Source organism: Crinia signifera, chromosome 3 (genome assembly GCF_055691185.1).
Source record: "Crinia signifera chromosome 3, ASM5569118v1, whole genome shotgun sequence".
Lineage (NCBI taxonomy): Eukaryota > Metazoa > Chordata > Amphibia > Anura > Myobatrachidae > Crinia > Crinia signifera.
Window position 1 is genome coordinate 126,063,892 of NC_139219.1, and position 72,089 is coordinate 126,135,980.

Genomic DNA, 72,089 nt, shown 5'->3' on the forward strand with positions numbered 1-72,089 from the left:
GTTTATGTTTTGTATTTCTAAAATATCAATAAAAATTACTGAATTTAAAAAAAAAAAAAAAATGCTGCCCTGGTACAATACGGGGGCCAGTACTAGAAGTACTGGGGCCCTCTGCCTGCTGGTTCCCAAATATTAGGCCCTTTATGACTTCCTCTTGAAAGTGCATAAATGTCCCCCTCTGGCCGGTAGAACGGAATAGCACGTAAGCGTTATACAGTGCCATCTGGATGATATACACGGCCAGCTTCTTGTACCAGATTTTTGTTTTCCGCAGGGCACTGTACGGCTTCAGTACCTGATCTGAAAGATCCACTCCGCCCATGTACCTATTGTAATCCAGGATACAATTAGGTTTGGAGGTGTGGGTACTGGTACCTCGTACAGGGACGGAGGTGGTACTGTCTCCGTGAATTGTTGTCAGTATAAGGACATCCCTCTTGTCCTTATATTTGACCAACAACATATTTTCGGTGCATATTCCCCTGCTTTCACCCCTTCTCATTACTTGGGCAATGTGCGTTTTTGGGAGGCCTCTTTGGTTCTTGCGCACAGTACCGCAAGCTGCTGTACCTCTTGAACCAAGGGCCTTAAACAGGGGGATGCTGGTGTAAAAGTTATCCACATAGAGGTGATAACCTTTATCCAGGAAGGGGTGCACTAAATCCCAGACAATTTTTCCACTAACACCTACGAGGGAGGGGGGGCATTCTGGCGGTTCAATTCTTGAATCCTTCCCTTCATATACCCTAAACCTGTGGGTGTACCCTGAGGTGCTTTCACACAGCTTATACATTTTTATGCCATACCTTGCCCTCTTATTTGGAAGGTACTGGCGGAATTTAACCCTTCCTTTAAAATGTATAAGGGACTCGTCTATGCAAATGAATTTATCTGGGATGTACATGTCTTCAAATTTGGCACTGAAATGATCAATGACCGGCCTGACTTTGAATAGCCGGTCAAAGGTGGGATCATCTCTGGGTGGGCACTGTGCATTATCGTTGTAATGCAAAAATTTAAGGATCGTCTCAAATCGAGCCCGGGGCATGGCCATACGGTAAAATGGGGTGCTGTACAGAACATCTGTACTCCAATATTGCCTAATTTCTGGCTTTTTTACTATGCCCATATGTAACACCAGACCCCAAAACGTCATCATCTCTACTGCATCTACAGGGGTCCACCTAGCAAATGATGATGTGGGGTTTTGAGCAATAAACTGCTGGGCATATAAATTACTTTGGTCCACCATTAAATTTATAAAATCATCAGAGAAAAATAATTTGAAAAAGTCAATTTCTCTGAGACCTGTGGAATCAAATTGGATTCCTGGCATGGCCAAAAACTCAGGAACCTGGGGCTCAAAATTGTCTGGTGGTGGGGTCCATACGAGATCAATTATTGGGGGGGGGGTCTCAGCTGCTCTACGGGGGCATCTTTGAGGGGGTCCCTCATCATCAGAGGAGGAAGAGGAGCTTAAGACGAATCCTTCAAATTCCCCGCTTGCCTCACTGGCTGTGTCAGAGTCAGAGGCAAGCATGACATATGCCTCCTCCGCTGAATACATTCTTCTGGATGACTGGGATGACATTTGGGATGACATTTGGGATGCCATTTTTATTTTTGTGTTACTGGTAGTGAAATGTTTCAACACGTGTATAGTGTAGGGGGGGGGGTACAAACTTTATTTCAACCCGGGGGGTATGTAGTGTGTAGTGTGTATGTAGTGCAGAAAAAAAAAATACTTTATACAAAAAAAAAAAAAAATTGAAGGGGTTAAAAAAAAAAATTGAAGGGGTTAAAAAATAAATAAATTGAAGGGGTTAAAAAAAAAAAAAAAAGGTCCTGCGCCAAAAATTGAGCACAGATGTTGGTCAGTAACGTCCGTCACTGAACAGCGCTCAAAGGCAACAGGAATTTGATAAAAAAAAAAAAAATAGATCAACCCTGTGCCGAAAAAGCTGATCAGTGATGTACGTCACTGATCAGCGCACAGTGGCCACAGGACACCCACAAAATCACAGTGTGTGTAAAAAAAAAATTAAAAAAAGACCCCACAGCAATCACAAAAAAAAAAAAAAGGTGATCAGTGATGCGACACTGATTACCAGTGAGGGGCAGCAGGTGCACAACCTTTGGTGCAACTGACAGTGCAACTGGCAGCAACTGACAGGTATATATAAAAAAAAAAACCTCTGCACCCCCAAAAAGTTGCTGATCACCTCAGATATAGTGATCAGCACAAAAGGCGGGGGCAGCAGACACAAAATTTAGCACTCTCTGTCACTATCTCTCTCTATCTCTCACTATCTATCACTCTATGACACTGCAGCAGCAGCACTGACAGGTATATATATATATATATATATATATAAAAAAAAACCTGCGCCCCCAAAAAGTTGCTGATCAGTTAATTTATACTGATCAGCACAAAAGGGGGGGCAGCAGTCAGTTATATAAAAAATATATAGCACAATCTGTCACTATCTCTCTATCTCTCTCTATCTCTCTCTCTCTATCTCTCTCTATCTCTCTCTATCTCTCTATCTATAACTATCACACTGCAGCAGCACAAAATATAGCACTCTGTCACTAGGCCTCTCTATCTATCTATCTCTCTCTCTCTATCTCTCTCTATCTCTCTCTCTCTATCTCTCTCTATCTCTCTATCTATAACTATATCACACTGCAGCAGCACAAAATATAGCACTCTCTGACACTATCTCTCTCTATCTCTCTATCTCTCTCTATCTAACGCTATTACACTGCAGCAGCACAAGTTCACAGCACAGGAAGTCACAAGTAGCAACAGGATCCAGGAAGCATCCAGCACACTACAAGCACACTACAAGCAGTGATGAAGCAGTGATGAAGCAGTGATCAGGTAAGTATTTTGCTCAGTTCAGGTCAGTATATGGCGGCAGCTGGGCACGGTGACTGCACTGCACGCTATTCCAGACCGGAATGGCGTCTGCAGTGCAGTCACCGTTAGTTTAAACCCCCCTCCATGGCTGTGATTGGTCCGTCGGTCCGACGAACCAATCACGGCCTTTGGGGGCGGGCGGGGTGAGGTGGGGTGACACCAGTGTCACCCTTACACCCCGCGGTAATTGGTGCTGTACTTTACAGCACCAATCACCTCCGATCCCGTGTCACCGGCGAACGTTATTCGCCGGTGACACAGAAAACGCTGTGAATGGCTGTTCACACTGAACAGCCAATCACAGCGATCGCCGACGGGGGGGCGGCATCGCAGCCCCCCCTGGGCATGCACGGACACTGTCAGGGACAGTAGACATGTTGAAACTGTTACAAGCCATGACGTACATTTACGCCATGTGTCGGGAAGTACTTCCCGACCATGACGTAAATGTACGTCAATTGTCGGGAAGGGGTTAAACAACCTGTAGAATTTTCATTAACGGAGCTCCGCACCACCAACTACCCCTATACATACCATGTGAATCTTGTCCACCTTATTATTTCATTTTCATATAATTTTGTGCATTGAATCCAAATATACTAAAAATCCTTTATCAATTAATGTTTTTGAGATATTTCAAAAAAATTCATAAAAAAAGTCAAGTATTTAATCACAGTAAGTGCTTGACAAGAAGGAATATCCAATACCTGATAAACAAATCGAAATATTCAGATATTCAAACAAGCTTGTACATAATCAGCCAATTATAAGGTAACAATGGACACACAACTCCTGATGTACAGTATATACATTTATATTGCATGTAATAATTCTACTATTTATTTGATATTCATTGCAGACAGAGACTGTGAAACTTCAATCTTCAAATGCTTTTCTTCACAGCGCAAATAAGGTAATGGTAGAGAAAAACTGCACTTTCTTCTTTACCCATTTGTACCAGATCATACTAAGTAGTATCCAGTCTGGTTCACTAGGGCTTGTTGTGGCCCAGATCAAAGTAAGTTAGCATTGGGATCCTCCTTCTAAGAACAATAGAAATACATTACTGTAAATCCACAAAGACCAGATGCACAGACAACTCTCAAGGAAATGAAATTCGCAAGTGTCTGCTAAGCCAGCCTTATAAGAGACCGTCTCATCTTTGCTACAGGCCCCTTCATTTCTGTGGGTCTTCTTCTTCTTCTTCCCATAACTAGGGTGGTGTGTATTGTGCTCAACACAGTGCTTATGCTTTGTGTGTGGAGAGTCATCGGTATCTAGGCTTAGTGTATTGTCTACAGCTACAGTCATTGCCCTGTGTAATGAATATAGCAGTTTGCCTGAAACCAATACATATATTACAGTTACCTCATAGCAACTCAATGTCCGCTGTGGGACATACTGTATATATAGTAATATAAATATGGAGTAGTGCTGCAGTACTCTTACTACCTATGGGGAAGCTTATACCCCTTTTCCACTAGCAACCTGGGTCGGACCCGGTAATTTGTACCCGGATCGATACCGGGTTGGACCTGGGTTTAAGACACATTTCCACTACAGTGCTACCCGATAAATTGCTGGATCAGCCCCGTTTACACTTAACCCAGGTAAGGCCTGTTTTTTCCTACAGATTACATAAGAAAAGGCCTTTTTAAAGGGCTTTACCAAAGGGGAGGTCATAAAACAGGGCCACCATTACCCAAAAGGGCCACCATTTAACACAACATTTTCTGATTAAAGAATAGACCAGAAATATTTCTTCGAAAAAATGTTGCCTTTATTTTAGTCCCAAATATTCAATATGAAACCTAAGTGTCTTCACACACGATACGTAAAACTTTTGTGAAAACTGTTGTTTACAGTATACCTGAGCCATTTGTGTACCTAGACATGTAAAAAGTGCACATAAACCTATACAAAATTCACATAACAATGCCCCAGAATCTCCAATCAGCTCTGTTTTTCAAATATACCGGGTTGGGAGCGTTTCCACTAGCCCTGAACCCAGGTGCAAACCGGGTGCTACCCTGATCATGACCTGGGTAGGATTGCCGGGGAATCCAAACCGGGTTATTTGAAAGGGAGCATTTCCACTAGCAGCAAAACCCGGGTAGATGCGCGTCCCCGTGGAGATTACCGGGTTATTTCTGCTAGTGGAAAAGGGGTATTAATTATTCACCTATGTATCTTCATTCAACCACTGTCCAGTACTCTGGTATAGCATTACCCAAGTGTGCCGGTCAAAATGGTTAGCCTCTTAAGTATGTTAATGTATTTCTGTGTCAGGGAGCCTGCATGGGCCGATCTATAGTGTAAGACTCCTGAACTGGCTGTCAGGCAATGTGTATAAGGGGCTCTACTGCAATGTAATATAAATAATGGAAAATACTGGGTGGTGTAATGTGAGTTGGTACTATTCTGTGGCCACACCCCTTCCCCACAATGCCACAGCCCTTTAAATTTAATATATGGGGGGAGGCACCAGTTCAATTCTCCTACTGGCACAGGACACCAAAATGTCTAATTATGGCACTGCGTCTTCCTATGGATCAAGAGAATAATACCACCTACCAGTGTAATAAGAGGATCAATGTTATTATAATACACCACACATGTACCATAAGTGTCAGTATCAGAAATGTATTTTGTCTCAGGATTGTGGAGGGACAATTTCACAATGCTTATGTTGGCATGTTCATTTTACCTCAAGTTCACTCTCTCTATGTGAATTCTGCCTTAGAAATTGTGTCAGAAATAAATATGCACTTTTCTTATCCACACTTTACCAAAGTTCATATCGACTCATTCCTCATCTCCAATCTTCTCATTTAAAACCATCTGTGGAGAATGATACATATTTACCCTTTTGTCCCCCAAGATCATATCACCAGATTTGTTATTAACCAGTACATTTATGATATGTGTATGTTTAAAAATGTATGTATTATGGTAAATGAAATAATTTTATTGATTTCTAAAGGCCCCCATACACGTTGTTCTGAAAAGCCTGCAATGCGACTCGATGCGCGCTCCTGCGGACATCGTATCGCACAGTACAAAAAGTATGTGCTGCACATACTTTTTGTACTGCCCCCCGATCGCATCACACGCAAAATGCATGCGTTGCGATGCGATCCGCCCGATAACGCGTTGCATTGTATGCAGTTATCGCAATGTGTATGGGCACCTTCAGGGAATATTCATATGTGTCATGTGAGACAATACAAACAGGAAGTCATATGTAAAGTAGCATTTCTACTAAATGTATGTAACATATTCATGCTGTAAATATGTTAAGAAATGTAATTATAAAAGTATAAGCAGTTTCCACCTCAGGATTGATGTTGTGTGATGAACTTTTCCACAGATATGGTAACGCTGACTGAGCAACCAAAATGTATATTTTGCTCAGAAACTGTTTAAAACCGGGTGGTATAGACTCATACATGTTAGATAACTATGGCCAGTGACAGGCTCTGCCAAAACTGTGTTTTAGTGTTAAGTTATTGGACAAAAGGCATTGGTGGCAGTGGAATGTATTAATGACTCATGGACATTGGTAATGCAGCGTTTACACATATGCTGCTGCCCCCTTTGTGAACCCACAGCCAGCTGCCAATCAAACAGGTATAGTAAGTGTCCCCGAGGACACTAAAAGTGCGGGAAGTCAGCTGTCTCGTGCACTGAGCGGGAGAACAGCTGTTCTCGTGCCGCACAGCTGACCTCCCAGCACAGTATATAAAGGAACTGTCAGAGCTCATAGGGTGAAGCTGATCGCTCCCTTCTAGAACCCTCCAACGGAGTCAGTCAGCGCCGCTGTAGACATTGAGCTGTAATTAGCGCGGGCTGAGCTCCTTGGAGAGGAGTCGGGGAAGGGACCCCAGGCAGGCTCTGCAAAACTTCTATGTGTGCCGGCATTCTTATGTTATCAGAAGGACAACGCCGGAGAGACAAGCTTCCGCTGCACACTGGGAGCTGCCTCCCTTCAGCCCACCGCAAGTGACACAAGAGCCTCACGCTGTCTGGGGAAGCGCTGACAGCGCGCCACCCACAAGAGCCTCCAACCCGGGAAGACGCTGACAAGCGCAACTCACCTGCACCGGAGACGCCGCTGACGGGTGAGCCTCGCGCTGTCTGGAGAGGCGCTGGCGGCGCGTCATCCACAAGAGCCGCCCAGCCGGGAGAAGACGCCGCCTGTCAAGCCGCCTGCCGGTTGCCGCCCACAGATCCACCTACACGCCGGGAGGAAGAGACCAGCCCCGCTCACGCCCCTCTACACCCAGGTGCAGCCTGCTTGTCTGGCAGCGCTGCCCTGCGGGAGACGGGAGGAGGCGTGGACGGCAGAAGGAAGAAGCTGCACAAGCACCGCAGACGAAGAAGAGGAGTCACCGCCCAGCACAAACAGTAAGCCGCCGCTGTCACACCCCTCTACACCCTGGGGCCGCCCTCACCATTGACGGCCACCAGCGGGAGACGGGAGGAGGTGTGAACAGCGAGGGAGGGAGCCGCCCATCATCACCAGCCCAGCCGAAAGCCGCCGCCCAGCCCTGCCGAAAGCCGCCGCCCAGCCCTGCCGAAAGCCGCCGCCCAGCCCAGCTGATAGCCACCATCCAGTTCGGGAGAGAGCCACCCCTGTCGCACCCCTCTACACCCTGGTGCCGTTCATATCACTGACGGCCACCAGCGGGAGACGGGAGGAGGTGCTGACAGAAGAAAGGGGGAGGGCCCCCGCTGTCACCCACCTTGGACAGTTGCCAACAATTACCATGCCAGAAGTAGCGCTCCTGACTCACTTATAGGAGCACTCTAATATTCCCCTCCGCACCCAGGGCAGTGTTCCCTCTAAGCTGTGCGCACGTGCGCGCGCACACAACTCGACGAGCGTACGCACAGACATGACAACAGAGCGCAAAAAGCAGCAGTGGTCCCTTTTTGCAGTTGTGGACTCAATTAATGTGTGTTTCAGCCATTACCTACATTGTGTGCTGCGTTTTGAATGTTTAATATAATTTTTAAGTAAAGTTACCACAAATGCTGAACGTCATTTTCCTGTTATATATTAGTGACGCACAAAATTTTACATTACCTTCCAAGGTTGCACAGCCCAAATCTTTTGCCGCACGCAGCCTTCGTAAAATTAGAGGGAACATTGACCCAGGGTCTGCCTGTTTTAACAGCAGTGCCCTGCGGGAGATGGGAGGTGGGGGGACAAAGTGACAGGTGTACACACTAGGCTGGGTGCAGGAAGAATAAAGGCAGGCAGATCAAAGACATTAAAGCAGGAAGAGAAGGAAGAAGATAGGAAAAAAGACAGTTGCCCAGATAGATGATCAGAGCTGCAAGAAGGGTGAGCTAACCTTCATTATGCACTATCACACGCAGGAACCCCAGACATTGATGTTAGCTCCACTTAATACAGCAGCCGCATAGAAGTAGCCTAAGCTTCCTACTTCACAGAATAGGAGACTTTGTAACAATTGCCCCTGGGCTGACAGTCAAACAACTTTAGAGGAGCATAGAAAGTTTCAATCTACACCAAAGGAAGTCAGACTATTGTATCTAAACTCAATTACACAGATACTTGGTGCGAGTAATATCACACATTACAGGGACAGAGACATAGACTTCTACAGTGCTAGGAACACCTAGTGAAGACCAGCGGACAAATTCATATTTAAACAGGTTGCTTATTAGCCTATTCACACCTTCAGCAAGGGCCCCAACGCGCGCCAACAAATATATCTATATGCAGTGTTTTTTATGCTGGCCAGCGCACAGTAACTTTTTGTGTAAATGCATGCATTACTATGTGTATAGGAAAGATAGAAAGTATAGTAGTTTATTGAGTTTATACATGTCATGCAAAGTTATTTATTGAACCGTCATACTGTGTAAAGTTATGCTCTGCTTGTTCTACTGTTAAAGTCAATTATTGAAGCCGTAAGTTATGAAAAAAGTTGTTTATTGAATTCAAATGTTTGTATTGTAATGTTATATTCTTCACATTTTGAAAAGTAAACTTACCCTTTTATATAAACGCGCTGTACCTCTATTCATTTGAGAGCCCTAAAAGGAAACAAGCATAAAATCAGTATAGTACATGTGGTAGCCACATACCTGAAATTAAAAGGTGGTTACATTTGGAGGCACTGGAGCTGAGATTTGATAGGATTTCCTGTTTACCTAACACGTATAAAATGGAGGCTTTAACAGAAACGGATATACACGAGTGGTGTATACAAAAAGATAGGGACCCTAGGAAATGCCTAGGAATAGCAGGAAACTTTTCGGAGTTCTCAGATGAAGAGGTACTAGAACAAGCAGACAAACTGTATGGTATACTTAAACCAAAAATAGTGGACAAATGGAAGGGAGCCTTGGGGAAGGTAACAGCATTTCTCATAAAGAATCTGAGAGAATTAGACCCCAGCTTACTCCCGGCAATGGTTTTAGCTAACGAAGAAACAGGGAGGAAATGGCATATAATAGGGCCAGTAAAACCAGAAGGGCCTGCCAGTACAAAAAAACCCACCACTAATGCAAATGCCAAAGGGAAGGAGGAAAGGGATGTAGAGGATAATGATACCCAAAGCGAAACCACCAATGTAAGTGGCGGACAATTTGAGGTTATAGTAGACAGGGTGGTAACACAACTTGAAAGATGGCATTATGAGGGAAGCTATCGTAGGCTGCGTATATTTTCTGGGATTATCCCAATACCCACGGGAGAGGAAGCCTACGAGGCATGGAAGGAGGCAGCCATACAGCAAGCTGAGGAATGGCAGTGCCCAGATAAAATTAAAAGGCAAAGGGTGGTAGAAAGTTTGAGGGGCCCCGCCATGGGAATTATCCAGGCAGCCAGGCGCAGTAGCCCCAATGCCACCCTGGAAACGTATTTTGAGGCCCTGGATTATGCTTTTGGGACCCTGGAAGACGTAGGGGACCTTACGTCCCGACTATACCATACATTCCAAGACCCTGGGGAGAAGCTAAGCACCTTCCTGATCCGCCTAGACAAGTTATTGTATAAAATAGTGGATAAGGGAGGAATAGAGAAAACGGAGGTAGACAAACACAGGATGAAGCAGCTTCTCAGAGGAGCATTAACTAGTGACCCTGTTGCACAGAAGTTAAGATGCTCAGGGGTACGGGAGCCTCCCCCTACCTTTAATGACTTACTTAAGGAAGTGAAGCAGGACGAAGTCCTAATTGAAATGAGAGAAAAAACTGTGAAAAAGGTAAAGGTGGTACAATCCGCCACTGAAAGTAGCGAGTTTGAGGCCAAAATCCTTAAAATGTTAGAAGAACAAAATAAAAAGTTAGAGGATTTTATTGTAAAGCAGAATGCAAAGGCCCCCACTCCAAACGTCAACACCCCGATAAGAGGATTAGGAAGGGGGAGTGGCAGGGGATGTTTTAACTGTGGAAGGTTTGGGCATAGAGCTTTCGAATGTAACCGGGGCACATACAGAAACCCTGGCAGGAGAACAGACAATAGCAACCTGAGCCAAGAAAGTCAAGAGCAGGGAAACGGGAGAGGGAGGTCTGTGAACCCCGCATAGGCCCCCTAGAGATAACTTGCTGCGCCATGGGAAACTCCTGGTGGAATGGGGAATTACCTGAGGGATTAGTAGGGCCCACTTGCCACATGAACGCGTCCATTAACAACAAGCCGTGTAGAATCTTAGTGGATAGCGGGTCCCAAGTGTCCATAATATTTGAGGAGTGGTATGAGAAGAACTTGTCAGAAGTACCTATTCAGCCACTCAGCGGACTTGTAATATGGGGCCTTAGTGCTGAAAAGTACCCCTATCTGGGCTATGTACAAGTGAACCTCAGTTTGCACAAGACGTCATCACAAGAGACTGACACTCTAGAAACACCTTTAATCGCTTTAGTGTGTCCAGACCTGTCGAAAGAAAGGGGAGAGACACCTGTCATAATAGGGACCAACACCCACATATACCAGGTGTTACAGAAGTGGCAAGAGGGAGAAGAAGAGCAGGCGAATGCAAGTTCTTTCTATGTGGGGACAAGGGAAGATAAGTTTCAGGACTGTTTTGAGGAGAGCGACATTACACCAAATGATAGAGCCATGTTAATTGAAGAACTTGAAAAGCATAAGCAAGCCTTCTCTGAAGGAGAGTGGGATCTCGGCATGGCTAAGGGAGTGGAACACCATATAAGGCTCACAGATGAGACCCCTTTCCGGGAGCGTTCAAGAAGAATTGCGCCAGCTGACTTCGAAGATGTGAGGCAGCATTTAAAAGGACTATTAGAAAACCAAGTCATCATAGAGTCCCGGAGCCCTTATGCCTCCCCTATTGTGGTAGCTCGCAAGAAAAGCGGGAAGATCAGGATGTGCGTTGATTACCGCACTTTAAATCAGAGGACAGTAACTGACCAATATACAGTGCCAAAAATAGATGAAGCCTTGGACTGCTTACAAGGGAGCGCTTGGTTCTCAGTGCTCGACCTAAGAAACGGCTTCTATCAAATTCCTATGAGACCCGAAGATAGAGAAAAGACAGCCTTTATCTGCCCATTGGGGTTCTTCGAGTTTCTGAACATGCCCCAAGGAGTCAAGGGAGCCCCAGCCACCTTCCAACGGACGATGGAAAGGATCGTGGGTGATATGGTGTACCGAGAAGTCATCGTGTACCTGGACGATATCATCGTATTCGGGTCAACCCTTCAGGAGCATAACCAACGCCTGCTGAAAGTGCTGGAGAGGTTGATCGAAGGAGGGCTGAAACTATCGCTTGACAAGTGCCGGTTGTGCCAATCACGAGTGAAGTACTTGGGGCATATTGTCAGCAGAGATGGTGTGGCGACCGATCCAGAAAAGGTAGAGGCAGTGAAGAAGTGGCCCCGTCCGAACAAGCTTAAGGAGCTGCGATCATTCCTGGGTTTCTGCGGATACTACCGCAGGTTTGTCCCGAACTATTCCAGTATTGCAAAGCCTTTGACCGATCTGACCAAGGGATACCCATCGACTAACAAGAGGGTGAAGTCAAAGAAAGACTGTTATAAGACAAGTGAACCCTTTGGAGATCGGTGGACGGATGCATGTGAGGCTGCTTTCAACTCCCTGAAACAATGCTTAACAGAGGCACCTGTCCTCAGCTATGTGGACCCAGAATTGACTTACGTCCTACATATTGATGCATCGCTGGATGGACTGGGAGGAGTGTTGTACCAAGAGCACGGGAAGGAGCTAAAGCCGGTGTCATTCGCCAGCCGTGGATTGAGCGAAAGCGAGAAAAAATACCCGACGCACAAATTGGAATTCCTAGCCCTGAAATGGTGTATTGTGGATAAATTCCATGACTACCTGTATGGAGCATCATTTACCGTCCACACTGACAACAACCCGCTCACTTATGTGCAAAGCACAGCCAAGCTTGATGCTACTGGACACAGATGGCTAGCTGCATTAGCTCTCTACAACTTCTCGCTGAAATACCGCCCAGGTGTCAACAACACCGATGCTGACTCTCTTTCCCGCATGCCGGGCCAACCTGAAGAAAAAGGGGAAGATGAGTGGATCGAGGTACCCGCAAGTAACATCAAGGGGATGTGCCACAGCATCGGAGTGAACCAACCACCCGAAAAGAGATATGCAGATTGCTTGGGGCTGCCACCGCAAGTCTTACCGCTATCCTACTGTTGGATTAGCCAAGTTGAAATGGAAGGGCTACCGAAGGTGAGGCAGAGTCAACTAAGGCAAGACCAGCAAGCTGATCCAGGCATGAGGTGCGCTTTCTCTCACAAGCACAGCCCCAGCACTCCCCCAGAGGTCAGGAAAGAAGCTGAACTGTTGAAAAGACAGAGAAAGAACCTGGTTACCAAGAAAGGGGTGATGTACCGAAAGCATGAAGCTGGGAGAAACCAATGGCAGATTGTGCTGCCAAGGAAGCACCGTGTTACAGTAATGAGAGCTCTTCATGACAAACATGGCCACATCGGGATAGAGAAGACTCTGAAATTAATAACTGATCGGTTCTACTGGCCAGACATGAGGAGAGATGTGGAGGCCTATTGCAAGAACTGTGGTAACTGTGTCGCCAGGAAAACTCTCCCGGGAAGAACAGCCCCACTGGTAAACATAAAGAGCCAAGGGCCCATGGACCTAGTCTGCATTGACTTTTTAACCCTGGAAGTGGAGTCGGGAAACAAATGCAACATTCTAGTAATTACCGACCACTTTACCAGATACGCCCAGGCATATGTCACTCCAAACCAAAAGGCTGTTACAGTTGCTAATGTGCTGTGGGAGAAATTCTTCATCCACTATGGACTTCCTAACAGACTGCACTCAGATCAGGGGCGTGACTTTGAAAGTAGACTTATCAAAGAACTGTGTCAAAGTTGCGGAATTAAAAAGTCACGAACCACCCCATACCATCCACAGGGTGACCCCCAGCCTGAAAGATTCAACAGAACCCTGTTAGATATGTTGGGGACCCTGAATCCATTGGACAAGCGCAGATGGAAGCAACATGTATCCAGGCTGGTGCATGCATATAACTGCACACGTTGTGATGCCACTGGGTATTCGCCATACTACCTAATGTTCGGACGTGAAGCAAAGCTCCCAATCGACATCAGCTTCGGAACTTTGAACTCTGATCCGTCAAATACCTCACACTTGAAGTATGTGCAAACCCTTCGGAAAGAACTCCAGGAAGCCTATGAACTGGCTGAAAAGACAGCAGACAAACTAGGGAGGAAGAACAAGACTAACTATGACCGTAAAGTACGTGATCATGTCTTACACCCAGGAGACAGAGTGCTACTTCGACGACTGGGACACCCTAGAAAATTCAAAATCTCTTACCGCTGGAGAGAAGAACCATTTGTGGTGTTAGAAAAGTTTGAGAACTTACCTGTATACAAAATCCAGAGAGAGGATGGAGAAGGGGCTGTATTGACCCATCATAGACAAAACCTTCTTCCCATTGGACGAGATACCAGAATGGAGGACCTGAAAGATAGAGACACAGAACCTGTAAGAAAAGAAACGCCTACAAATGACACTGCACAGATACATCATTCTACAGAACCAGAAGAGAATGGAGATGAAATTGGCCAAGGCTGTTACTTCAAAGACTATGAAAGAGACATTGCCAAAAGCCTTGAGGAAAGTGAACTTAATGATGAACCCCCTACGCCAAGCCCTGCCGTAGCAGATTGGGATTTTACAATTAATGACTCTGACTGTCCTGTCCCTGAAGAATGGGTTGTGGGGGAGGAGGATACAACAGAGAATTATCCCAGTGACTATACCTTGGAAGATGGGGAAGCATTTGGGGAAGTGACCACAACTAGGCCCAAGAGAGCATGTAGGCCCCCAAACATTGTCACTTATGATCAGTTAGGGGTACCCACATATATCCCAAGAGTGACCTACCCTGCCAACTTAGCAGTATGGCCTTATTTTGCAAATACTGAAGTTGTATATTAATAAATGTAAATATTTCTATGATGATCCAAGTTCATCTATTGCCTTGTATCATCAGGGGAAGAGTGTAACATATTCATGCTGTAAATATGTTAAGAAATGTAATTATAAAAGTATAAGCAGTTTCCACCTCAGGATTGATGTTGTGTGATGAACTTTTCCACAGATATGGTAACGCTGACTGAGCAACCAAAATGTATATTTTGCTCAGAAACTGTTTAAAACCGGGTGGTATAGACTCATACATGTTAGATAACTATGGCCAGTGACAGGCTCTGCCAAAACTGTGTTTTAGTGTTAAGTTATTGGACAAAAGGCATTGGTGGCAGTGGAATGTATTAATGACTCATGGACATTGGTAATGCAGCGTTTACACATATGCTGCTGCCCCCTTTGTGAACCCACAGCCAGCTGCCAATCAAACAGGTATAGTAAGTGTCGCCGAGGACACTAAAAGTGCGGGAAGTCAGCTGTCTCGTGCACTGAGCGGGAGAACAGCTGTTCTCGTGCCGCACAGCTGACCTCCCAGCACAGTATATAAAGGAACTGTCAGAGCTCATAGGGTGAAGCTGATCGCTCCCTTCTAGAACCCTCCAACGGAGTCAGTCAGCGCCGCTGTAGACATTGAGCTGTAATTAGCGCGGGCTGAGCTCCTTGGAGAGGAGTCGGGGAAGGGACCCCAGGCAGGCTCTGCAAAACTTCTATGTGTGCCGGCATTCTTATGTTATCAGAAGGACAACGCCGGAGAGACAAGCTTCCGCTGCACACTGGGAGCTGCCTCCCTTCAGCCCACCGCAAGTGACACAAGAGCCTCACGCTGTCTGGAGAAGCGCTGACAGCGCGCCACCCACAAGAGCCTCCAACCCGGGAAGACGCTGACAAGCGCAACTCACCTGCACCGGAGACGCCGCTGACGGGTGAGCCTCGCGCTGTCTGGAGAGGCGCTGGCGGCGCGTCATCCACAAGAGCCGCCCAGCCGGGAGAAGACGCCGCCTGTCAAGCCGCCTGCCGGTTGCCGCCCACAGATCCACCTACACGCCGGGAGGAAGAGACCAGCCCCGCTCACGCCCCTCTACACCCAGGTGCAGCCTGCTTGTCTGGCAGCGCTGCCCTGTGGGAGACGGGAGGAGGCGTGGACGGCAGAAGGAAGAAGCTGCACAAGCACCGCAGACGAAGAAGAGGAGTCACCGCCCAGCACAAACAGTAAGCCGCCGCTGTCACACCCCTCTACACCCTGGGGCCGCCCTCACCATTGACGGCCACCAGCGGGAGACGGGAGGAGGTGTGAACAGCGAGGGAGGGAGCCGCCCATCATCACCAGCCCAGCCGAAAGCCGCCGCCCAGCCCTGCCGAAAGCCGCCGCCCAGCCCTGCCGAAAGCCGCCGCCCAGCCCAGCTGATAGCCACCATCCAGTTCGGGAGAGAGCCACCCCTGTCGCACCCCTCTACACCCTGGTGCCGTTCATATCACTGACGGCCACCAGCGGGAGACGGGAGGAGGTGCTGACAGAAGAAAGGGGGAGGGCCCCCGCTGTCACCCACCTTGGACAGTTGCCAACAATTACCATGCCAGAAGTAGCGCTCCTGACTCACTTATAGGAGCACTCTAATATTCCCCTCCGCACCCAGGGTCTGCCTGTTTTAACAGCAGTGCCCTGCGGGAGATGGGAGGTGGGGGGACAAAGTGACAGGTGTACACACTAGGCTGGGTGCAGGAAGAATAAAGGCAGGCAGATCAAAGACATTAAAGCAGGAAGAGAAGGAAGAAGATAGGAAAAAAGACAGTTGCCCAGATAGATGATCAGAGCTGCAAGAAGGGTGAGCTAACCTTCATTATGCACTATCACACGCAGGAACCCCAGACATTGATGTTAGCTCCACTTAATACAGCAGCCGCATAGAAGTAGCCTAAGCTTCCTACTTCACAGAATAGGAGACTTTGTAACAATTGCCCCTGGGCTGACAGTCAAACAACTTTAGAGGAGCATAGAAAGTTTCAATCTACACCAAAGGAAGTCAGACTATTGTATCTAAACTCAATTACACAGATACTTGGTGCGAGTAATATCACACATTACAGGGACAGAGACATAGACTTCTACAGTGCTAGGAACACCTAGTGAAGACCAGCGGACAAATTCATATTTAAACAGGTTGCTTATTAGCCTATTCACACCTTCAGCAAGGGCCCCAACGCGCGCCAACAAATATATCTATATGCAGTGTTTTTTATGCTGGCCAGCGCACAGTAACTTTTTGTGTAAATGCATGCATTACTATGTGTATAGGAAAGATAGAAAGTATAGTAGTTTATTGAGTTTATACATGTCATGCAAAGTTATTTATTGAACCGTCATACTGTGTAAAGTTATGCTCTGCTTGTTCTACTGTTAAAGTCAATTATTGAAGCCGTAAGTTATGAAAAAAGTTGTTTATTGAATTCAAATGTTTGTATTGTAATGTTATATTCTTCACATTTTGAAAAGTAAACTTACCCTTTTATATAAACGCGCTGTACCTCTATTCATTTGAGAGCCCTAAAAGGAAACAAGCATAAAATCAGTATAGTACATGTGGTAGCCACATACCTGAAATTAAAAGGTGGTTACATGTACACTGGAAGGTAATACTGACAACTGCATCCATTTAATGGCAGTGGATCTACTATACTATGTGGTAAATTTACTTAGCACCTTCTAGAAAATAATAGATATACAGACATTCTTCACTTAACGACCTACCTGTTTACCGACCACCCGGACTTACGACCCGGGCCTTCGTTTAGCGTCCATGCTGTGACTCCTCAGACTTACGACCCTGCCTGCTCTGATTTACGACCTACCCTCTCGCAGTTACGACCTGCCCAGCCTGTTTAGCGACCCGTGTCTCAGAAGTCTAAAGGGGTTTTATATAGGCTCGTTTAACAACCAATTCACTTAACGACCGGGTCGTAGGAACGGAACCTGGTCATTAAGTGAGGAATGTCTGTAATCTAATTGGTTGCTATGAGCAACATCCCCTCTCCAATAGAAATGTCATCTTATTCAATGTACCACTATGAGTGTGTGCCAAACTCATAAAGAAGCACTTTCAATGAGGAATTACACAAATATTTATAACCACACGAAACACCACAGAGCCCAGTAACATGGCATATAATCATGTAAGGTGTTGTATTTTACAACCAATAACATTTCAATAAATAAATAAATAAAATGATATCCCTGATCCGGGTAATATTCCATGAAATCAGAGCACAGTACACAAGTATAACATAAGTAAATAGTAATACAAATAGTGGTATTTTATTTTTATTTCCTAGGATCTTGATACTGAAATCAAAAGGTTGCTGATGAAACAGAAGCTTATGTTAGATAAACAAGAGTGAGTATACAATGTATTTATACTGGATGACATTGAGCTGTTAAAATGTCCAAGTTTACATACTTCCTCAGATCTAGATTCACAATAGAAAACCTTTCAAAACAATTTAGTATACATCCAGTGACAAAGAAGGTGGTGGGAGTATTTAACGTGTAGCTGACATTGCAGCTGGGACGCATGGTGCAATGTTCCAATATGCACAAAGCCCCAGAACTTTTCAAAGCCTTTGCCGGCGGCACTCATCAAATAAGAACCATGACAACAGCAGGTAAGTCAGTCAGTCAACCTTTCAAACCACTTTAATCAGGTTTTTCTTCAGGACATGTCCTGAAAAAGGACCTGATTAAAGCGGTTCGAAACATTAACTGACTTACCTGCTATTGTCATGGTCCTTATTTGATGAGTGCTGCTGCCTGTTCTCTATGTCTAATCCCTTGGGTGATATATGGATGGCACCACAACATTATTTAACCTGTTGAGGATGTGCTGCTCTTATCTGGAACACTGCAGGTGCAGGTGTTACTTGTGCAGAGATAATTAGATTTGGGTGGGGTTTTACACCGGCCTCACCTGCAGTGCACATTGTATTTGTCCAGCTAAGAAAAATTTTGTCAGAAAGAGTGAACTAGAATAAGGGCCACAGTTCCTGCTGGAGCCTGCAGAAAAATAGCCCTATATATATATATATATATATATACATATACATATATATATATATATATATATATATATATATATAGTAGAAGAAACAGACTGGCACTAGTAGGTCTTTTAAAAGTTGTATTAAACAAACAGTGGAACAACCAACGTTTATATATATATAGAGAGAGAGAGAGTAACCAAGGGGTCCAACCCTCTGATAAGGGCTTACAACTGGCGCCGGTGCCCATCCAATTTCAAATATGTGTATATATATATATATATATATATATAAACAAGCGAAGAATCCGGCACTCCACGACTTTAAGTAAACAATACTTGCTCCGGTGCCTTCCCAGGTCAGCGACCATAAGTATAATGGATGGCAATAAGGCGTCACTCGGAGACTGGATACAACTTCAAAGATTTATTGTGTGGTGACCGACACCAGTGTTTCGAGACAACAGCTCGTCCTCAGGGTTCAACTCACAAACATCAAATGACAGAGTTAAATACCCTACAAAGATTCCCGCGCCCACCAATGCTTGATTGAACTTACCTGGATCAGGTGTGCCCTCTGCGTCTGTTGCGTGTAGTCAGAACACTCCTAAGCCACTGCGTGCTTCCTGGTGATGTCATCACCCCGCGTCCCCGCCTCTGGAACGCACGCCGGCGGTCGGAGCTCTCCTGACTTCCGCATAACTGACACGCAGGAGCTAACCCATCCAGGATTGATCTATGAGCACAATGCAAAAGATGTGCAATAAAGTGTCAAATACTTACACAACATTAAATATAATCAACAATTTTGATACAATATTAATATATATATAAAAAAAGTGACAAAAAGAAATACAAAAAAATACAAAAAAATGACGGACAATGTTAAAAAGTGTAGTAACCCTTTGTTGGTCAGAATCAACCTATTAATAGGATCATACATACAAAAAATCCCCTTAAAGGGGAAGTAATACTATTATTTATATCAATATTATTAATAGAATAATCCAATGATCTGACCTATATTGGGCAGGTGGTCTACACACTCTGGAAGCACTCCGGATACAGAAAAAATTGATAACATTAAGAAAAGCATTATAAAAATATGTATTCGCTGGTATACAGACCAGCATGTGCTATAATGCCAAAAAGCCTTACTTGCAAAAAACTTGTTTTCGCAAAAAAGATTTGCAAACAAAATGGAGACAGACATATGTTAACACACCAAGGTACTAGCAATGCATATTATAGGAAGCTTTGTAAGCCATGCTGTTCATTCAACCCCCTAGGCGCGATGGTGTCCAGCAAATGGATCCATCGCGCCTCAGCTTGAAGAAGCTTTCTACCTCTATTACCACCCCTATAATGTATTGGTATATGATCAATAATTTTTGACCTCACACTGGCAACACTGTGACTCTTCTGCACGCAATGTCGTGCAAAAGGTTGGTCACTATTGCCGCTGGCCAGGGCTTGTCTGATAGCGTGACGATGATTCGCCATCCTGGTTTTGAACTGACATTCTGTCTTGCCCACGTAATAAAGACCACATGGACAAGACAGAACATAGACCACGAATTTAGTAGAACACGTGACCGCAAATTTGATAGGGATACTGCGGCCCGTGTGTGGATGATTAATGAACTTCCCTGCCAGTAAAGAACCGCAGGTCGTGCACCCCACACATTTGTAACAACCCGCCGGTCGGGTCAAGAAATGTGTGGGTGCAGCTTTTTTAGTGAGCTCACTAATATCTAATTTCACTACCAGATCGCTTAAGTTTCTCCCCCGTTTATAGGATGGCATAATTTGCATTTTATTCAGACCGGGTAGTTCCTTATCCGTGGTGATAAGGGACCATTGCTGTTTCACCTTTCTAGTAACCACCTGGCTATCGGTTGCAAATTCATTAACCCAGGGAATCTTAGATTTAATTTGCTCTGCCCTGTCGGGGGGATTTAATGCTACCTCTCTTGGGGTTTGTAAAACCTTCTCTTTAGCTTTCATGAGAGAGCCCCTCCTATAACCTCGGGCTTCAAATTTTTCTTGCATTAAATCCAGTTGCTTAAAGGTTTCTACAGGATCACTAGTGATCCTGCGCACCCGTAACATCTGGGAAAAAGGGAGACCTTCCCGTAAGGGAAGGGGATGGCAGCTTTCGTGGCGTAAAAGAGTGTTTCTATCTGTTTCTTTAACAAAAATAGAAGTAGAGAGTCTCCCACTGTTGAGCATGATTTTTACGTCCAGAAAATTAACAAAATTATCACTGATAGTAAAAGTAAACTTAACTGGACTTTCTGAACAATTATGGGACTCAAACATCTCTTTCAAGGAATCGGCGGACCCCTGCCAAAAAATCAACAAATCGTCGATATATCGAAGATAAAGTAAGATCTTATCACTATTAGGGCCCTGAAAAAATAATTCGTTGTCTATCAGGCACATGAAAGCATTGGCATACGATGGGGCCACCGGGGATCCCATCGCACAGCCAAGTTTCTGCCTGTACATCTCCCCATTAAAGGTGAAGTAATTTCTATGCAGGACCAAAAATAACATTTTCATAAATGTTTGTGCATCAGGACCACAGTAGGCGTCATTATTCTCAATCAATAAACTCACAGCATCCATCCCCTGTGTGTGGGGGATGCATGTATATAGACTGGTAACATCAGCACTACAGAGTAACATATTATCTGGCCAACTATCCACCTCCTGCAGGCGTTTAATCAACATATTTGTATCTTTTAAATACGCCTTAGTTTGTTGTATGCAGGGATTAAGATAGGCATCCAGGTAAGTAGACACAGTATGATACAAAGATCCCCTGGCAGAGATGATTGGTCTGCCAGGGGGATCTACCAAACCTTTGTGCACCTTAGGCAAGGTGTAAAAAAGGGGCACAATAGGGAAGTCTGTTTTCAAAGCTGCACAAACATTATCTGCAATCGAACCATCATTGAGAGCTGTAGCAAGGATACCGTCCAATTCCCTTTTATATTCATCAGAGGGATCACAACTCAAATGTTCATAAACCTCACCATCAGATAGCTGACGCTGGCATTCCTGTACATATTTATCAAGATCTTGTACCACTACTGAGCCCCCTTTATCAGCCTTACGGATGATTATATCAGTCCTTTTTTGTAATGACTGAAGGGCCTTACGTTCTTGGATAGACAAATTATTAGCAATAAGTAAGGTGGGCTCAACAGTGTGGATAGAGTTCTCCATCATTCTCGTAAAGGTGCGTATAGAAGGGTTGTGGGATTGTGGGTCAAATTGAGATCTCGCCTGTAATTTTCTTAACTGCGGTGGTATGGGGGGGGTTGTTGGGGGTTCAGGCTCACAACCTGTGCTAGAGCTGGGGATGATAGTGTTTTTATCAAAGTGTTCTCGGAGTCTTAAGGATCGACCAAATCTATAAGTGTCCACTTTCCATTGGAAGCTATCTCTCTTAGACGTCGGCACAAAAGATAACCCCTTGGAAAGTAAAAGTGTTTCAGTTGCATCTAGAGGGGTACTTGACAGATTAAACACCAAGTCCTTACCTAGCGTACGACCTTCCGACCTTTTCTGGCGCTCGTTCTGCTTGGAGCGCCGCGTCCTGCGCCTCGACCTGCTGGTGGCTTGTGGGAGGCTTGCAAAGGTACGCCTAAAGGGCCGACTCCTGATGCTGAGGAGGAAGGTGTTTGTAAATCCGTATCGCTAGCTGAGGTGCTAGTACCTTCATAATCCAGATGCTGTCAACTCCTGTATCTTCTCACATAAGGTTTCTTATTCCCCTTGGGACCATCTGTGCTGAGCCATAAATAAACGTGATTCTGCTCATAGTCTAATTGCACCTTACGCTTTTTTTCACGTTTGAAGCGTATGAGCTCGCGTCGATAAGTCTCAATCTGTTGGTTGAGTTTGGTTGCCCAATCCATCTGGAGATCTTGCGTAAGTGCAGGTTTATGTGTAGACTCAAAAGTGGCCAATTTACTTCTTACCAAGGCGAGTTCCTTAGTGGATTCATCCACCACAAGGAGTACGAGGTCCATGGAACACTTATTAAGAATGCTCACCCAACGTTTGCAAAACGGGATGCTCTGTCTGCCAATGGTGGGCATATTAGTTACTCTAAAACCTCGCGGTATTTGCTTGTCTTTATAATATTCAGACAAAGTTGAAGCATGCATCATATAGTCGATTTCCCGTTTTTTTAGGGCAAACCAGTCCTTATACAGGTCCTCATTTTCAATAGCTGCTGTATGGGCTGTGGAGGCACCTGCTTTGATGATTTTATCAGCTTCAACATCGGAGTAACTAAAAAAGTCCCCAGTATCTATTTGGGAAAGTATGATCCCCTGGTCTGTATCCATATTGAGCCAATCTGCAATCAGGCTAGAGTGCTTCACCAGTGTGCTAAGACCACCATGCACAAGAAACTGGGGTTACTCACTGAGAATCTCCTGTAGGATACACTTGCTTAAGAAGAGGGTGTGGGTGCCTTGATAGAGATGCGGGTGGTCCCAGCCACGGAACCGTCCAACTCAATACAAACAAGCGAAGAATCCGGCACTCCACGACTTTAAGTAAACAATACTTGCTCCGGTGCCTTCCCAGGTCAGCGACCATAAGTATAATGGATGGCAATAAGGCGTCACTCGGAGACTGGATACAACTTCAAAGATTTATTGTGTGGTGACCGACACCAGTGTTTCGAGACAACAGCTCGTCCTCAGGGTTCAACTCACAAACATCAAATGACAGAGTTAAATACCCTACAAAGATTCCCGCGCCCACCAATGCTTGATTGAACTTACCTGGATCAGGTGTGCCCTCTGCGTCTGTTGCGTGTAGTCAGAACACTCCTAAGCCACTGCGTGCTTCCTGGTGATGTCATCACCCCGCGTCCCCGCCTCTGGAACGCACGCCGGCGGTCGGAGCTCTCCTGACTTCCGCATAACTGACACGCAGGAGCTAACCCATCCAGGATTGATCTATGAGCACAATGCAAAAGATGTGCAATAAAGTGTCAAATACTTACACAACATTAAATATAATCAACAATTTTGATACAATATTAATATATATATAAAAAAAGTGACAAAAAGAAATACAAAAAAATACAAAAAAATGACGGACAATGTTAAAAAGTGTAGTAACCCTTTGTTGGTCAGAATCAACCTATTAATAGGATCATACATACAAAAAATCCCCTTAAAGGGGAAGTAATACTATTATTTATATCAATATTATTAATAGAATAATCCAATGATCTGACCTATATTGGGCAGGTGGTCTACACACTCTGGAAGCACTCCGGATACAGAAAAAATTGATAACATTAAGAAAAGCATTATAAAAATATGTATTCGCTGGTATACAGACCAGCATGTGCTATAATGCCAAAAAGCCTTACTTGCAAAAAACTTGTTTTCGCAAAAAAGATTTGCAAACAAAATGGAGACAGACATATGTTAACACACCAAGGTACTAGCAATGCATATTATAGGAAGCTTTGTAAGCCATGCTGTTCATTCAACCCCCTAGGCGCGATGGTGTCCAGCAAATGGATCCATCGCGCCTCAGCTTGAAGAAGCTTTCTACCTCTATTACCACCCCTATAATGTATTTTTGTTAAAGAAACAGATAGAAACACTCTTTTACGCCACGAAAGCTGCCATCCCCTTCCCTTACGGGAAGGTCTCCCTTTTTCCCAGATGTTACGGGTGCGCAGGATCACTAGTGATCCTGTAGAAACCTTTAAGCAACTGGATTTAATGCAAGAAAAATTTGAAGCCCGAGGTTATAGGAGGGGCTCTCTCATGAAAGCTAAAGAGAAGGTTTTACAAACCCCAAGAGAGGTAGCATTAAATCCCCCCGACAGGGCAGAGCAAATTAAATCTAAGATTCCCTGGGTTAATGAATTTGCAACCGATAGCCAGGTGGTTACTAGAAAGGTGAAACAGCAATGGTCCCTTATCACCACGGATAAGGAACTACCCGGTCTGAATAAAATGCAAATTATGCCATCCTATAAACGGGGGAGAAACTTAAGCGATCTGGTAGTGAAATTAGATATTAGTGAGCTCACTAAAAAAGCTGCACCCACACATTTCTTGACCCGACCGGCGGGTTGTTACAAATGTGTGGGGTGCACGACCTGCGGTTCTTTACTGGCAGGGAAGTTCATTAATCATCCACACACGGGCCGCAGTATCCCTATCAAATTTGCGGTCACGTGTTCTACTAAATTCGTGGTCTATGTTCTGTCTTGTCCATGTGGTCTTTATTACGTGGGCAAGACAGAATGTCAGTTCAAAACCAGGATGGCGAATCATCGTCACGCTATCAGACAAGCCCTGGCCAGCGGCAATAGTGACCAACCTTTTGCACGACATTGCGTGCAGAAGAGTCACAGTGTTGCCAGTGTGAGGTCAAAAATTATTGATCATATACCAATACATTATAGGGGTGGTAATAGAGGTAGAAAGCTTCTTCAAGCTGAGGCGCGATGGATCCATTTGCTGGACACCATCGCGCCTAGGGGGTTGAATGAACAGCATGGCTTACAAAGCTTCCTATAATATGCATTGCTAGTACCTTGGTGTGTTAACATATGTCTGTCTCCATTTTGTTTGCAAATCTTTTTTGCGAAAACAAGTTTTTTGCAAGTAAGGCTTTTTGGCATTATAGCACATGCTGGTCTGTATACCAGCGAATACATATTTTTATAATGCTTTTCTTAATGTTATCAATTTTTTCTGTATCCGGAGTGCTTCCAGAGTGTGTAGACCACCTGCCCAATATAGGTCAGATCATTGGATTATTCTATTAATAATATTGATATAAATAATAGTATTACTTCCCCTTTAAGGGGATTTTTTGTATGTATGATCCTATTAATAGGTTGATTCTGACCAACAAAGGGTTACTACACTTTTTAACATTGTCCGTCATTTTTTTGTATTTTTTTGTATTTCTTTTTGTCACTTTTTTTATATATATATTAATATTGTATCAAAATTGTTGATTATATTTAATGTTGTGTAAGTATTTGACACTTTATTGCACATCTTTTGCATTGTGCTCATAGATCAATCCTGGATGGGTTAGCTCCTGCGTGTCAGTTATGCGGAAGTCAGGAGAGCTCCGACCGCCGGCGTGCGTTCCAGAGGCGGGGACGCGGGGTGATGACATCACCAGGAAGCACGCAGTGGCTTAGGAGTGTTCTGACTACACGCAACAGACGCAGAGGGCACACCTGATCCAGGTAAGTTCAATCAAGCATTGGTGGGCGCGGGAATCTTTGTAGGGTATTTAACTCTGTCATTTGATGTTTGTGAGTTGAACCCTGAGGACGAGCTGTTGTCTCGAAACACTGGTGTCGGTCACCACACAATAAATCTTTGAAGTTGTATCCAGTCTCCGAGTGACGCCTTATTGCCATCCATTATATATATATATATATATATATATATATATATTCAGCAAGAGGATGTCTCTCAGATCTGAGACTGTCTCAAATAGCCAATGTTTCAGGGAGCTACCCCTTTTTATCAGCTTTTGATAAAAGGGGTAACTCCCTGAAATTTTGTCTATTCGAGACGGTGTTAGTGTGATTGTTTAAAAACCTCGGATCCGAGTGACATCCTTCGGCTGTATATACAGTATGTGTATATATATATATATATATATATATATATATATATATATATATGGGTTGTAGTGGTACTAGCGCTGTTCCTCCACACTTTCTGGATTTAAAATGTCCTCAAAATGTACACTATCTAGTGTTTAGATCGAAGATACACTCCCCCTATCTTGTTCCGGGGTGGCAGCTCCTTCTCCTATGGGTTCCTGTTTCTTGGAACCCCGAATGTAAAATCTGGAAAAAAGATTGAGAATGGCGCCTCCTAGTGTAGTATTATAGTTTTTAGTTTCCCTTCACCACAGGTAAAGAAACACAAGCACCCCAATGTCAAAAGGTGTACCGTAATCAGTGGCCTTCCACCACTTTTTATGAGCGAATTCCCAGTTATTTCCACAGGGTACTCCCTGACCTTCTCCAAATTCACTTTTCCCTCTAATATTCTTCTCCCCGGTGATTCACACCGTGATCCCAATGCATATAAGGGTTAAAACCACCGGAGCAAGGTAATGGACGTTTAATGCTGGTTTAACCCTTATATGCATTGGGATCACGGTGTGAATTTTTTCAGATTCATTTGAGGGGTTACCAGACGGAAGCTCATTGGAGATAAGGCAGCCACATCAAAGAAGAAGGGGACTCTGTGGAGTTTTTTTAATCTTGATTTTAATAGGATTAGCGCTCATACCGCCATTATTTTTATTATCAATATATATATATAAAATATATATATAGATATATATCTATATATAGATATATTTCTATATATATCTATATATAGATAGATAGATACAGTAGATCAATAGATACAGTAGATCAATAGATAGATAGATTGTAGATATGTTGAAAATGGCAATGGATATATTAAAGACATGCTTTTTTTCTAGAGAAATTAATAATCTGATGGAATCCTTCTTAAAAACCGAAGACATATGAAGAAGCACAATGCAGCTTCTTCAGTTCATACCATGATTTTTTCCAGTAGTAAAAATTTTGTATGTACATATAACCAGAAATATTCTTTATTGTGTTATCCTGGAAAATATATACAAAATGGGTAATAATGTTACATATTTCATCTACACTAATTGACAATTTGTAAACATTTGTGATTGTTAGAAATAAGTATATTATATGTTTGAAAATAAAATGTCAAAAATTTTAGTAGCTGTATAAAAAAGCGCAAGTTGTCCCATTCTTATATTTTATAAAAAAAATTATTTTGTCATAGCACTATAGCCTTATACTTGATATTCAATGAATCAATAAACTCGGAGATGGTAAAAGAACATATCTATATAGGCTAAATGGAGTTAATATAGGAAATTCTGGAGTGGAGAAGGACTTAGGGGTCATCATAGATGATAATTTGGATATTAGGGCATACTGCTCAAGTGCAGCAGCAAAAGGAAACAGGACACTGGCATGCATTGAAAGGGGAATGGATTCAAGGGATGCCAATGTGATAGTGCCCCTTACAAGGCATTGGTGAGACCACACTTCCAATACTGTGTTCTGTTCTTGGCACTGCACCCTAAAAATTAGATAAATGAATTGAAACAGATACAGAGAAGGGCGACTAAGCTAGTAAAAGGTCTTGAATCACTAGAATACAAAGATAAATAGGATAACCAGGCTGAATATGTTTTAACTGGAGAAACGGAGGTTGAGAGGTGATATGATTAGTATGATCAAATACAGGATTGTGAATAATTTGGAACTGGGAGATGATTTGTTCACTAACAGGCCTATACTTAGGACACGCGGACATGTACTGAGGCTTGAGGAAAATAAATTCCATACTGAAATTCCATACATTGTAAAATTCTGGAACTCATTGCCGGTGGGGGTGGTTACAGCAACTACTGTTAATGAATTTAAATCAAAACTGGATGTCTCTCAGATCTGAGACTGTCTCAAATAGCCAATGTTTCAGGGAGTTACCCCTTTTTATCAGCTTTTGATAAAAGGGGTAACTCCCTGAAATTTTGTCTATTCGAGACGGTGTTAGTGTGATTGTTTAAAAACCTCGGATCCGAGTGACATCCTTCGGCTGTATATACAGTATGTGTATATATATATATATATATATATATATATATATATATATATATATATGGGTTGTAGTGGTGCTAGCGCTGTTCCTCCACACTTTCTGGATTTAAAATGTTCTCAAATGTACACTATCCAGTGTTTAGATCGAAGATACACTCCCCCTATCTTGTTCCGGGGTGGCAGCTCCTTCTCCTATGGGTTCCTGTTTCTTGGAACCCCGAATGTAAAATCTGGAAAAAAGAGTGAGAATGGCGCCTCCTAGTGTAGTATTATAGTTTTTAGTTTCCCTTCACCACAGGTAAAGAAACACAAGCACCCCAATGTCAAAAGGTGTACCGTAATCAGTGGCCTTCCACCACTTTTTATGAGCGAATTCCCAGTTATTTCCACAGGGTACTCCCTGACCTTCTCCAAATTCACTTTTCCCTCTAATATTCTTCTCCCCGGTGATTCACACCGTGATCCCAATGCATATAAGGGTTAAAACCACCGTAGCAAGGTAATGGACGTTTAATGCTGGTTTAACCCTTATATGCATTGGGATCACGGTGTGAATTTTTTCAGATTCATTTGAGGGGTTACCAGACAGAAGCTCATTGGAGATAAGGCAGCCACATCAAAGAAGAAGGGGACTCTGTGGAGTTTTTTTAATCTTGATTTTAATAGGATTAGCACTCATACCGCCATTATTTTTATTATCAATATATATATATAAAATATATATATAGATATATATCTATATATAGATATATTTCTATATATATCTATATATAGATAGATATATACAGTAGATCAATAGATACAGTAGATCAATAGATAGATTGTATATATGTGGAAAATGGCAATGGATATATTAAAGACATGCTTTTTTTTCTAGAGAAATTAATAATCTGATGGAATCCTTCTTAAAAACCGAAGGCATATGAAGAAGCACAATGCAGCTTCTTCAGTTCATACCATGATTTTTTCCAGTATTAAAAATTTTGAATGTACATATAACCAGAAATATTCTTCATTGTGTTATCCTGGAAAATACAAAATGTGTAATAATGTTACATATTTCATCTACACTAATTGACAATTTGTAAAGATTTGTGATTGTTTGAAATAAGTATATTATATGTTTGAAAATAAAATTTTAGTAGCTGTATAAAAAAGCGCAAGTTGTCCCATTCTTATATTTTATAAAAAATTTAATTTTGTCATAGCACTATAGCCTTATAGTTGATATTCAATGAATCAATAAACTCGGAGATGGTAAAAGAACATATCTATATAGGCTAAATGGAGTTAATATAGGAAATTCTGGAGTGGAGAAGGACTTAGGGGTCATCATAGATGATAATTTAGATATTAGGGCATACTGCTCAAGTGCAGCAGCAAAAGGAAACAGGACACTGGCATGCATTGAAAGGGGAATGGATTCAAGGGATGCCAATGTGATAGTGCCCCTTACAAGTCATTGGTGAGACCACACTTCCAATACTGTGTTCTGTTCTGGGCACTGCACCCTAAAAATTAGATAAATTAATTGAAACAGATACAGAGAAGGGCGAATAAGCTAGTAAAAGGTCTTGAATCACTAGAATACAAAGATAAATAGGATAACCAGGCTGAATATGTTTTAACTGGAGAAACGGAGGTTGAGAGGTGATATGATTAGTATGATCAAATACAGGATTGTGAATCATATGGAACTGGGAGATGATTTGTTCACTAACAGGCCTATACTTAGGACACGTGGACATGTACTGAGGCTTGAGGAATATAAATTCCATACTGAAATTCCATACATTGTAAAATTCTGGAACTCATTGCCGGTGGGGGTGGTTACAGCAACTACTGTTAATGAATTTAAATCAAAACTGGATGCAGTTTTGGCCACTAAGGGAATCCTATAGATATGATTTACTCACGTCAGTAGTTACAAGTTAGATAGGTTGAACTCGATGGGCTAACATCTTATTTCAACCTTAATTACTATGTTACCATGTAACAAGGGGTCCATTTACTAAGTCATGGAGAGAGATAAAGTGGAGTTAGTTAAAAGAGCAACCTCATACAGTATACGTCATTCTCCAAAGCCTTTAAATTGGCATTTAGGAGCTGATTGGCTGGTTCTATATCTCCGTTCAATGTATCACTCTTCAAGGCTTAGTACATTTTTCTTTGGGTCTGAATTAGGAGCAAAGCAGAAATAAATGCACCTTGGAAAAAAGTGTTGTTCTGCTGGTGTTTTTTAAACCAAATATGTGAATTGCGCTTATTGAAGGATGTCTATCTGTCTGGAGCTTTCAATGTCAGTCATATAATGGAGGGGATGAGCAGAGCTACCAAGATGTCTCTGTTTTTATATAGGCCAAGCCTATAGTTCCCAAACCTACTATAACTATAGTGTATCAGCATCAGCACTTTTCCGGAGCATCGCTAGGAAAAAAACACTTACTAATAAAGTTAACAAAAACTAAAATTCAAATAGGTAGATTATGCCTTAAGTGTTATACCTGTTTTCAATTATGTGGTGGTGGACATTGTTGTGCTTCTGTTTGTCCATACATTTTATGATTGGCAGCCACCAGCTCTGTATTTACCCATCACATTGGATATAAATAATTGATTTTGATTTTGTTCTGGACCAATACCCTGTGGTGCCTCTGCAGATTTGGGTAGTGCATGTGTAAGGTTTCTCAGCACCCTAGGCAATACTTGACTTTATTTTTGTCTCAGCACCATAATCAAATATCCACTGCCCCCTCCCAACCCCACAACCCGCACTGCCACTAATACCTACTTTCCAGTTGCACAAGTGATAGTGTGGAGGTGGTATCTTAGAATTCCCTTGGCTGCTACCTGTATTAAGTACAACAAGCATATCTTCCTCATAGACACCCTTCATTCTGTGGCATCCCCTAGATCCCAGTGCCCTAGGCAGCTGCCCAATGGTAGAGCGGCCATAAGAACTCATATAGGCAATTTTTGGTATCTTTACTTTCTACAACGTTCTATCACTGCCAAACAGTAATTCTGGGTTGCATTCCAAGGTTCACATTAGTACAATAACAGATTTTCGATATTCATAAGTAATCATTTTCTTTGTATTCGTTTCTACTTGTCACATTTTTTTTAAATAATATATTGTTTTTATGTGTATTTTATCAATTTGCCTTTTTCCTTTTCCTTTTTTGCTCCATGTGTTCTACTGTACCTTTTCTTTCAAATGAATTGCACCACTTCCAAAGCATCTACGTTTTCTGTTTAACCCTTTCATGCATAGAGGACCTTTCAGCTGACGGCTGATTTATGTCATTTTCTGCTATAGACACTATCTTTTGACATCATTAGTGCTTGCTTTCCTATTCTTTGGACGTGAATTTAGAATTAATGCCACATGCTATATTGGCAGCTTTTATTTTTTACAAAAACAATAAAAAAGGTTCACAAGCATCAAGAACTCCAAGAATTTCTGCAAAATACTTTTACTCAAAGATTAAATTAAAGCAAAGTAATGTTTATTGTTATTAATAATAATAAAAATAATAATGATTTGTATTTATATAGCACTCTTTCTCCAACAGGGTCAAGCCACAATAAAAACAATGGGTGGTTGGTCTAAATGAATATTTGTATCAGGTACCAGCAAGGAAGATAACTGGACATTACAGAATGAATCATATGCAGTACCAATGTCCCCTTCTACAAGAGCCATAGATTGCAGTCTACTTGTTGTTGGAAGTCTGTATCCTATTGGCCGAAATTTCCCTGCCTCTTACTGTTGATTTTGCAGCAAATAAGACAAGGTTGACTTCCAACCATATTGTTTCATGTTGTTAAGGCCCTTTCATCAGGTCTGTAAAGACATGATGATAATTTTAAGCATAAGGAGTTATGTGCCTTGTACAAAAAACAGTAAGGGTGACATTCTATGGGATGAGATGTGTTTTTTGGCGATTATTAGTAAAAAAAATGGCGACATCGCATTTTTCCTTGAAATCGCATATTTAATAGGATGCGCTAAGGACCGGATATCGCATATTCTGTGCGATAACTCATGCGTACTGAAAGTGTGGTAAAAAAGCGCACTTTTATCGCATCCAGATGTTTTCATACAGAAAAGTATACAAATCGCTTATTTAATGGGATGCGTTTTCCCAAATCACACTTTTAAGGTGTCTAATAATCACACTTTTTTCAGACCAGGTTCTGTTGGGCGATTTGACCCAGAACTCACTTTGGTCAAGTGCACAAATGGTTAATTTCAACACAGGTGCCCTCAATTTCACTCAGAAACACCCCTACATATACCCCAACATCATTAAGGACACCTGTGAGGGTTTGAGACATGGAGATTTTGCAGAGTGGTTTGGAGTTGCTGACTTGTGATGTGGCCCATTTGGAGGAGCTGCGCAGTAGGGAGGAAGCTGCGCACCAAATCCAGGTAGCCCCCCGACTACTGCGTACCCCAGGTATGTATCATGCTAGGCTGTACCTGGACTCCCTCTCGGATCAACAGGTTGTGGGGATGTTTAGGCTGAACCGTAATAACCTGTTGGACTTATATGAGCAGGTGAGAGATGATTTGGACCCTTTCGGGGGAGGCAACTATGCAGTGTCTGGGCTCCAGAAATTAATGTGTGCCCTCTACTATTTGGCCACAGGCTCCACTCAGTCTGTGACCTCATGGTCCTTGGGGGTATCACAACCCACTTTCTCTAAGCATTTTACTCAAGTGTTACTTGCTTTAAAGAAGTTGTGGTGGACATACATCAGATTCCCACGTTCTGAGTTGGAGTGGCAGGACCATAAGGTGGCTTTCTATAGACTCTCAGCATTCCCTCAAGTCAGTGGCGTAACTAAAACTTTTGCGCCCCCCCGCCGGGACAATTTCACCGCCCCCCCCCCCCCCCCGGGACAATTTTGCAGCTGCCCCCCCCTTTAAAGGACCCCCCCGGGAGCTGGCAGGGGGGTCCGTGCAGCGCGGAGGTACCTGTATTAAAGGAGAGCCTGGAGGTCCCTGCGCCGCCTAGTATGATGCTGCCGGGGTCCCTGCGCCTGCGGCGCTGAGTATGATGCTGCCGGGGTCCCTGCAGTGAAGTGGAAATAACGCGCTATCTCCAGCGGAGATAGCGCGTTATTTCCACTTCACTGCAGGGACCCCGGCAGCATCATACTCAGCGCCGCAGGCGCAGGGACCTCCAGGCTCTCCCTTAAACAGGTACCTCCGCGTCGCACAGACCCCCCTGCCAGCTCCCGCTGCACCCACATGCAGTGGGGAGCTGGCGGAGATCCACCAGCGCCCGCAGCCCCCCGGCGCCTCCCCGCCACCGCGGGGGCTGCGGCCTAATTGTTACGCCACTGCCTCAAGTGCTGGGAGCTATAGACTGCACACACATTGGGATTAGGGCACTGCACGTGCGGGGATAAGTCTATGTCAATCGGCGTGGGCGGCACTCTTTGAACGTACAGGTGGTATGTGATGCTCATCTCAAAATCCTAAGTGTAGTAGCAGGCTTCCCTGGGAACTGCCATGATGCCTATATTCTGAGGCACTCAGCCCTCTGCCGCTCCCCACTCTGCCACCAACACCTCTTCCTCTGCTCACACTGCCACTGCTCCTCTCCATGCTCCTTACTTTCTATCAAAGAGTGAAATGGCGCCAGTGCCCCTTTATATAGGGGGTGTGATGCATAATGGAGGGGACAGAGGTGGGCCAATAGATTAGGGGGCTCTTAGTCATGCGGAGACAGTCTTGTAAATCGCACTCCGGTTGGTCCAAAACTCGCACATGACCGGCGGAAGAAATCACAATTTTATGTGTCATAAAATCGCACCACTTCGCCGCAAATCGCACTACATCGCACTTTTCAGCCTCTTAAGCGCATTCCATTAAATATGCGATTTATTACTAAAAAATGCGATTTCAGAAAGTGCGAAGAGCGGCGATGTGGAGCGAGATAAAAAAATGCGCATTTATCTCATACCATAGAATGTCACCCTTAGGGCCAAATGTAATAGGGTGAGAGTTTCAGAAAGTGAGAGATTTTGGGAGAGTTTTCCCCTTTTTTTTAAAGCAACAATCAATTACACTGCAAAACCAGGTTGATTTTGCCATGTAAATGATTGCTGCTTTAAAAAACATGGGAAAACTCTCCCAAAATCTCTCACTTTCTGAATCTCTCATCCTATTACATTTCACCCTTAGTGTCTTATCCTACCATAGAAGTGATGCATCTTGCATTACTTAACACTAATACCATGACCAGCTGGTTGGCAAGATCATAATAAAGGTGCATACACACGGTACAATTTTTTTGACCAATTTCGCAGAAAGACATTGATGACCAATTTCTCTTGAACCCAGTTTCCTGGATGAAAGATGTTGTCAAAAGATGTGGACAAAAGAAGAAAGATCTAGCTACAGTTTATAGGCTTTTTTGAAAGATATCCAAATTGAGCTGCATGCACAGTTGATGAACAACCTGACGGGTACGCGCATCAGCATTCATCGTTTGTCGCATACACACTGAAGGGCCAAAATGAAGGAAATTGGTCAAAAACATTGTACAGTGTGTATGCACCTTACTGTTCGGGTTTAGTGGATTGCGTACTCGGGAGGGGGTTGGGGGTGTGGGTTGTGGATGAGAAGGTGAAATGCAGTGAAAATAAATAAGTGTAGTCAGGGGGGTCGATTTAATTTGTACAGTGCTGTACAATCAATTATATTTGAATATTGTGAAAAGTAATAATGGTGGTAACAATAAGGGTGTACATCTCCTCAACTGAGGATGGGTGGGGGATGGGAGTAGTCACTTGGACCCACAGGCTGGTGGCCTCCTTGTCTCTCACTGTGGGTGCAGTGCGAGGATGTGGTACCAACCGTGTGGTCCTGGAGTTAATAGTGTAATGTCTTGATAGTGGTGGGAGCTCAGCTGTGTGCGGGGGGACCCCTTGCGGGGATGAGGGTAATCAGCAGATCCCCTTCTACCATAAGAGGCAATGAGTCTTATGTCTCCCCCGTGTGCAGCGGGGTCAGGGTCTGAGTGATAATGTCTCGATAATGGTGGGACCTATGCTGTGTGCAGGGAGAGCCCTTTTGGGGATGGGGGTGATGAACAGATCCCCTTCTACCATATGAGGCAAAGTGTTCTTATGTCTCCCCTTGTGTGCAGTGGGGTCAGGGTCTGTCCTTTGGTCCCGGGTGCCGGTTACACAGCTGTTGGTGTAGTGAGGGGTATGCGTGGAGGAGACTTGGTGTAGGGGATTGTGGTACTCGTAGTCCAACGGGCTTCGGCCGTGTGGCCTTTTTTCAAGGATCCAGGATCTGCAGCACCGACCAACCATCCCTTCCCTAGTGGAGCGGGATACATCCCCCACCAACTCTGTATGCACCTTAAGCAAAGTAAAAATGAGAAGCAGGTTCTGTACAAAGCACTTGTGGATACATACCCAAAATAAGATGGATCCATAAGTTGAAACTTTTGGAACTGGTTATTACCAGAAACTACTTCATCTGCAATGATAAATTCCTTCTGCAAAAATCAGGGTGTGAGCGTTGCCAAAGTGGATAGTCGGGGTTTGAACAGGTCGGGAGGACGCGTACTGCGCTCGCCATGCTTTGGGCTGGTGTGGATAGTGGGGGTGTGTTAAATTGCATCGCAGATCGAATCGTATGCAAATATTGCATGCGATTTGCATACAATTTGCATGCGATCAACTGGGAAGTGCTGCCATGAAACTACACAAGTACCCAAAAAACTACCATGGCTTTGTGGCCTAGTGAGAAAGTCTGGCAATGTTCACAGACCACCTGTCATGAGCAGATGATCCAAACCATGATACTTACCTGTGTTCACTGGTGTCCGCTAGTTCTCACTGTCTCCTCTTGCATGCCCTACCAACAGTCTATGTCACTGTATGCCGCTGGGCTGGTATATAGTTCTAATGGAAATGGACCTATGAGCATGGGAACTGCCATACTGGAAATAGTCAGCTCACCATATCTCCTCCAGTAAATGTATTACTAATTCCCATCTCAGTTGCTCCAATATCCATTACCACATATATGGTTCCTGATATACATTATTGGTACAAGTCCCCTTACTCTAATATGTATTGCTTAGTCCCAGCCTGTTTCCTGCTATCCATCACCGATTCCAGCCCAGTAAGCTAAATACTAGATCCTAATTCAGTGGTTCCCGAACTCTGTGCCGTGGCACCCTGGGGTGCCTCGGGACACTTGCAGGGGTGCCTTGGATTGGTGGCCCAGGACCAACTTAAATTATTTATAAACAATGTAACAGGCAAAACCAGTTCTTGTGGCTTCCAATCATAACATTTGTGGACAAGAGAAGCAAATCCTGTCTCTCCCCACATAGGTGACCCCAAGGATGACTTAAAACACCCTCTTATGTAAGTCAATATTTTTACCTGAATTTATCAATAATAAACACCTAGGGGTTATTTGATGCTCTGGGGTGCCGGGATTCACAAACGTTTGGGAACCACTGTCTTACCTAGTTGTTCTCTCAAGGCTCTTACCTCCCAGCCTTACTATCAAATGCTTAGTAAATTTCTTAGTACTAATTACACGAGGAGACACCGAATCAAGCCTTCCAGCTTTCTACAAGTAGCCTTCAGTCCAGTTCCTACCATAAGCTGTGGTCCGTGTATAGCAAAATCCACAGTTCTGACACCATCTTGTTTTGGGTTTGGCTCTAACTTATTATCGTGTTTTACTTTTAGGAAAAAAAAACCCTCAAATGATTTGGTTTTGATTCTAGGTGCCAAATGTAATCAGCATAGGCTCAGAGAATCACTATTCATACTGCCCATGTGCATGTAACAAAGGATATACAACAGGTCTGTAGGATCTAATGCAGGCATGTCCAAACTATGGCCCTCCAGCTGTTGTGAAACTACAAGTCCCATCATGCTTTGCCACAGTTTCGCTATAAGGGAATGCTAAAACTAGCGCAAGGCATGCTGGGAGGTGTAGTTTCACAACATCTGGAGGGCCATAGTTTGGACATGCCTGATCTAATGGATGTGGTGTGTGAAGGATGTCAGAACCTGAGTGTTTTGTGAGCCCGGATGCTGGTCAAGATTCAGAGGATCTGGCTTAGCTGGAGATCGGAAAGTAGCTGGGAGGATATACAGTAGGTTCTTCGCATATGAAAGCCTGTAGTAAGTTTGAAAGAAGATGATAGTTGGATGCAGGAGGACTTCACCAGAAGTACTAAACCGGACCTTGAAAGAAAATAAAGGATGGATGCCGGAAGGATTTACTAGGAGTACTGTACCGGACCTTGAAAGAAGATAAAGACTGGATGCCGGAAGGATTCACCAGGAATACTGAACCAGACGTCAGGAGGAGCTAGAGCAGAGGGCACTAGTGCTGGCAGAGGCAGGTGCACAAGAGCTGGTAGTCGTGGTTGAGGAATTAGCAGATGAAGCACAGGTGCCAGAAGTGACAGGTGCACAGGAGCTGGTAGTCATAGTTGAGGGATTAGCAGATGAAGCACAGGTGCCGGCAGCAACAGGTGCACAGGAGCTGGTAGTCGTGGTTAAGGGCTTAGCAGTTGAAGCACAAGTAATGGCAGCGACAGGTGCACAGGTGCTAGTAGCAAGAGATGCACAAGTGCTGACAGCCAGAGGTGCACTGGTGCTGGCAGCCGGGGGTTCACAGGTGCTGGCAGCCGGGGATACACAGGTGCTGGCAGCCGGGGATGCACAGGTGCTGGCAGCTGGAGGTGCACAAGTGCTGGTAGCAGGAGGTGCGCAAGTGCTGGTAGCAGGAGGTGCGCAAGTGCTGGCAGCTGGAGGTGCGCAAGTGCTGGCAGCTGGAGGTGGGCGGGTGTTGGCAGCATGAGGTGCGCGGGTGTTGGCAGCATGAGGTGCCCAGGTGTTGGCAGCATGAGGTGCCCGGGTGTCGGCAGCCGGAGGTGCGCAGCTGTCGACAGCCGGAGGTGCGCAGCTGTCGACAGCCGGAGGTGTGCAGGTGTCGGCAGCATGAGGTGCGCAGGTGTCGGCAGCGGGAGGTGCGCAGCTGTCGACAGCCGGAGGTGCGCAGCTGTCGACAGATGGAGGTGTGCAGGTGTTGGCAGCATGAGGTGCGCAGGTGTTGGCAGCTGGAGGTGTGCAGTTGTCGGCAGCTGGAGGTGCACAGGTGTTGGCAGCAGGAAGTGCACAGGTGCTGGCAGCTGGAGGTGCACAGGTTTTGGCAGCAGGAGGTGAACAGATGCTGGTAGAAGGAGCCGTTTGATAAGCAAAGGGTTTAGGAGCACAGAATGCTGAACTTCCCTGAGGAGTGACAAGCAAAGCACTGGCATCTGTTTGCTGCAGACTTGAGGCTTTTATCCCCCCCCCCCCCCGGGCAACTCCTGATTGGATATTGATCCAGAGACTGTTGCCTCATTGGTGGACTCCGGAAAGATGGCGGCTTTCTGGGGACAGTGTAGATCCTTCTGACCTGCCTTAACCACTAACAGGAAGCTGGGGACACCACAGAGCTGTCCTGACTGCCGCCTCCCCGACTAACAGCAATGTGACACCACCGCCGGAAAACACAGAGGTGGAGGCAGCACAGATCCCCAGCCGGACTCTATTCACCGACTGGCATCTGCGACCTGAACCAGACACTGCTGCACAATACGGACAGGTAAGTGGCGTAATCGCGGCCAGGCCGTGACAAAGGAGAGTTTGACTTTAGGCTGCCCAGCTGGCGTTGTAGCACAATATACACAATGTAATGGTTCCATCATTAAGTTAAATTGGCATAGCCACCCTAATAGTTTTACCCCCCCCCACAGTACATTTGACCAGGTGACAACTGTCACGCATGGAATAAATAAGGCCTTTATTTTATTTTGCAGCTTTCACCTGCAAGACTGCAGCCCAATCACCCTATTGGTTAATCAGGTACTGGTATTGGTCCACAAAACTTAGCGATTGAACAAAAAATCCCTAACCATCTATTACATAACCGTAAAATGGAATGTAAGAAAGTAGGAGGTATATTTGGGCAAACAGGGAAGTCATTTTGTTTATATTTACTGCACATAGAGGAAGTTTACAGTTCTTTTTTGTAGATGAAGAATGGCTTCTTACTTTTATCCCAGCCAACAACTCAGTAGGGAATTGTACTTGTAATGTTCTATTTGTATTAGAATTGACCTGCAAATGTAACCATATTGGCTGGCCAGTTATATGCTTGTTATTTGTATTGACTATATGTAGGTTATTTGTATTGATTATACATTTGTTATATACTTGTTCAGTTAAATAGACTGCACTGTAATTGTAATACCCTTCATGTACATATGTATATATATTGCACATTATGTGTTGTCAACTTAAGGTGTTACGTGTTATGTGATGGGGGATGTCAATTGAATGGGGCAGCGGGGACTTTTCTGTGCCCAAGTGGTGATGGATGGTGGCATTGTCCCTACAACAGTATCTGAGCGTTGTCTGCCGGAGTTAATAAAGTTATGGTGCGCGTGGATAGTGCTGTGGAGACAGTTGCTGGGAGAAGGTGCTGGAGAGAGAAAAAACAACGGCTAGGAGAGGAGAGAGTAACGGAGCCATAGGATTTTATGGGAGCAGAGTAACGCAGCAGGAAGGACGGACAGCGGTGCTGGGAGTGCCCCTAAACTTACCAAATTGTCCGACAGCGTCAGCGGCAGCAGGCGGGGAGACCATCGGCAGTGCTAGATTGAGGGAGCCGGCAGCATCACTGAGGAGGCGGGCCGCGTCGTCACAGGGGCGGCGCCATGACAGTTGGCCGCAGCTAAGGTGCCCGGGAGTGTGTGTGATAAGCCGCATCCTCGAATAAGAGGCGGAGACCGGGTACTGACAGGAGGAGTTGCCTCAGTCTGCTTGAGCAGTGCAGATCCAGCGGCAGCATACGCGCTGTCAGAGGCAAAGCAGTGACAGAGAATGCGACAGCGGATGCAAAGTCCTGCCATGTCCTGAGGTAACATAGTGAAGTCGGAGAGAGGTGTGGTGAGTGTGACCCGGCCCCTTATTGTAATTCAGTGCCTCCCTTACGCCAGCCTTCCTGCACAACACCTATATTAAGCACAGATTGGAGAAGAGGGGACAGCAGTTAGCCCTAACAGTGTGGGACCTCTTTATGGTGCAGTTCATCAGCGGTGTATTTATTAAGCACCGATAGCCCTACTGCAGACATTGATAACCAGGGGAGTAGTGAGTGGATATCCATCCACCCAAAGGCAGGCTCACTTAGACTTTGAACAGCTCCCTTGTCCTGTAACAGCTTCCCTGGATACTACATACAGCTCTTATCATATGGCTACACAGCAGCCTCATTGACACTTAAAAGTGCTGATTTGTGAATAGAGTGTATACCACTGAATGTGGTAAAGTACATTAATCTCAGTGTATATTAACTATTAAAACCACGGATCAGGAGAGTTAAACCCGGCTTAAGGGCCAGGGGACACCTCACTGAGCCATTAATAGCAAGAGAGCTTCGATAGTTGCCATCAGTGGATAATTTATGCGAAAGCTCCCATGACCCGTAGCTAAACCCGGCGACTCAGCCTGGGGAAGCTAGTTAAGGATACCAACTGCTATAAAACACTGTTGCCAGGTAATCGGTGCAGGGAGCATATTGGTAACGTTGGCCTCCGGGAGTAAGAAGCTCGAGGCTGTAATTCCGGTATCAGAGAAGAGACCGCGGTGTAGAGCAAGTGATCTTCCCACCTCACCGTGACCTATCGTCATGTACCTAAAGTCTTGAATATCGCCCAAGGGCAGGGAAAGCAGAGAGATACCAGAACAGCTAGGCAGCCTGAAAATAAGTTATTCGCGGTAGCTATTTTGGATTACAAAACAGAGCTAAACCCGGTTCTTCCAGAGCCAGGGGACGCTCCTTATAAACTGCATCCAGATAGGAACTATCCCGAAGGAAAGTGATTTATTGCTACAAAGTCAGTATATCTATTTTATTCCGAACCTGAATGCCACAGCCAGTGTAGTCACTGACCGACAAGTCTAGCAGCATTATCGTTAACTACGCTACAGAGGAACCCATTCATTCTTACCAGTAGAAAGAGCAGTAGGGACAGTAGTGAAGTGCCGGCAGACTTATTTGACTTGAGGTATTGGGTGATCACCTACTGTATCAGGGAAAGAAAGCGCTTCTTCATTTAGAGTATAAGAAAAGTTTAGTAAAAGTGTTATGGTTCTTGCGCAAGAACGTATATGTCTGTAACAAATAAGTATTTTAGATGTTAGTAGTATACATTAATTGAATCAGTATAGGATAATCTACTCTAAAGTATACCGCCTTCTGCGTTAAAGTAATATAATTGTTTATTGTAGGAGTCCGTCCAGTGGACTAGGAGTGCGGTATCACCAAGTTCCAGCTCCAGTAAAGTACAACATTGTATTGTGTGTGCTATATCATTTTATATACAGTATATATAGATATATTGCAATTACCTACCTGTATTGGGTAATATACACGGTTGTCTGTATTACGTAAAGCTGTTAAATAAATTGTGCATTTGCTAAATTCCATGGACCTTTATTACGGGTGATTCCCCAAGCTCACCCAGATAGTTGTCACCAACTATAACTATAACTGTGATTGGTAGTCGGTACACCCGACACTGCTTGGGGTGGAGGCACTTCATATCAGTATCTTTGGATACATAGAGGAAAGCAGCGTTACATTATGGAGGCACTGCTGAGATCCAAGCAACACAGGATGGAGAGTTTAAATAAACTGGATATAATTGAGTGGATTCAGAAACATGGGCTTGACATAGACTGCAGTTTTGGGATTGAAGGAAAGTTTGAACACTTGTCCGATGATGAAATTATGGAGGAAGTGGACAAATTATATGGCATCAATAGACCCAAGTTAATTGACAAGAGGACCCGAGCTGGGGGCGAAGAAGTGTGGGCGGTGTTAATCACCAATTTGAGTAAATTAGATTCCCACCTAATTCCCGCCCAGATCATAACTTCACAGTTACCCACTCAAAGATGGAAACTAGTCTGGCCGGAATGTCCTCCAGAGGATCAGGGAGCAAACCCCATAGAACCACAACTAGCCCACGCTGGGGATGGGACAACTGCACATGAGCCCAGCCCCATCCAGCCTTCTGGAACTGATACTAATCGTGAGCCGGTGGCGGATCCCTCGATGGATAATGTAATGGATCGGGTGGTCAGCCAATTCGAGAGGTGGCATTATGAGGGGGGTTACAGAAGGTTGCGCATCTTTTCTGGTATAATTCCAGTACCCTCCGGAGAAGAGAGTTATGAGGCCTGGAGAGAAGCGGCCTCACAGCATTCGGAAGAATGGAGATGTCCCGAACATGTGAAGAAGCAACGCATCGTTGAAAGTCTTCGGGGGCCTGCAATGGGCATCATTCAAGCTACAAGGAGAAGCAATAGTACGGCCACTCTAAAAGACTATTTCGATGCCTTAGACTACTCCTTTGGGACATTAGAAGATGTTGGAGACATATTGTCCCGGTTAAATCATACTTATCAGGAACCAAGCGAAACTTTGACCACCTATATATATCGCATTGACAAAATTCTGTACAAATTGTTGGAAAAAGGGGGAATTCAAGGAACAGAGGTAGATGAAAGACGAATGAAGTACGTGCTGAGGGGAGCATTGACCACTAATCCCGTGGCACAGCGGCTGCGGTGCAGTATGTCCAAGGTGCCAGCCCCAACTCTTGGTGAACTGATCAAAGAGGTAAAGCTGGAAGAAGTTCAAATTGAGAATCGAGACAAAAGTTTAAAGAGAGTAAAAGTTATATTACCAGCCCCTGAAGTACCACTTCCAGCTGATAAGCTATACAAGTTAATGGAAGAACAGAATAAAAAATTAGATCAGCTTATTGCCATACAAGCTCCTCGGCCCCAAGAACTGCCCAGAGTTCCACCTATGAGTCGGGGGAGAGGGTATAATCGCCGATCTGATGATAGAGGGAACTATACCTGTTATAGTTGTGGTCAAATGGGCCATCGCAGTTTTGAATGCCCTCAACGTGGAGGATACAGCAGAAGAGTAAATCAACTTGACTCTAGGGATTCTGCACTGTCGGGAAACTCACAAGGGACGCCGATGAACCCCGCATCGACTCCCAACTCATCGATGTAAATTCAATGGGGAGCACCCCCTGGTCTAGTTTAATGCACCATGGTATAGTTGGAGACGCACCAATGGTACCCGCGTTAATAAATGGCCAGTATTGTAAGGTGCTGTTGGACAGTGGGTCACAAGTTTCAATCATTTTTGAGAGCTGGTATCAACAACATATGGCGGATGTACCGTTGAACCCCATTGATGGACTGGTGATCTGGGGATTGAGTCATCAGAAATACCCCTATTTGGGATATGTGACTTCTCACCTTCAGTTCCTAGACGATTCTGCCGATTCCCCTACCCCGTTGCCCTTTTTAGCCCTGGTATGTCCTGATCCTCCGTCTGGACAAGAAGTCGTCTCTGTGATTGTGGGGACTAATTCAAATTTATTCAAAACCTTGTCTGAATGGTGCCAAAACCAAGGTCACATAATGTCCCAGTATTCTGACCAAGAGACAAAGTCTCTAAATTCCTTTGCATCCCCGAGGAATATGGCACACTCTAGAAATGATGCGGTTGAACATCCCTCCTTCAGCACACGGATACTTGAGTGTTTTAAAGGCAGCGACATTTCCGAGGACGAACGAGAGAAACTAATCCGGGATATGAAAAAAATCGAAGCAGTATATTCATTAAGTGATTGGGATTTAGGAACGGCCACTGGGGTGGAACATCGAATTAGAATGACGGATGACACGCCATTCAGAGAGAGATCAAGAAGATTGGCCCCAGCCGATTTTGACGATGTGCGCCTTCACCTAAAATTCCTACTGGAGAACCAAGTTATCGCTGAATCTCAAAGTCCCTATGCATCACCCATAGTAGTGGCACGTAAAAAGAACGGAGACATAAGATTGTGTATAGATTACCGAACTCTCAATAATAGAACGCTTGAAGACCAGTATACCGTACCTAAAGTGGAAGAAGCTCTGGACTGTCTTCAGGGGAGCAAATGGTTCTCCGTACTGGATTTACGATCAGGATACTATCAAATACCGATGCATCCAGATGATTGTGCTAAGACCGCATTTATTTGTCCGATCGGGTTCTTTGAGTTCCTTAAAATGCCACAGGGTATCAAAGGGGCACCTGCAACTTTTCAACGAACAATGGAGAAAGTAGTGGGGGACATGTGCTACCGAGAAGTCCTAGTATACCTTGACGATGTCATAGTGTTTGGAAAGACATTAGAAGAACATAATATGAGGTTAATGAAGGTACTGGACCGATTACATAACAAAGGATTGAAGCTGTCCATTGATAAATGCAGGCTGTGTCAGAACACCGTAAAATACTTGGGACATGTAGTCAGTAGGGAGGGGGTATCTACTGACCCTGATAAGATATCTGCTGTGAAGGATTGGCCTAAACCCCTGAAATTGAAAGACTTACGGTCATTTTTGGGATTCAGTGGCTACTACAGACGATTTGTACCGCAATATTCCCAAATCGCTCAACCTCTCACTGAACTTACTAAAGGGTATCCCCCTGTGGGGACACCTCGATCTACCCTTGGAATGTATTATAATCCACAAGAAGAATTTGGGCCCCGTTGGACTGAGGAGTGCGACGAAGCATTTCAACAATTAAAACATCATCTGACTCACTCCCCGGTGTTAGCCTATGCCAACCCAGAACTACCCTATGAAGTTCATATCGATGCCTCCATGGAGGGTATAGGAGGGGTTCTTTATCAATGGCAAGAGAAGACTCTGCGCCCTATTGCATATATCAGTAGAAGCTTGTCTAAGAGTGAAAAGAACTATGCAGTCCATAAATTGGAATTTCTGGCACTCAAGTGGGCAGTAGTGGATAAATTCCATGATTATCTCTACGGAGTTAATTTCACAGTCCATACTGACAACAATCCCCTAACTTACATCAATTCTACTGCAAAACTGGATGCTACCGGGCACCGATGGCTGGCTGCTCTTTCCAACTACAACTTTACATTGAGATATAAGCCAGGAATCAATAATACTGATGCCGATGCATTATCCCGCATGCCTCATTCCAGCACTAGCAGTGAAAATGATGATTGGATAGAGGTACCAGCCCCAGATCTGCAGGGGTTGTGTCATCAATTGACTGTCATGCAGCATCAAATGTTAGAAAGGGTTAGTGCACTGGGAGCTTCTGGAACCTCATTACCGTTAATGTATTGTTGGATTACAAATGATGAAATGAGAAATTTACCTAAATGGTCCAAGGAACAGTTACGTGAAGCACAAAAAGATGACCTTGAGATAGGAGGTATGCTGCAGCAAATTCAACATCCTGCAAAGGCTGTAAGACCCGATCCAGTGACGCTAAAGTATAAGATATTGTGTCGTCAAAGAAAGAATTTGGTGTTAAAACAGGGACTGTTGTATCGAAGAACAAAACCTCCAAATGGAGTAACCAAAGAACAGTTGGTACTCCCTGCTGATCTCAGGCCTGTAGTGTTGAGTGCTCTTCATGATCAACATGGACACCTTGGATATGACAAAACACAACATTTAATAGCTGAACGAGTGTACTGGCCATTGATGAATAGAGACATTGAAGAGTATTGTCGTAAGTGCCGAAACTGCATTCTTAGGAAGACATTACCTCAGCATGCTGCAAATCTAGTTAGTTTCCAAAGTTCAGGGCCTATGGATTTAGTATGTATAGATTTCCTTTCCTTTGAGAGTCCTAATGGGAAAGATACTAATATTCTGGTAGTAACAGACCATTTTACTAGATATGCCCAAGCATTCGTGACAACCGATCAGAGGTCAATTACGGTGGCTAAGACTCTATGGGAGAAATTCTTTGTACATTATGGCTTACCCGCTCGCATTCACTCTGATAGAGGACCAGATTTCGAGAGTCATCTCATCAAAGAGCTATGCGAACTTTGTGGAATAAGAAAGTCCCGCACCACTCCCTATCATCCACAAGGAGACCCTCAGCCGGAACGGTTCAACCGAACTCTACTAAACATGTTGGGGACCTTGGATCAAAAACAGAAAATTCACTGGAATAAATACATTTGTCACCTGGTCCATGCATACAACTGTACCCGAAATGAAGCCACAGGTTTTTCCCCATATTTACTAATGTTTGGTCGAGAGGCAAGACTCCCCATTGATATTAGCTTGGGCACCTCTCCTACAACTGTAAAGGCCCCTTCGCATTCTAAGTATGTTGCCAACTTGAGAAAGGAACTCAATAATGCTTATACGTTGGCCCAATGCTCCACACGGAAACAAAACGATAAAAATAAAGCACTGTATAATCGAAAAGTACGGGAACAAGTATTACTACCAGGAGATCGTGTCCTTCTTAAGAGACTGGGTTGCCCTCGCAAGCAGAAAATTGCGAATAGATGGAAAGAAGTCCCGTATTTAGTATTAAAACAGTTGCCCGGTATCCCAGTGTACCAGATTGTCCCTGAAAATGATGTAGGACCTATACTTACCTATCATCGACAGCATTTATTACCCATTACTCAGGACATTGTGTTTCCATCCATGGATAATAAGGAGAGTAATAAATTGGCCACAAATCTGGTACCCAAGACCTATAGAAACAAGAAACTTACCTCTTCTGAGAGTCCCGATGTTGAAGAAGTTAGAGAGGATGAGATCGACCATGAAATGGGGTATTTTTACCGAGAAGGAAGTACCGAACCAACTGGCAAATGGGAATTGGACTTCAACCTAATGACAGATGCAGGAAATCCTAGGGAAACAACCCAAGAGCCGGAATTCCTTGATCACAATATAGGCACGGAGGAGAGTTGGGGGAGTGAAACTTCGGGCCGTGATTACCCAATTGAACCTCCGTTAACAGCCAGAGAGCGTAGACCTCCAAGAATGTTAACCTATGATCAATTAGGGTGTCCTACAGTAGTAGATAGATTAGTACACCCGCAAATTGTATATTCCTGGCCATATTTTGGAGGTATACCTGTAAATTGTTGTTACATTTAAAGTGGAAGAGATTATAATACGTACTGTGTTATAATGGGGGATTAATGGTAAATGGAGATCAAGTTGCCTTTGTGATGGAAAGAGCCAACTTGATCGCCAGGGGGAGAAATGTAATACCCTTCATGTACATATGTATATATATTGCACATTATGTGTTGTCAACTTAAGGTGTTACGTGTTATGTGATGGGGGATGTCAATTGAATGGGGCAGCGGGGACTTTTCTGTGCCCAAGTGGTGATGGATGGTGGCATTGTCCCTACAACAGTATCTGAGCGTTGTCTGCCGGAGTTAATAAAGTTATGGTGCGCGTGGATAGTGCTGCGGAGACAGTTGCTGGGAGAAGGTGCTGGAGAGAGAAAAAACAACGGCTAGGAGAGGAGAGAGTAACGGAGCCATAGGATTTTATGGGAGCAGAGTAACGCAGCAGGAAGGACGGACAGCGGTGCTGGGAGTGCCCCTAAACTTACCAAATTGTCCGACAGCGTCAGCGGCAGCAGGCGGGGAGACCATCGGCAGTGCTAGATTGAGGGAGCCGGCAGCATCACTGAGGAGGCGGGCCGCGTCGTCACAGGGGCGGCGCCATGACAGTTGGCCGCAGCTAAGGTGCCCGGGAGTGTGTGTGATAAGCCGCATCCTCGAATAAGAGGCGGAGACCGGGTACTGACAGGAGGAGTTGCCTCAGTCTGCTTGAGCAGTGCAGATCCAGCGGCAGCATACGCGCTGTCAGAGGCAAAGCAGTGACAGAGAATGCGACAGCTGATGCAAAGTCCTGCCATGTCCTGAGGTAACATAGTGAAGTCGGAGAGAGGTGTGGTGAGTGTGACCCGGCCCCTTATTGTAATTCAGTGCCTCCCTTACGCCAGCCTTCCTGCACAACACCTATATTAAGCACAGATTGGAGAAGAGGGGACAGCAGTTAGCCCTAACAGTGTGGGACCTCTTTATGGTGCAGTTCATCAGCGGTGTATTTATTAAGCACCGATAGCCCTACTGCAGACATTGATAACCAGGGGAGTAGTGAGTGGATATCCATCCACCCAAAGGCAGGCTCACTTAGACTTTGAACAGCTCCCTTGTCCTGTAACAGCTTCCCTGGATACTACATACAGCTCTTATCATATGGCTACACAGCAGCCTCATTGACACTTAAAAGTGCTGATTTGTGAATAGAGTGTATACCACTGAATGTGGTAAAGTACATTAATCTCAGTGTATATTAACTATTAAAACCACGGATCAGGAGAGTTAAACCCGGCTTAAGGGCCAGGGGACACCTCACTGAGCCATTAATAGCAAGAGAGCTTCGATAGTTGCCATCAGTGGATAATTTATGCGAAAGCTCCCATGACCCGTAGCTAAACCCGGCGACTCAGCCTGGGGAAGCTAGTTAAGGATACCAACTGCTATAAAACACTGTTGCCAGGTAATCGGTGCAGGGAGCATATTGGTAACGTTGGCCTCCGGGAGTAAGAAGCTCGAGGCTGTAATTCCGGTATCAGAGAAGAGACCGCGGTGTAGAGCAAGTGATCTTCCCACCTCACCGTGACCTATCGTCATGTACCTAAAGTCTTGAATATCGCCCAAGGGCAGGGAAAGCAGAGAGATACCAGAACAGCTAGGCAGCCTGAAAATAAGTTATTCGCGGTAGCTATTTTGGATTACAAAACAGAGCTAAACCCGGTTCTTCCAGAGCCAGGGGACGCTCCTTATAAACTGCATCCAGATAGGAACTATCCCGAAGGAAAGTGATTTATTGCTACAAAGTCAGTATATCTATTTTATTCCGAACCTGAATGCCACAGCCAGTGTAGTCACTGACCGACAAGTCTAGCAGCATTATCGTTAACTACGCTACAGAGGAACCCATTCATTCTTACCAGTAGAAAGAGCAGTAGGGACAGTAGTGAAGTGCCGGCAGACTTATTTGACTTGAGGTATTGGGTGATCACCTACTGTATCAGGGAAAGAAAGCGCTTCTTCATTTAGAGTATAAGAAAAGTTTAAAAAAAGTGTTATGGTTCTTGCGCAAGAACGTATATGTCTGTAACAAATAAGTATTTTAGATGTTAGTAGTATACATTAATTGAATCCGTATAGGATAATCTACTCTAAAGTATACCGCCTTCTGCGTTAAAGTAATATAATTGTTTATTGTAGGAGTCCGTCCAGTGGACTAGGAGTGCGGTATCACCAAGTTCCAGCTCCAGTAAAGTACAACATTGTATTGTGTGTGCTATATCATTTTATATACAGTATATATAGATATATTGCAATTACCTACCTGTATTGGGTAATATACACGGTTGTCTGTATTACGTAAAGCTGTTAAATAAATTGTGCATTTGCTAAATTCCATGGACCTTTATTACGGGTGATTCCCCAAGCTCACCCAGATAGTTGTCACCAACTATAACTATAACTGTGATTGGTAGTCGGTACACCCGACACTGCTTGGGGTGGAGGCACTTCATATCAGTATCTTTGGATACATAGAGGAAAGCAGCGTTACATAATGGTGACCATACAATATAAATCAGGGCTGGGCAACACCAGCCCTCCAGATGTTAATGAACTACACATCCCAGGATGCTTTGCATTAGTTTTGCTATGTGGCCATGCTGAAACTGATGCAAGGCATGCTGGGATGTGTAGTTCATCAACACCTGGAGGGCCGGTGTTGCCCAGCCCTGATATAAATTATCATTTTAAACATTAGAAATACTACAGCTGTGCACCAGATAGGTGATTTGGAAAATGTGGACAATTGGTAGATCTTAAGGAATGGTTTGGCCACCCCTGTCATAGACCATTTCAGAAAAGAGTTAAATTGCAGAGAGCTTAATTGAATTTTTGGTTTATATAAAAGCAAATGCATTACATGCTTTTAGTGAGAATAAGAAATAGAATTTCAAGAATGTCCACTAGATGGCACTCTGACCACAGGGAAAACTTTTTTCAACCATTGCATTTTTTTCCCTTTGATAGATACTGTAGAGAAAATTAGAACAAACAGTATTCTTCTGTTTAGACAATAATATGTAAACACAATAGAACGGTTCATTTTTATTGTATAACCATAGGCCACGTTGCTACATTTACAAAGCCTTGCATGGCCAGTGACTAAATAATGTTATATAATATGGAACAATAACTGCTCATAAATATTTAACATCTATGATTGGGTATTTCATCTAAGATACAAAACTAATAAATAACTCTTATCACATTATAATACTGTGTTTTTACGTTATTGGTCAATATGAAATGTGTTTTTTATTTATTTAAACTCATTTGAAGTCTAATTTATTAATTTAGATCATATTGCATCAATGTTTTTTATTCATCATAATTTTATTTGAATAAGTGTTCTATGCAAAAATCTCCAACAAAAAACTTACTCATGTATGGCTATTTTTACATCAAAGTCATTTGTCCAGTCAATGTACAGCAGCATCGCTCTGCAACAGAGAATGTAAATCAGAAAGCTACATAAATGATTAGCAATGCAAGATTTTAGGATATTTTTCCATAAATAGGCTTATGTGCACGAATAGTATTATTCAGACATTGGGAGATATCATATTAGTGGTGATAACTCCACCCACGATCATTGGTAAAGTTATCACACCTATTGCCCGAAAAAGCCTCTTATCGCGGGTATGCACCCTCCAGTTTTTCAACCTATCCTATTTGAAGCTTATTTTAAGCTGTAAAAAGTCTCCAGTTCTATGAGACGAAACGCGTTGCATCATTTCCACCTGTCCATAAGCCTGACCTCATCCTGACTTCCGCCCTACCTGTTATGTGGCCGAACCCTGCTGACTTCCGCCCTTCTGCCTGCAGCGTGCAGCTTGCACAGAGCTCCCGGACGTCCGCCATTGCAGCGGCAGCTTTCTGTCTACTGGTGCTTGCATGTCTGAAGGAACACCGGACACCGCAAGCCTCCACCATGACTTCTCAATTTGATACCATATAAGTGGGTGAGACCCTTTTCCGCATCCCATCTATATCAATCTGCTTGCATTTACCATCTAACTGCATGTCCTAACCACCGCCTTATATGGAGCTTATTGCGTGTTAGCCCACATGCTAATTGAGGCACAACTTCTGCTGCACCAGCTCCTAACATTTCTGCTACCATCTGCTTTTAACCCTTGCAAAGTCTACAGCTGGGAGGCCAGCAATAATAAATTATCAGGTGACAAGTCAGGCTAATTTTTAGTTAAAATATTTTATTGATGTATGTGAAAAAGATAGTTCTGTTTTCTTATGCGCAAAAAACAATTCCTGAGGCAGCTGTACTAGACACTTGGAGCCTTCACCACAAAACTCCAAACAGGATCAAACAAGCATGCAATATACAGATGGAGCCGGCCTCCCTCTTCCTGGCGAATTGCTAGATTGTCTCCGCCAGCGGCGAGGCGCTCCATCTGACTGAGACGCGCGTGCGTCTCACACGCACGCGCTTATCAGTTTCCGGGCGATGGGAACCCTGTCCGTCTCCGCTTCAGGGAGACGGACAGGGTTAGGGGAGATGGTGGGGGAGAGCGGGGAGGCGGTGGGGACCCGGGTGACCACTGGCAAGCCTGCGGGGACCCGGGGGAAGCGCCGTCGGAAGGGGACGCGCACGCATCTCGTGCGCGCGCATCCCCTTTCACAGATCAGATGGCGGCTGGTGGGGGATGGCGGCTGGCCATCCCCTGCAAAGACCCATCCCCTGCAAAGACCAGGCCGGCTCCATCTGTATAGTGTTTTTCTAAAAGTGCCACCAGTGGCTGTCTTTCATCAATACCAACAGACAGTTATAAATAAACTTTCCTTAATAGGTATGTTGAATCCTCTTCAGTTTTCTTAGTTCCTTAGGACTGAAAATAACTCCAAAAAAGAAACAATAGTGCAATACTGCAAATACACCATTTATCTCTTTATTTTCGAATTCACACTCACATTTTCTGGGTAAAATAAAGCATGTCAATCAACTCAAAATGGATATTCTGATTCTCCTCCCTTTTAGTAATCTTCTTTAAAAAAAGGCCCTGGAAAGAGCTCAAACATATATCGACATTTCACCTGGACCCACTCCTTATCAGGAATCTCCTCCGTGCTTTAGGTTCTCTCGAATAGGTAAAAGGTGACTTATAGCTTAAGTGCTTTCGGTCATAATGACCTTCATCTGAAGTATAAGTCACTGCTCATCTAATGGGCTTTATATACCTTTTCCTATCAAGTCCATTATCGTATGTCTTGTGGTTCGTTTTCCCGCCAAAAAGCGAGAGACGCTGCCGGAAGTTGTCATCAAACAAAGCCAATCCATTTCTCACCTAAAGCTCGGGTTTGGACCCTGACCATAGAAATCATCAGCCAGCACCGGAGCTCCGTGTGCCAGAAGTTCAGCTTCCGGAAGTTGTCAGCATTACGGCCCGGAAATCTGTATATCCGAAGTTTCTCTCCTGGAAGTCCTAACTCCAGAAGTAGCTTGCGTGTCATTTTATACTTCCTGTATTTGTTAAGCCGGAAAAGTACCATTTTTTGCTTTCCATAGTACAGTAGTTCATATACTTTGTATACATGATATATAAAAAAGATATGTCTAAAACATTTATATGTATATGTTTGATTATATACCAGTTTACTTTATATACCCTCCTGAATCTTTATTATAATTTGTTTGCTATTTTTTATAAAGACCAATTATATTCAAAGCGTGTCCTGTATGTTTGTACTCAGCGTGAAGAGATACATACACTGGTGTATACATTGTAACAGTTTGATAAGGAAAAAATGTGAAAGGGACAAACTGCTCTATGGAAAAAACTGTATTGCAAAAGGGAATGGGAAATAGTAAGGTATGAAATAAATAAATAAATATGTAAATAAAAAAAAAAGAACGAAAAGAAAAGATGGAGATGTATCGCAGAAAGCGCAAAAGTCACAGTTTCAAGACAGCGGGACCTTAGCTCATAGACAAATTAAGGATACAGGCTCTTAATGAGGGATAAGTATAAAGAGGTTTCCGAGACCGGCAGTGACTTTCCTCATTAAAGGGGCTTGTCCATTCTAGCTGTTCTGATTGGACTTTGCTCCCTATATTACCCAGTCTGCCCTAAGCTCTGTGCTGGTTATACTGTTTGGTTCTGGCTAATGCAGCAGATCTTACTCAGTCCTTGCCTGTATACCTTGATCCTATCCAGCCCTGTGTTCACCTACCTGGATTCTGTTTCCCAAAGTTTGTTTAAACCTTCATGTGCCTGTGCTGTGTTTGGTCCTGTTTTTCCCAGCTGTTACTTGCTCCAGAGGAGCTTCTGTTTATATCCTTGGATTATTCCACTATTAAGCTTGTTTTGTATTTCGAGATGTAAAGACAATGGTACAGCACTTTGAGTCTTATGGGGAGAAAAGCGATATATAATGTAGCTTTCACATCACACTTTTAAAACGGTATATTGACGTTTTTTTGCCTTTTAAAACGTTTAAGGCTGCAGTGTGAAAGTGTCATAGTTGAAATACCATTTAAAGTTAACTGGTATTTCAACACGTTTAAAAAGTCCTACCCGTTAAAGAGTCCTACCCGTTTTAAAGCCAAGTCAGAGCCGTTTTTTGTGCTGTCTGAATGGCACTGAAATGGTATTTAGTAAAAAATAAAGGTTAGAGCACTGTGATAGGCTGTCCCTTGTCTTGTGTCCCTTCCCTGAACCAGGAAATAAGCTGTGGGTAGAAACGTGTTCAGAGGTTAAACGGCTTGACTGGTGATGTGAATGGTACTTAAACGGTATTTTTAAATGGTAATCTGCTGCAATATGAACACTAGACCGTTTAAAATACCATTTAAAATTACAGTTTTTCAAAACGTTTCAAAATGTTTTATGTGATGTGAAAGCTACATTAATATTATTATTATTATTATTATTATTATTATTCCTGTGTCCTGTTTGAGACTAGTGCCCTACAGTCTGATATCACTGTATGTTCATCTGTGTCACTGTAAGTGACTATTCCACTTTGGTGGATTCTGTAACCAGTCTGTTTGTTTGCCAGTGTGTTCTCTCTTAGTACTACACTTAGTTGATATTAGCGACCAGCCATTGTGGTTCACTACTATGTACTTACTGTAAGTCAACATCTACAGTACAGTGTCACTAGTGTGTAATGGTGTGTACACATGGTCAGATATGCCGTGCTATGCGAGTCCCGATGCAATCAGATCGGGACTCGCATAGCACGGCATGCATGGAGCGGCACAATTTAGACTATATAGTGCAGATCTGCACTATATAGTCTTGGCTGCCCTCTCTATTTGACGGCCGACTTACACTCACACGGGAGCACGCACGGCAGTGCATCGGGCTGGCAAGCCCTAAAAAAGCATGCGATCTGCATAAGATATGGCTTCCGATGTTCACTATATCGGCAACATCGGAAGCCATATCTGCCCGTGTGCACGCAACAGTGGTCCGGTGGCATTGTAGTATATCCTTGTTTACTGTTTGTCCTGTGTGTCTGGTCCTTCCTTTTGTGTCCCTGTCTGACTCCAGTCCTGTATTTGCCTTGCCCAGCCTCCTGTAGCAGCCTTGTCGCTCTGTAAGACATGGCAGACCTAATTCTCCCTCACAAACTTGACTGTTAGTTGAAGCCAAGCCTGCAGGAGGCTTTAAGGACTGCTGGGCAAGTGCAACAGCGCCACCTATGCCACCTTGGTGGCATCCCTAACATGTTGCCTGATGAAAAGGAGATCCTCCATCTCCATGTAATAATCAATCTATCTAAACCAAACTATAATAGAGGGGGATCTGGTCTATCTCCAATGGACTGGTATCACATTATAACAAGAAGAGAGAGCGCACTGTGTTTGATCAATTGTAAATTTTTACTGAACAATTAGAAATACATTTAATATAATATATAAAAAAATATATGTAAAATTAATATAAATGAATAAACAGACAATATATTTAAAATGTATGCATAAAGCACTACGAATTCATTAATAAAAAGCCTTCCGACTGTGATCTGCCAGATTTGTTATTTATAGCCTTGAGTTGAAACAGTTCCCATGGAATAGATACAGTTCCTTTAATACATTTAGCTGGAATGTTGCTGATAGCTATCAGTGGGGGAATACTCCTTATTTATATTGAGAAGGGTGAAAGTTATATTACCCGGTATCTCCTGCAGATAGGTGTGATGGTGGAATATAATCCCAATGGACTCCCGCTACTACCGGTGTTGCTCCGATGGTGGGGGAGCCGGTACCGGGAGCAGGTGTCTAAGGTGGGACTCAGCAAGTCTGCTAACAACCGACACGGCCCCGATGGAGAGGGAGCCAGCGACGGGAGCTGACAACGCTGGAGACTGAGTCAGCGTCCGGACGGTCAGATGAGAAAGACGTCTCTGCGTACCTGTGCAGGGAATGAGCCGACGCGGCTCCGATGTACAGGGAGTCAGCGCCGGGAGCTGACACGGTTGGAGAGGAGGTAACGTCCGGACGGTCAGGTGTAATGAACGTCTTGATACACCTATGCAGGGGTCACCGGAGGGGAGAACTTGAAGCTTGTTGGTAGGAGCAGTCCATCAATAGGTAGCACAAAAAGGGAGATCAATTTCAGGCAATCTGGAGAAGGATCACAATCGGAGTTTTAGGCACGTCTTGACGCGTTTCTCCGTCCTCCTATTGCTGACGGTTTCATCAGAAGATGGTCTGTGGGTGATCAGCCCAGGTATAAAAAGGTGGCCCATCCAATCATTAGAGGGCAGCAATCTCATGCACCTGTAAATTATTTTGACGAATCACAAGTCGGAAACCTTATTGCTTCGTAGCAAGCTGTGAGTTTATCACATTAGTTGCTGTGCTGTTAAGATGTTTTTAAAAAGGTGCCCAAGGCAGCATTACATCTCCAGCATCTATTGGAAACTTTAGAAAACATCTTATTTAACTGTACAGAAACCCTGTACCATCAATAAATAATATTGTACTAATTTTCTAGGGTGTCTAGACTAAAATAACTTGTCTGGGTGTTGCGAAACACCTCTTCCCAATCTGTCTCATTGTAGGTCTTTTTCCCAAGCCCCTGTGAATGATGTAGGTAGAGGGAAATCATTTTCTGTAATGTTTATAATAGTTGGAATATTGTGTGTACAGAAAGCTGAGGTTCTACACATAGGGTGACATTCTATGCTTTGCGCTAAATGCGCATGTTTTATTCGCGCACCACATCGCCGCAAATCGCCTTTTTCTAAATCGCACTTCTCAGTCAAAATTTGATTATTTAATGTGATGCGCATTTGAGGCTGAAAAGTGCGAAGAGGTGCGAATTGCGGCGAAGAGGTGCGATTTTTAGTAACAAAAAAGTGCGAGTTCTTCCGCCGGTCATGTGCGAGTTTTGGACCAACCGCAGTGCGATTTACAAAACTGTCTCCGCATGACTAAGAACCCCCAAACCTATTGGCCCACCTATGTCCCCTCCATTATGCATCACACCCCCTATATAAAGGGGCATTGGCGCCATTTCACTCTTTGATAGGAAGTAAGGAGCATGGAGAGGAGCAGTGGAAGCGTGAGTTCAGGAAGAGGTGTTGGTGGCAGAGGGAGCAGTGGCAGAGTGATGAGTGGCAGAGGGAGCAGTGGCAGAGGAAGCAGTGGCAGAGGGAGCAGTGGCAGCAGCCAGTCAAGTGGGAGAGGCAGCAGTGTGGCAGGCAGCATGGCCACAGCAAGGCCAGCCTCAGGCCAGACCCTGGCCGTCCAGCCCCAGCAGGAGGAGGTGGAGGATCCGCTGGCATCCCCATCCTACAGCCAAGCCCTAGACCATACCCCACACCAGCTGCAGGAGGGCCACATGTCAGAGGTGGAGGAAGATGCTGGTGAGGAGGAGGAAGACACTGGCATGGAGGAGGAGGGCGACATGGCTGGTGGTGAAAATGAGGAGGAGGAGGAGGAGGAGGTGGTAGCTGGTCGCACCAAAAGTGGCCGGATGGTGAGGTTTTCGTATGAAGAAAATGTGGCACTTGTCCGGGCTATCATGCCAGTGTTCGAGCGTCTGCTTGGCAAAAGCAATTACAAGACCACTGCCCAGCGCAAGCGGGCTATATGGAAGGACATCACCCAGGCGGTGAACGCTGTCAGTCATCACAAGCGCCTGGTCCGCAATGTGAAAAAGCGCTTTAATCATATCAAACGCCAGTTAAAGCATAAAATGGCCCTGGAGATGGAGGAGGCCACCAGGACTGGAGGGAGGAAGCCCCACCACTGTCAGCTACAATGCATATGAGGTGAAGCTGAAGCGCATCATCCCCCCCGAGGTCCTGCCTGGCATGCATGTGGCGGATTCCGACAGGCCACAAACGCCACCGCGAGCTGGTAAGTGTGACCCCATGCAAACTTTAACATACATGCCAATGTATTATACCTGTAATGTGCACTTGTATTGTTATGCTTTGTAAAGTGCTTCTGTGGAACTACATAGCCCAGCAAGGTCATGTACAAGAAAATGGCTGCTCCTACTTTGAAATTGCTGATAATGCTGGGCCTTGTAGTTCCACAACTAATCATATTGATTAACAGTGTACCATTCTTTGCAGCAGACTAACATGTATGTGTACAAAAACCCTGTGGTGTACTGGTGGTTTAGCTGCCATGCCTACATACCACCGATTAACCAATAGTTGTCATGTGTACACTAGTTTACTACTAAGTTTTAAATTAAATATTTGACTTTAAACCAAAAAAAGGTGGTCCAGATATAATGCAGTCCTTTTCCATTGGGTATTGTCCATTATTGAGAATTCAATGCATGTTTTCTGAAAATGCTTATCCATTGCAAGGTCCATAATGCCTGGCCATCTTTCCTTGTACAGATTGTCCGTCCCGAAGTGCTGCGGCATCCAAGAAAAGAAGGCCCGTTGCTGCGGAATCTGCGGAAGCAGGTAAATGACTAAACAACACCCCATTACACATACAGTACACACACCCATGTCACATCAACAATATCTCACACTACATTCTGCTCCTGCTGCTACATTGCAGCGGAAATGAGTGTAATCTGAGCTAGGCATGTGACATATTATTAATGTCAATGTTGCATGCTGTATCGGGGTACATGTGTAAGTGCATAACACCCCTAGGTATGGGCGTCAGCCATCTATAGCCCTATGTAAAAAAGTGTAGGCGACAGTGTGGCCTATATATGCATCAATACTTACCTCTTCATCTGTATCCACAGGTGCTATACAACTAGGGAGCAACAAAACAGATTCTTCAATAGTGGTGCTAGACAAAATGGACATCATTCTTGATCCGGTCGACACCTTTGCGGCAGAGGAAGAAATGCAGACCTCGTCACAGAGTGATCTTCCCCCAAGTGGGGTGTCTCCCAACCCACCCCCAACCACCCAGCCACCCCATACACCAGCTACAGCTTCCCAAGTAGCTAACTCCTTGGTTAATTTCAAGGACAAACAGCTAGAATTCATGGCCTCCCAAAGCCTCCAAATTAGTAATATACAGGGGTACATGCGTGACACCTTCCTTCAGTTACGCAAAATTGCACGTAGTGTACGGGTAGGTGTAGGCACTCAAGTGCGCATTGCCAACAGTATTGACACCCGTTTTGCAGAACTAACTGCTGCAATAAGGGAGCAGAATAGCCATATTGGAAGCCTGGCCCAAAGTCTCACAGCACTAACCCAAACATGCACAGCGCAGACCAATGCCCTACTAGCTATGCAGGCCCAAATACAGCAGCAGCAGGAAGGCAATGTGGGAGGTGGCACTACCTCAACCCTCAGCAGTGTATCCAGCACCCCAATAAGTGTCTCCCCCACTTCCCCACCCCGTCGTAGTGTGAGGACCCGTGGTGGGCTTAGTGCTAGCTCTAGAAGTGGTGTAGGGCTGCCTGATGCTGGGCGAAGGTAGCTGCTACATGAGTGTGTATACTTATTAAAATGCCAAAGATCTTTGTACATGGCCCCACAGTTGGTATTTAGCACATGTAAAAATGCAGAATGCTTTAAAAAAAAAAAGTAAAAGTTGCTAACCGCATACCATTGTGTTTGTGTCTTTTTCTCAATATAAATTAATGTGTGAATTATAACATATTGTAATGGTATATGACTATGGGATTGCAGTAAAGTAGTGTGGTATAACTCCTTGGCTGGCAAAGGTTGCGGATCTACATTTTCCAGCAGGCTCTGACACTCATGGTTTGGACTGTAATGGTTGTAGTGTGTCTGGGCATGCTGGCACATGTAGTTCCACAACACCAGTGAGCCATGTTTCACTGCAAACTTCATTCATACATGTACCAAGAGTACTTAGAAGGTAGATATCAGCAAGGGATAGGTCAGCACCACCATGTGCATCCGTTGGGGACTGGTGTTAGTTAAATGTGGGTGGAAACAGATGGTATTGGTCAATAATTTGTTAATGAGTACACTTACAACACTGGTACATTTTGGAGTACAGGGCACATGTGCTTACCAGAAAAGTTACGCCTGCTGATGTATGTCCGCAACAACTTCTTTATAGCAAGTAACAGTTGAGTCAAATGCTTGGACAAAGTGGCCTGTGATACCACCAAGGCCCATGAGGTCACAGACTGAGTGGAGGCTGTGGACAAATAGTAGAGGGCACACATTAATTTGTGCTGGCCAGACATTGCATAGTTGGCACCCACAAAATGGGACAAATCATCTCTCACCTGCTCATATAACTCCTACAGGGTAATGGGGTTCAGCGTAACCATCCCCACAACCTGTTGATCCGACAGGTAGTCCAGGTACAGGTGAGCACCATACATACGTGGGGTACCCAGTAGTGGGGGGGGGCTAACAGGATCTTTTGCCCACCTTCCTCCCTCCTGCGTTGCTCCTCCAAATGGGACACATCACAGATAAGCAACTTTAAAATAGTCATAAAAATCTACATGATTTAAACCCTCACAGGTGTCCTTACTGATGTTGGGGTTAATGTAGGGGAGTTTGGGAGTGATAATGAAGGCACCTGTGTTGAAATTAACCATGTGTGCACTTGACCAAAATGAGTTCTGTGCAAATTCGCCAAACAGAACCAGGTCTGAAATAAGTGCGATAAATAGACACCGAAAAAGTGCGAATTGCAAATGCGCATAGCATTAAATAAGCGATTTGTATACTTTTGCATTGGAAAACATCTGGATGCGATAAAAGTGCGAATTAATCTCGCGCTTTTGGTCCGCATACCTTTACGCACATAATATGCGATTTCTGTCACTTAACGCATCACGTTAAATTGGCGATTTCACTGAAAAATGCAATAGCGCCATTTTGTGGTCTAAATAACGCCAAAAAACGGAAATCGCATAGCATAGAATGTCACCCATAGTTTCTCAAAGGGAGTCAACGTCCTATTTATCTCAGCCAATTTAAGCGACAATGTCAGAAAATTACGTAGTTGGAGATATTTCCAAAATTCACTTCCTCCTCTCCCGCAGGGGTTGCCTAGGCGACGCAGGATGCCAGGTGGCCGTGGGGAGGAAGTGGTGCAGCGTCCAGCTGCAACTAATGAGGGGCTGAGCCTGCAATCTGTCATTGGGCAGCTAACATATTTAAACCCTCCAGAAGGGCCATTCCACGCCGTTTATAGTTCTGACTAGCGTGTCCAGAGTGTTCCCGGTCCCCGGTGGTTAACCCTTGCCAGTCTTCCCTGTTTGGTGTGCTGACCCTGCATTCCAGTGTCCCTGTTCTGAGGGTATCCAGTCCTGCGGTGTCACAACTTCCCTGCTGTATAACATCTCTCAGATAAGTCGGGGACTTACCCTCCAGTACATTCCTGTGTATAGTTAAACCATTTTTGCTTATTACATTCCTGTGTATTGTTACACCATTGTTGCTTATTACATTCCTGTGTATTGTTACATAATTGTTGCTTATTACATCCCTGTGTATTGTTACACCTATACCTCAGTATATTGTTTCGCTGGTGTTGTTAATTATATCCTTGTGTATTGTTACACCTGTACCACCCAAGGTACTGTCGCCTCCTGGGCCCTGTTCGGCTCTACAGCCCATAGGTAGATCAGTGTCCCGCTATTGTCCATGTTCAGGTAGTCTGTCCTCTTGCTCATAACTCCTGCCTGTAATGGAGTCTGGGCGGACCTAATTCTCCCTTACAGCCGGAATGGGTACAGGTGAAGCCTAGTTCTGCACATACCCGTGGACGCTAGGCCAAAGCAACAGAGTTAGGGAGTGAGGTCACTGATACCTCCATAACAGTTAAACCTATCCTAATAAATAAATACACAAACAAAATAGAACCAGTGCTGCACTTTATAATCTCAAAATCTCCCCCTTCATGGTAAGGCTCCTATCTCTTCCTCCTGGCAGCTACTCTCTGGTCCATTGTGATGTTTGAGGGCTCAGATCCACACATACAGTATATATGGTAGAAGAAGCTGGTACACTAGGCATGACAAGCTGCTCTGCTCTGTCCCTTAAACTTCATGATGTGGTGGCAGCTCTATTTATCATATTATATACCAGTGCTATTGTTGTCATAATTGAAGGCACTTGCCAAGAGGAGGGGGGTTTTCTGGGCAACCCGAACCCTCCCCTGCATTTGCCTATGCATGCATAGGGAATGTAGTAGCGATTTGAAATTGAGAGAGAAAAGTTTCGATAGGTCCCTTTAAATTAGAACACCCAAATATTTAAATTTAGAGTGAATCCAAACAAAAGGAAAGGAGAGCATTAGGCTATTAACTTCGGCAATGGGAGTTGTCAGTTGCATAGCTACTGACTTTGAATCCTTCATCTTGAAATTGGATAGATCTCCAAATCTTTGCAATTCAGCAACCAAGTTTGGAAGGGATAACATACAGTAGGTTTTGAAACCAGAATTTTAGAACCAGTTTTAAGATCTACATTCAATGAAGATATTGCTCTGTAGTTGCACAAAAAGTCAGTTATGGTCTGGCTTAGGGATCATCACAATGCCGGTCAACAAGAATAACTAATGTTGGGACATTAATTGTACGTTTCCAGTGCCAAAATCACCTGTTCCAGATGCTTTACTAATAAGTGTGCCTCTTAAGTGTGGTGCTGTAATCCTCACTACAAGTGTACCTGAGTAGGTTTTTTTACCACCACTATACTGTATGTGGTTTACAGTATATGTGGTTTAATGTATTTCTTTAGTAAATTGTACTTATTTTCTACATAATTCTAAAAATCAAAATTTGGTGACTATTATTATTATTATTATAGTTATTATCATTATTATTTTATTATAAATTTTCTTTGAGGTAGCAATATTCATATCTTTATTGTTTTGCCACTTCTGGGAGTGACTATTCCTATCTTAGCAGCTGCTGGTGGAGAAAACAGTCCTATTTTAGTGCCTGTAATAGCATCGGTTTGATACTACAACCTTTCTCATAAAATAAGTATATATGCTGTTAGAAAAAGTGATCCAAAGATGAACCGCTCAGCACACTTAGCCATTCTCTATTGTAGTTCACGTGGATGGTAAAGTATGAAAAAGTCCAAAAAATGAAGAAAAAATATTTGGGAACAACTCATGTCTAACTTGTTCATGTCGACCTTTTGACCCTGTCCACTATTGCATGTCAACCTTTTGGTGTCGAACTATTGACTGTCTATCTAGACACTGCAGATGTATGAACCAGAACAACTAGCGGAGAATGAAGAATTTATAGTGTACGGAAGTAGTCCCCCATTCCCCCCCGCCATAGATCTAGCAAGCAACTGTCTACATTTTGACTTTTGTTTGTCTGAATTATGACCTTTATGACATTATGAATGTCTACATTTTGGTGTCTAAGTGCATGATTCAGACCTGATCGCTGGGCTGTGAGTGTTTGGAACCCAGAAGTCAGGTCATTCCCACCCATGTGCATGGCAATGAATGCGATTGCAGCCATGCGAAGAGGGGAAAATTTATTCCACCATTGAATCAATCCGCTTGAATGTGCAGCACCAGCTAAGCTGAGACTTTCTCAGCGCTGCTATTGCTTTGATGAGATCGGGACTGCTGATCTGACATTCGCGTTCTTTCCTCTCAAAGGGAGATGCCTGCATTTTCTGAGGCACTCACAAAAAAGGATGGCGCGCGTGCTGCCCAACTGTCAATCAGCAAGCATACAGCCTGCCGTCACAGGCCATCACTGGCTGTGATCGCATGGAGGGATCGCACATGTGACTGTATCCTCCAATAATCACCAGGGCTGCAAATTCTGAAAAGGGCCCTAAGCTTTGATTTTCTATGTTTTGAGTATCTTGGATTTAAATACATCATTCAATGGGTTTCTAAGATTTGACTATAGCTTTTCATATGTATGTATGTATGTATGTATGTGGCCCTATCTGTTTGTGTTTTGTATTGTTCACAACTCCCATATGTCTGTATTTACCTTTCTCTCTAGTCCACAGTGTATGGGGAATATAATTAATCAAGCTCTGAACATTCACAGGGCCAAATGCACTAAACTTCAAAAGTGATGCAATGGGGATAAACAACCAATCAGCTCCTGCCTGACATTTTTCAAACACAGTCGGTGACATGGCAGATAGGAGCTGATTGGCTGGCTGTTTATCACTTTCTCCATTTTATCACTTTTGAAGCTTAGCGCATCTGGTCCACAATCTCCTGATGCCATTTACTCCGCACCCTGCTCTTTCCCAGGACTCTCGGTTGTGAAGAGGGATCTGTTTAGATCCCTTCAACATTGGCTGGCTCCTTCCTCATGATCACACATGGACAGTGGTGGTGTTTGAGTGACACCTGATTTTGAACAGCTGTCTTCCTGTCGGAGCAATGATGAACTGCTCCTGCAGCTTACAGCGAATTAAATACTTGATACGGAATCAGGGCCGGCGACAGGGGGGGGTCAAGGGGGACATGTGTGATGGGCCCCGGCGATCTGAAGGGCCCCAGAGCCCTGCCGTGGCCGGGGCCCATCTATGAGCTGTGTTACTGAAAGTCCGTCACTGCCGTCTACTATGTACACAGTCTGTGCGTGACGCCCTGCCCCCGCCTGTGTGACTACCCGCCCCTCAACCTAAATAGATGAGTCAAGCAGTCCTGGCCACAGGGGGGGTCCAAGGGGGACAGCGACAGCCGTCACAAAGCATGCCCCCCTGCCGCTCAGTACCTCAGGTGCACATTCCACTCTCTCACCGGGTCCCTTCAGCCACCCGTCAGAACATGCAGGGTTTGAGTGAGGATTAACTGGGAGCAGGTCCAGGAGCTACAACACGCACTTCTTGGGGGCGGAGCTTCATGGGACTTGACGAATGGGGCGGGGCTACATGGGACTCAGGAGGCGGAGCTAGAGATGACTCAGGGAACTGCTGCTGTCTGCAAAGTGAGAGGACTGGAGAGGCTGCTGCGTTTCCAGGCCCACCCACCCAGCCAGGCTGCACTGGTATTTTAAAGGTAAGAGTGTGTGTATATATATATATATATATATATATATATATATATATATATACGCAAAATAGGGGTGTGGAGACCTGTGCTGAATTTCTCTAAACAGAGTGTGCAATGTGATTTACAGTGGCAGAAAAAAACTGTTGTCTTGGTAATAGTAACACTGAAATGCTTTATAAATGGTGACTGCAAGTGGGTAAAAAAACAGGTTTTTATTTATACTCGTAGTTTGGGGGATGGGTATGTAAGGGTATGGGGGCTGTGGCTGATGGCAGGGCAGGTGAGTAGATGGGCAGTGGGTAAAGTCACTGGGAACAGAATGTCAAATGCTCCAATCCAGGTAACCATGGCACGGGAGGCTGGCGTCCCATCCTCTTCACGGTGCACGCTTACCTGTCTTCTAACGTCCCTCGTTGACTGCTCTCCTGTCTGCTGCAATCTTCCAATCCCCACAGCACCACACGGCTGAGGTGTGGCCGTGAAGCAGGACGGCATCGCTTAACTCCAACTGCCTGGTGACTGTGACCTGGGCCGGGTGCCATGCGCTCAACTCCACTCGCCGGAGGAGACTTGCAGATGGTGTGAGGTGAAATAATGTCCTCCAACGCGTGTCGGCCTAGCGGCCTTCTTCAGAGAGTAGATGTGATATATATATATAGTGGGTTAAGTTGAGGGCAGAGGGGGGTGGGTTAAGCCACAGGGTACATGCATTAGGCACTAGCAAGGAGGGTCAGAATTAGGCTGCGGGGGGTTACGAAGCGCGTCAGTGTTATAGAGCACAGGCCGCAGGGTTAGGAAGCGAGTTAGTGTGATAGAATGCAGACCACAGGGTGGGGGATTGCAACAGGGTGATAGAACACAGGCCGCAGGGTGAGGGATCGTGTCAGTGTGATAGATCGCAGGCCACAGCGTGAGTGAGCGTGTCAATTTGACAGAACGCACGCCACAGGGTGAGTGAGCGTGTCAATGTGACAGAACGCAGGCAGCAGGGTGAGGTATTGCTTTAGTGTGATACAACGCAGGCCGCAGGGTGAGGTATTGCATCAGTGTAACAAAACGCAGGCCGCAGGGTGAGGGATTATGTCAGTGTGATAGAACGCAGGGTAAGGGATTGCGTCAGTGTGATAGAACGCAGGCTGCAGGGTGAGGGATTAAGTCAGTGTGATAGAACGCAGGGTGAGGGATTATGTCAATGTGATAGAACGCAGGGTGAGGGATTGCGTCAGTGTGATAGAACGCAGGGTGAGGGATTGGGTCAGTGTGATAGAACGCAGGCCGCAGGATGAGGGTTTAAGTCAGTGTTATAGAGTGTAGGCCGCAAGGAGAGGTAGAGTGTCAGTGTGATAAAGCGCAGGCTGCAGAAATAGGGCTGCTCCCAAAAATTTCTGACCCTCCCTCCCTGCTCCGCAGCAATCCAGTAATGTTCACAGGGCGCTGCCAGTATGTGTTCCAGCATAGGGGTTGGGGGCCCGCAGAGATATCAGTGTATGGGGCCCCAAGAATTCTGTTGCCGGCCCTGTACGGAATAGGAGATATATGCTGCAAATTTCAGAGCAGCAAATTATACCTTGCTATTGAGGTATAGTCATTCTGTTTACCCCACAGACCAAAAAGGTAGTCAACTGGTCAGTTTGTGAACATTTTATTTAATTAATGTAAATAAATTCTGTGACATTTGGTTGACATGGATAATTGCTAAGAAAGTTTGTGATTCATTGTATTGATTTAACATCTTTCTTTCTTACATGACCTTCATGATTATGGCTTTTTATTCTGCCACAAAGAACAGAAGAAGAGTCATGTAAACATTGCTTTCAATCACTATACTATTTAATTGTTTAACTAAAGTAACATAATACCTATTGCTAATTAGTGATCACAGATAAGCAAGAATAAACCAATAGATCAATAAATGCACTAATGCAGGTAACGCTATATTGAAAATATGCTCTTTTGCATAGCATACAATCATTGTGATCCATCAATAGAAAATAAACATAATGCTGTTAAGGAGAATATAAATTGTTTATTTAGAAAGGGTTATCTCCCTTAGGTAACCCTCTCCAGTGCCGCTTTCTATCCAAACCTTCAATGAATTTGCTTTTAGCACAAGCAAATTTAAGCTATTCAAACAACAATGTACTGTATTTTATATGAATATCAAATAATGTTTCTTTTATGTGACCTTATGCTGAATATCTTTTCATACTGTAGCAACAAAAGCATTAGTGTAGTTTATTAAAGGTCGGTAGTATGGAAGGGGTAGGTTAGATTTTTGGCACAATTACCTACCATAGAAGCTAAGGGCCACTTATTTACTTTCTCTTATAGGCTAGGGGTAGGTTTCTTCATGGGATCCAAGTACGCCTGAATTGGGGGTGGGTTGTACAGAGCAGGGACGTGCAGTCAGGGGAGGCAGGGGAGGCAGATATTTATATATCTTTTATTATTTTCATCATTTCTACCTCTCTGGCTGCCTCCCACCCTCTTACACTGCTGCATGTGAGGGTGGGAGGCAGCAGGAGAGGTGCCTCCCGCTGTTAACATTAAAACTCCGGGCAGCGTGGGGCGGGTAGGGGTGGGCAGGGGGCAGGGTGCAGCAATGCAGTAGCGCACGCAGGGGGGGTTTCTGAGTACACAGAAACCCCCCAGGAGTCTATGGGCCCTAGGCTGAAAGCTGAGGGTCCCCTCTTTCCATGTGTACAAGAATTTTAAAAATCGGCCCTTGGGAACCGGAGATATCTGACTTCAAAGCAGTGGTCCCCATCCAAGCCTGTTAATTGCTATTCCCAGTCAGATATTTCAGGTTCTGTCTGACGTAGAGTTTTTCTGAGGGTATATTCCAAAAGCTGGGACTCTCCCTCTTTGATGTATACTAGTAGCTTGTCTCTCCTGTTCCCAGAACCATCAGCCTTCAAGCAGCTGGTTACTGCTCCAGCTCCACACACCTGCTATGTAGTTTTATATACTAGTTGGCAGATTACTCTGCCTCCTGATCCCCTAGTCCCCAATACCATTTGGTAGGTGGGATTCTCTAGTTTTTAATCCCATTAAAATCTAAGAAATCTATTTCGGAGAACTGGAGATATCTGCAGTCAAGCAAGCTGTCCTCCCACCAGAAAATTATGAATAATAAGCCCACTCCACTATACACCCCTCCTCTGCATATTAAACATCCTCTACCACCCTGGAAGTTATGTATCAGGGCCCCTTCATTCAGCCCAATGCCCCCTTATCCCACCATCTGTGCAGTAAAGGGGTAATTAGTGGAAATTACTGATCCAGGCCCTACATGCTGAGTGGTTGATATAATACCCCCTACCAGCCGTGGGACATCAAAGCTTCGGTAGGTGCCCCAATACATTGCTATGCCCAGGGGTCTAGACTGCTGTTGACGCCCCTGTGTATATATATTTATATATATATATATATATATATATATATATATATAGACATTGGATGGGCTCTGCACACACTAAATTAACTCATAATAAATAGTGGAGATTTGGTTCATGAATTGATCAATGCATTTAAGCCTGCAGCCCCCGTCAAGGGACCCCACTGTTCTGCAGGCTTAAATGCAGAACAGTGGGGTCCCTTGACGGGGGCTGCAGGCTTAAATGCATTGATCAATTCATGAACCAAATCTCCACTATTTATTATGAGTTAATTTAGTGTGTGCAGAGCCCATCCAATGTCTGTTTAAACAATGTGGTCACAAGCCATAGGGCACCCCAAAACTAGGAAAGGTGAGTGCCGATGTTAAGTGTATATATATTATATATATATATATATATATATATATATATATATCCAATGGTGTGGACCGGCACTCAGGATTTAGGTGAAGCCCAAAAGATGTATCCTGCCCCGGTGCCTACTGTGGGGACCTTGCAGCCCCTTGTAGATATGAGCAATGAAGAAAGTACTTTCAATGATGTGAAGGTAGGACAGGTTTATTCCTAGAGTCTAGGAATAAACCTGTCCTACCTTCACATCATTGAAAGACCCTGAGTGCCCTTTCTTCTTTGCTCATATATATATGTGTGTGTGTGTGTGTCTATATATATATATATATATATATATATATATATATATATATATATATAGATATATATATATATATATATTATAGAATGGGTACTGTTCTGCGCTTCACCCTTATTGGGTCTGATCCGCTTCTCATTCTGTCCAAAGGTATACTCCTAAATGTGTGGGTATAGTTCTTTCCTGAAAAACACCAATCCTGTATGGCAGGCGGCAGCTATGTTCTCCTTTTGAAACGTTGTTGTATCGTCTCAGGATGTGTACTAGAAAAATAGATGAGAAACAGCGCTCTCTAGTGTAATAAGTGGGGATCACTCTTTTCAAAATATAGTGCGTACCGTGTTTAAATGATTTATGTGCTCATCAGATAATTCTTTAAATTACTGGTCTCGTGGGTTACCAGGCTGCTACCCAGACTGTGAATTGCAGATGTCCCTCCACGAGTCTCAGGATGTGTAATCCAAACACAAGTGCCGTGCGGTTACATATGAAAGACACTCCAATTAGAATAAAAAGTGGGAGTTTTATTAAAGTGCATAAGTGAATAAAAAGAAAAGCTTACATAAGTAAGGTGCTGGAGTGGAAACAGGCTGCTCTCAACGCGTTTCGTCTCTTTCACCCTATAGGTGAGGGCTGGACTTCATATATATATATATTTATTATTATTATTTATATACATTTTGTCTATCTATAATACTTTAACTGACCCGGCATATGCTGGGTTACCTAAGTGTCCATCTCCGTGCTTTGCTCCGCCCCTCTGGAAACCCCCTTCTGAAAATCCTGCGTTTGCCACTGCAATGGGCTGTAAAAGCCCATTGAAAATGAATGGGGAAGCGGCACCTATACTGGTGCCGCAATGAGAGAGGCACCAGTATAAACACACGCCCCCAGATGTGATTGGGCCAGCAGATCCAGTGCTGGATCCGCTGTCTAATCACACACATGCAGGGCCCTGGAGAGGATGCAGCAGCGCGGCTGTCACTCACCGCCGCGGAGAGGACTGGCCGTCGCCACCGCCGAGGAGAGGACAGGTGAGTCCTCCGGGGGGTGGGAGGGGGGGGTGTAACTGTTTGTGCTCCATTTCACACCTGAAAACTGTCTCCCTGGCGCTGCCAACTTGGATTAGCAGAGGTCTGCCTGTAATAACCACTCCTTACAGTATGTCAGGGGATAAAGGATGCATTTAGCTGCAGACCTAAGCCGCATTCTCATGGGCATGAAGCGTGTGTCACCTTCCTAGTGATAGATGTCCAACGTGGCCGGTAGGGCATTATGCCAAATATGTATATATCTTTGATGTAAGTGTGATAATTTTGGTGTTATTTATATGTGTATTATCAGGAAATGTATGGGAGTACCGCGCTGCCATGGCAACAGTGATGCGTCCTACACACTTGCTATCTGTACGCCCGCTAATGCAGCTCCCCGGGTCTCCGGCCGGCGTCTTTGGTTCCACTTCCGGCTCTTTGGTTTCGGAGTGAGGGACAATGATGCGGCTGTGTGATACGGCGCTGACATGGTGGGAACGCGGCGGGAGAATGTGGAGTGATCGCCCTATGCCTGGTAAGTAGTGGTACATTCCACTGTGTTTTAAGGGTCAGGTATGCTTGCAATCAGTGGTTACCCTTTGAAAAAGGCGTTTGATCGCCGAAACGGCCCGTCAGGGTGCTGCTCTTGGATGGGACATTATTGTGCTGCTACCACTTGGATATGTGGATGAAAGATAGCTGCTGTCCGCCAGTGTGATGAGTATCATGACCCTTTATCATTAAATATTTCTTCTTTTGCATCATTGGAAGTATTGGATGTGCTGGTCTGTTCAGGTGCATTGGACTTTTGGTTTGCTGCATTTGTATATGAGATTGTATCTATTTCTGACCGGGCACTCAAACTCACTTAAGGAATGGTGTGCGTTCCCAACAAGCAACATATATATATATATATATATATGTCACTGTTTATCTATGGGCTTTGTGTAGAGATAAAAGACCCATTGGGTCAGAGGTTACTGTGATGCACCCCATCGATGGTGAGTGCGGAAGCGAAATGACTCGCAGGATTACAGCGCAAAACAAAGATGATGGAAGTAAAACTAATTTGCAGCTTAACTTGTGGTGTCAGGTATGTTCCTCATTGGTCGCGCCGCTGCTAATACTGGCGCAGCACCGACACTACCATCTCCATAGGCTGCATACCATATAGCATGGTGTCCGGGACTGGCCGCGGGGGGTGGGTTAGGTCAGTGCCTCCCAAGGCAATGACCTCACCGCACGTCACTGGTACAGAGGGGGGGGTTATGTGGCAGGTTTGTTTTGAGGGGTTATTGGGGGGTTGTTTTGAAAGGGGTCTCTGTGATAAATTAATACTTAGATATCGATCCCTCAATACTATTGGTCTGTTTTTGATTTGTTGGCTTTTTATATTGTTGCAGGCTGTTTTTGTATAATTTACTGCACCAACAATATTTGTTTTATATTCTCCTGCTTATATATAACTAACTGTGCCTGAATGGCACCTTCGGGTATGTCGGTTTTTATCTCCTTGACATGGGGATATTCCACAACTCCTGACTATAATTTATGACTAATGTCTGTTTGTAATATGTTGTTCATACGTTGTTCATACATATCATCTATGTAAAGTAGGTCTAACGTAGTTTGAGGCTATTTTTTATGTGCAGAAAATCAATAAAAATTCCTGAATTCTTTTTTTATTTTTTTATTTATATAGCACTCTTTCTCCAAAAGGACTCAAAGCACTTAACAGTTAGAATGTAATACAGTACAGGTTGAGTATCCCGTATCCGTGTATCCATTATCCAAATTATTCCAAAAACCGTGGTTTTTGGAATAATTCAATTTTTTTTTTACCCCCCTAACCCTCTTTTTATACTTACCAAGTCCAAGGTTGTCCACAGCAGGCCTCCGGCATCTTCTCCAGGGCCTCCAGCGCAATGTTCCCTCTAATTTTAGGATGGCTGTGTGCGGCAAAAGATTTTGGCTGTGCAACTTTGGAAGGAAATTAAAATTTTTGTGCGTCACTTATATATAACTGGAAAATTACGTTCAGCATTTGTGTTAACTTTACTTCAAAATTATATTAAACATTTAAACATTCAAAACACAGCACACAATGTAGTTAATGGGTGAAACACACATTAATTGAGTCCACAACTGCAAAAAGGGACCACTGCTGCTTTGTGCGCTCTGTTGTAATGTCTGTGCGCACACTCATCGAGTTGTGTGCGCGCGCACGTGCGCACAGCTTAGAGGGAACACTGCTCCAGCGGTCCCAGGAATGCATCACCGGTGCGCGCACATCCACGCAATGCATTCCTGGGACCGCTGGAGACCCAGAGAAGATGCCGGAGGCCTGCTGTGGATGCCCAGGAACTGCGTGGACACCAAGAGACCACCGGACACC

General features: G+C 44.3%; 2 protein-coding genes across 2 annotated transcripts; both read left to right on the forward strand.

Annotated features, from left to right (window-relative positions):
- Positions 1-9,123: 9,123 nt before the first annotated feature.
- On the forward strand, positions 9,124-10,488 carry LOC146062911 (paraneoplastic antigen Ma1 homolog). Its single transcript, XM_083174920.1, has one exon. The coding sequence runs from the start codon at positions 9,124-9,126 to the stop codon at positions 10,486-10,488; it is 1,365 nt and encodes a 454-aa protein (XP_083031046.1).
- A 10-nt stretch (positions 10,489-10,498) lies between these two features.
- On the forward strand, positions 10,499-53,559 carry LOC146062913 (uncharacterized). The gene is made up of 12 exons (XM_083174921.1): positions 10,499-14,384; positions 17,712-17,773; positions 20,474-20,547; positions 22,409-22,516; positions 38,591-38,760; positions 41,451-41,514; positions 41,726-43,250; positions 43,367-45,151; positions 45,525-45,527; positions 46,076-47,114; positions 49,358-49,411; positions 53,479-53,559. The coding sequence occupies exons 1-12, from the start codon at positions 10,515-10,517 to the stop codon at positions 53,557-53,559; spliced, it is 8,835 nt and encodes a 2,944-aa protein (XP_083031047.1). The 5' UTR covers positions 10,499-10,514.
- The last annotated feature ends 18,530 nt before the right edge of the window (positions 53,560-72,089 follow it).

What these genes read in the sequence shown, in the direction of transcription:
- LOC146062911 (XM_083174920.1), top strand. Translation starts at nt 9,124, where the DNA reads ATGGAGGCTTTAACAGAAACGGATATACACGAGTGGTGTATACAAAAA.
- LOC146062913 (XM_083174921.1), top strand. Translation starts at nt 10,515, where the DNA reads ATGGGAAACTCCTGGTGGAATGGGGAATTACCTGAGGGATTAGTAGGG. An exon ending in GGAAAAAGGGAGACCTTCCC is followed by an intron (nt 20,548 to 22,408) that starts GTAAGGGAAGGG and finishes CTTCTTACCAAG; the next exon opens with GCGAGTTCCTTAGTGGATTC. An exon ending in GGATGCTCTGTCTGCCAATG is followed by an intron (nt 22,517 to 38,590) that starts GTGGGCATATTA and finishes AACCACTAACAG; the next exon opens with GAAGCTGGGGACACCACAGA.